This window comes from Oncorhynchus mykiss, chromosome 9, assembly GCF_013265735.2.
Source record: "Oncorhynchus mykiss isolate Arlee chromosome 9, USDA_OmykA_1.1, whole genome shotgun sequence".
Classification (NCBI taxonomy): domain Eukaryota; kingdom Metazoa; phylum Chordata; class Actinopteri; order Salmoniformes; family Salmonidae; genus Oncorhynchus; species Oncorhynchus mykiss.
This window is the reverse complement of record NC_048573.1, coordinates 71,550,057-71,622,145: the sequence shown is the minus strand read 5'-3', so window position 1 is coordinate 71,622,145 and position 72,089 is coordinate 71,550,057. Positions and strand designations below refer to the sequence as shown.

Below are 72,089 nucleotides of genomic sequence, written 5' to 3'. Positions count from 1 at the left end.
GGAGGGTGTGGGGATATGTAGAGGAGGGTGTAGGGATATGTAGAGGGTGTGAGGATATGTAGAGGGTGTGAGGATATGTAGAGGAGGGTGTGAGGATATGTAGAGGAGGGTGTAGGGATATGTAGAGGAGGGTGTAGGGATATGTAGAGGAGGGTGTGACGATATGCAGAGGGTATGAGGATATGTAGAGGAGGGTGTAGGGATATGTAGAGGAGGGTGTAGGGATTTGTAGAGGAGGGTGTGAGGATATGTAGAGGAGGGTATGAGGATATGTAGAGGAGGGTGTAGGGATATGTAGAGGGTGTGGGGATATGTAGAGGAGGGTGTGAGGATATGTAGAGGAGGGTGTGGGGACATGTAAAGAAGGGTGTGAGGATATGTAGAGGAGGGTGTGGGGACATGTAAAGAAGGGTGTGGGGATATGTAGAGGAGGGTGTGGGGATGTGTAGAGGAGAGTGTAGGGATAGGTAGAGGGTGTGAGGATATGTAGAGGAGGGTGTGAGGATATGTAGAGGAGGGTGTGAGGATACGTAGAGGAGGGTGTAGGGATATGTTAAGGGTGTGAGGATATGGAGAGGTTGGTGTGGGGATATGTAAAGAAGGGTGTAGGTATATGTAGAGGAGGGTGTGAGGATATGTAGAGGAGGGTGTGAGTATATGTAGAGGAGGGTGTAGGGATATGTTAAGGGTGTGAGGATATTTAGAGGTTGGTGTGGGGATATGTAGAGAAGGGTGTGAGGATATGTAGAGGAGGGTATGAGGATATGTAGAGGAGGGTGTAGGGATATGTAGAGGAGGGTGTAGGGATATGTAGAAGAGGGTGTAGGGATATGTAGAGGGTGTGAGGATATGTAGAGGAGGGTGTGAGGATATGTAGAGGAGGGTGTGGGGACATATAAAGAAGGGCGTGAGGATATGTAGAGGAGGGTGTGAGCATATGTAGAGGAGGGTGTGGGGACATGTAAAGAAGGGTGTGGGGATATGTAGAGGAGGGTGTGAGGATATGTAGAGGAGGGTGTGAGGATATGTAGAGGAGGGTGTAGGGATATGTTAAGGGTGTGAGGATATGTAGAGGTTGGTGTGGGGATATGTAGAGAAGGGTGTGAGGATATGTAGAGGAGGGTGTGAGGATATGTAGAGGGTGTGAGGATATGTAGAGGAGGGTGTGAGGATATGTAGAGGGGGGTGTGAGGATATGTAGAGGAGGGTGTGGGGATATGAAGAGGAGGGTGTAGGGATATGTAGAGAAGGGTGTAGGGATATGTAGAGAAGGGTGTAGGGATATGTAGAGGGTGTGAGGATATGTAGAGGAGGGTGTGAGGATATGTAGAGGAGGGTGTGAGGATATATATAGGAGGGTGTGAAGATATGTAGAGGAGGGTGTAGGGATATGTAGAGGAGGGTGTGAGGATATGTAGAGAAGGGTGTGGGGACATTTAAAGGATGGCCCGGCCTTTGACTGAGATAACCAACAAACACACAAAGGCCAACTCCAGTTACTCAGTTCATCCTGTGACCAGAAGTGTGTCCACGTGTACATGTATATTTACGTGTATTAGATAACAATGACATAGAGAGAGGGCCAGATTAATCCAAGACTAAACATTGGAGACTATTTTAGGGGGCAGGAAGGCCATTCTAGCCAGTGTCTGGGTGGCTGTTGTGGGATCATGCCCCCTGTGCCCGGGCCCTCAGGCTCCAGCAGCAGGATGGGCTTAAGGCCTACAGCAGCATCCGTAAAGATGACCCCCACTATCCCACCCTGTCGAACTGGGCTTACACAGCTGCCTCTGATTGGCTAAGAACAAAGGCCTGTGTTAGCTGCCCCACGTTTGCCTTGTAGCTACACAGAGCTACACTCTTAATCCAAACCCAGGGCACGGTACAAACCCAGGCCCAAACCCAGGGCACGGTCCAAACCCAGGCCCAAACCCAGGCCCACCAAGGCCCAAACCCAGGCCCGAGTCCAAACCCAGGCCCAAACCCAGGCCCACCCAGGCCCAAACCAAGGCCCAAACACAGGGCCAAGCTCAGGCCAGAGGCTATTGGGCTGTTCATTCTCCAAATACTAACCATCCTATTCCCTCTCTCCCGAGCTGGCTCTCTGCCTCTGCCCCAAAACAAACATCACTGAATGCTTTTTAAACAATGTGGAAGTTCTCTGTTGAAAAGAGAGAACTTGTTTTGGTTTTATTCTTGGCTGTGTAGACTGAGCACCTCCAAACACGTCAGGTAGAAGGAATGAGAAGCCATGAAATAAATAGTTATTCTCATAATATTATAATGTGTATCCATCACGTCAGAGAAATTAGAAATTAGGAATTATTACAACACTAATGATCACCAAGCCTCCTATAAAGGGCCGGCCAAGCATCTGATGGCGTCTCTGTCCGAGTCTGTAAAAGGAGGAAGAAGAAGTCATTAGCATAATAAAACCCTTTCCTTTGGGCCTTGGTTAGACTCTTATAGTGAACTGCACTGTCTTCCGTGTTCAGTTTCAGCTCTGCACACAGAGGGATACACGAGAGCCCATAGCCATATGGGTCCTGGTCAAAATTAGTGCACTATATTGGGTATAGGGTGCCATTTAGGACCTTGCCGTGGACTCCTACAAGGAATCACATTTAATAAGCCACTCAGCCTACTTCCTATCACATTTCCCATTTATAATTCTAATCTGTCTGTTAGGAAAATCTCTGAAGTGAAAGCAGGCTGTTAAAAGCAGAAGTCATGTTCAGAGTGTCTTTTCCCCCAAATTCAAATAGAATGGTAATTTTACAACTGTATTAGGCCTGCCGCTGCTTTGTATCCCACCCTTACTTTCTCGATTGCAACCGTGGCTAAAGACAAGCAAGTGGAATTGTGTGTTAAATCGATCAATTTCCACTCACTTTTATCATTTGTATCATAGCTTTAGAGGCCACAACTAGACTGGAACATGATTAATTATGAAGAGAGAACGTGCGTAAAAACGTCACTTTTGGAGATGGCTGTCAACCATCCGGTGTAAAAAAGCCCCGTTTCAAAGATGAATTCTCATTATGTGAGCGACATAACAATGGCAGGCTACCCGAGAACTCGTTTGCGTCGGGAGTGTTCTCAAGTGAAGCGCTGGAACCAGACCGCGGGTCACGGGCATGATGTTTGGCTGTCTACCATCGCTGCATTTCACTGGCCTATTATGAAAATATCACCCCTAAATATTGAAGACAAATTCAACGACACTAGTAAAGGCATAACAATCGAATGGTTAAATGAGATGTTGTCTAACAGTCTATGTTTCTCCCCTAAAATAATTGCAAAATAAGTAGCCTAGACCATTAAATTGTGCACATAGTAGGGCTAAGTACACTGCAGTGGGTATTGCAATATTGTCCCACTGCCGGATAATTACACAGAAATAAGACCTTTAAATATTTTAACTCTTGACTTGCAGCTTATTCAACAAGTTAATGTATTAGTGTAGTTTATGCTATTTTGATTTCTAGGAATATTTTATGTTCTATCCACCAATAAAGTCCATTTTAATAATGAAGTGATGACGGTTCGATATTTAGATAGAAATTAGAAACTTATTTGGAAACATTTAAGCGCTTCTAATATAATTTGTTATGTATAATCTTAAAATCAATAATTTCTGAAATTACTGTAAGCATTTGAGTGTATTAAAAATTTACACTTACATTTTTTTTTTTAAGGCAACTGCAACAAAAAAAAAGCAACTCAACAAAAAATATAATATCTCTCAATACTGTCCTCAGTTGAACTTCGTTTGCTCTCTATGTTCTTTAAAGTTGTCATTGTTTTCATCATCAGTTATTTACAGCCATCGTTGATAAGTTACTGGTGTCCTAACGATGACAGAAAACTGGCATGGATGTCATGTAGCGCTCTGAAGACACTGACTGCTCATCTGTTCTGCTGCGACAATCTAAAGAGACTCTCTGTTCGTCTCACCCATGACTGGATGAATCGGCCAAAGATGGTCTCCCGAAAATAATGTTCAATTTGTATTGTGAAATATCTCGTCTGAAAAGCTAGTGACACTGGAGCCAGAAACGGATAGATTAATACATTATTTGGAATTTTTTGATTTGTCAAAGTTTCTTTTATCACGGTGGAGTTTTTGATAGCCTATATTTTCAAAATGACTATACTGTATATTTATTATAACCTACTATTCATTAGTATTTATTATACTTTTTGTTGGTTATAATTTTACTTAGAATGTCTTAGAATACTTTTATGTTACATTTTAGTAGACACACATCCCGCTGTATTTTAGGACGGTATTTGGTGGTAACAGACATTATTAATGCTATTTTTTAAAAGCTACTGTTTTTTATGTTATGATTCTTTTTTTATATATATTCATCCAGAATGTAAGACAGCTGAAACACATTGACTTATAATATATAAAGCACCTCGCACTGTGCCGTATCGTACCAAGAAAAACACACGCAAGGAAGATATCCATCTATCATTTCAATCTCAATAATTCAGTTAAATTGCGATTTTTTGGGGGGGTGGGGGGGGTCATGTAATCAGATCATTTTTAGATCGTAATTTATTAGAAACACAATATAGCATGCTTATTGGTCACTTCTACATGAGGATGAGGATGTTTCCTACGGGTGTTGTAATCGTATCCGTAAATTGACAGTTGGTTGTCGGATCGGATTATACTCGTGATCGGGGGGGGGTTGAAGTGTTTTAATATGCCTAAATATATATTCGCTAAATAACTCTCTGCAACAACAATAAAAACTGCAGATTAGGAGCAGCGGGCAGTCAAGTTTGCTGTCACTCAGTCAGAATGCGGATCGGCGTTTCATATTTTTTCTCTACGCTTAGCCGGGTTGTTAGATATTATGCATATTGATAGCTTGATAGCAAACGGCCCCGCCATGTGATATATTATAACTGCAGCAATCTAAACCATCAGACCGAAAACTTGCGAGGAAAAGGGATTGGATGAAATGAAGAACCCAAATCGACAGAGAAATACAACTTCACTCTATCCAATCAGAACAGCAGGATCAAGTTGAGTTATTTAGATCACGTAGAACCGCGCACATGACTGACTCAAAGACAGTACAGTATGCTTTAGGAAGTCTGTGACTGACTGATGTGAGAAAGACGCTTGCTGACTGACACACGAAAAGATCCTTGATAATTACAAAAATAATCGGATCATAATCATTGCCCATATCCTTTAGGATACTCGTTTATGTCCGACTACTCAGCACACCTCTAATGCTTCTTCTCCTTTTCGTTTTTCGTTATTCTTCTAAAAGTGATTTGGACTTTCTGCATTTAGTGGCTTCCTTCCACAGGTGCTGTTCTCAGTGCTCTGTCCCCATGTGTAACGGCTTAAGATGTCCTACCAGGGTCTTGTATTTGGGGCGTGACACCAGGCTGGAGGGTAGAATAAGAGGAACAGAGAGAAGGTTCCTGGCTTGAGGCCTAGGATGCCTAATCAAAATACCATGCATCCTCCCTCTCTGCCCCCCCCCCCCCCCCCCCCCCCCCCCTCCACCACACACACACACACACACTGCTCCGGCTCTACTTCACGGTCATTGTTTGTTCGTTCCTCTGACCACCTCTAATTCAATCATGTCTCTCGGGTCATGGGGACATCGCCAGCAGTTCCATTCACTATAAACACATTTAGAGAGCCTTTATTTTTAGCACTGGTGTGCATCCCCTCAGTACTCCCTGTATTCCAGCTAACTGCAGCCACCCAGATGGTTCTGCTAAGGTGAGAGGGTTTCTCTGTCTGTCTTGTCCTTCATTAGGAGTTAGATACTGTTTCTCTGTCTGGCCTGTCCTTCATTAGGAGTTAGATACTGTTTCTGTCTGGCCTGTTCTTCATTAGGAGCTAGAGAGAGTTTCTCTGTGTGGCTTGTACTTCATTAGGAGTTAGAGAGCATTTCTCTGTCTGGCCTGTCCTTCATTAGGAGTTAGAGAGGGTTTCTCTGTGTGGCCTGTCCTTCATTAAGAGTTAGAGAGGGTTCTCTGTCTGGCCTGTCCTTCATTAGGAGTTAGAGAGGGTTTCTCTGTGTGGCCTGTCCTTTATTAGGAGTTAGATACTGTTTCTCTGTGTGGCTTGTCCTTCATTAGGAGTTATATACCGTTTCTCTGTCTGGCCTGTCTTTCATTAGGAGTTAGATACTGTTTCTCTGTCTGGCCTGTCCTTCATTAGGAGTTAGATACTGTTTCTGTCTGGCCTGTCCTTCATTAGGAGCTAGAGAGAGTTTCTCTGTGTGGCCTGTCCTTCATTAGGAGTTAGATACTGTTTCTGTCTGGCCTGTCCTTCATTAGGAGTTATATACCGTTTCTCTGTCTGGCCTGTCTTTCATTAGGAGTTAGATACTGTTTCTCTGTCTGGCCTGTCCTTCATTAGGAGTTAGATACTGTTTCTGTCTGGCCTGTCCTTCATTAGGAGCTAGAGAGAGTTTCTCTGTGTGGCCTGTCCTTCATTAGGAGTTAGATACTGTTTCTGTCTGGCCTGTCCTTCATTAGGAGTTATATACCGTTTCTCTGTCTGGCCTGTCTTTCATTAGGAGTTAGATACTGTTTCTCTGTCTGGCCTGTCCTTCATTAGGAGTTAGATACTGTTTATGTCTGGCCTGTCCTTCATTAGGAGCTAGAGAGAGTTTCTCTGTGTGGCCTGTACTTCATTAGGAGTTAGAGAGCGTTTCTCTGTCTGGCCTGTCTTTCATTAGGAGTTAGATATTGTTTCTCTGTCTGGCCTGTCCTTCATTAGGAGTTAGATACCGTTTCTCTGTCTGGCCTGTGTTTCATTAGGAGTTAGAAAGGGTTTCTCTGTGTGGCCTGTCCTTCATTAGGAGTTAGATACTGTTTCTCTGTGTGGCCTGTCCTTCATTAGGAGTTAGATACCATTTCTCTATCTGGCCTGTCCTCCATTCGGAGTTAGAGAGGGTTTATCTGTGTGGCCTGTCCTTCATTAGGAGTTAGAGAGGGTTTCTCTGTGTGGCCTGTCCTTCATTAGGAGTTAGATACCGTTTCTCTGTCTGGCCTGTCCTTCATTAGGAGTTAGATGCTGTTTCTCTGTTTGGCCTGTCCTTCATTAGGAGTTAGATAATATTTCTGTCTGGCCTGTCCTTCATTAGGAGCTAGAGAGGGTTTCTTTGTGTGGCCTGTTCTTCATTAGGAGTTAGAGAGCGTTATCTGTCTGGCCTGTCCTTCATTAGGAGTTAGATATCGTTTCTCTGTCTGGTCTGTCCTTCATTAGGAGTTAGAGAGCGTTTCTCAGTCTGGCCTGTCCTTCATTAGGAGTTAGATACTGTTTCTCTGTGTGGCCTGTCCTTCATTAGGAGTTAGATACTGTTTCTCTGTCTGGCCTGTCCTTCATTAGGGGTTAGAGAGGGTTTCTCTGTCTGGCCTGTCCTTCATTAGGAGTTAGATACTGTTTCTCTGTGTGGCTTGTCCTTCATTAGGAGTTATATACAGTTCTCTGTCTGGCCTGTGTTTCATTAGGAGTTAGAGAGGGTTTCTCTGTGTGGCCTGTCCTTCATTAGGAGTTAGATACTGTTTCTCTGTCTGGCCTGTCCTTCATTAGGAGTTAGATACAATTTCTCTATCTGGCCTGTCCTCCATTAGGAGTTAGAGAGGGTTTATCTGTGTGGCCTGTCCTTCATTAGGAGTTAGATATCGTTTCTCTGTCTGGTCTGTCCTTCATTAGGAGTTAGAGAGCGTTTCTCTGTCTGGCCTGTCCTTCATTAGGAGTTAGATATCGTTTCTCTGTCTGGCCTGTCCTTCATTAGGAGTTAGATACTGTTTCTCTGTCTGGCCTGTTCTTCATTAGGAGTTAGATACTGTTTCTCTGTGTGGCCTGTCCTTCATTAGGAGTTAGATACTGTTTCTGTCTGGCCTGTCCTCCATTAGGAGTTAGAGAGCATTTCTCTGTCTGGCCTGTCCTTCATTAGGAGTTAGATATCGTTTATCTGTCTGGCCTGTCCTTCATTAGGAGTTAGATACCGTTTCTCTGTCTGGCCTGTCCTTCATTAGGAGTTAGATACTGTTTCTCTGTCTGGCCTGTTCTTCATTAGGAGTTAGATACTGTTTCTCTATGTGGCCTGGCCTTCATTAGGAGTTAGAGAGCGTTTCTCTGTCTGGCCTGTCCTTCATCAGTAGTTAGAGAGCGTTACTCTGTCTGGCCTGTCCTTCATTAGGAGTTAGATACTGTTTCTCTGTCTGGCCTGTCCTGCATTAGGAGTTAGAGAGGGTTCTCTGTCTGGCCTGTCCTTCAATCAGCGTTAGAGAGCGTTTCTCTGTCTGGCCTGTCCTTCATTAGGAGTTAGTGCAGAGTAGAGAGGCAGAGGGACATTGATCAGACTGACTGATAAAGCTTTCATAACCCTCTGGTCCTCCACACACAGCACTTGGCTACAGTTCTATGCTACAGTTCTACGATGCTGTTCTATGACGCTGTTCTACGACACTGTTCTACGATGCTGTTCTATGATGCTGTTCTATGATGCTGTTCTATGATGCTGTTCTATGCTGCTGTTCTATGATGCTGTTCTATGATGCTGTTCTATGCTGATGTTCTATGATGCTGTTCTATGATGCTGTTCTATGATGCTGTTCTATGATGCTGTTCTATGATGCTGTTCTATGCTGCTGTTCTATGATGCTGTTCTATGCTACTGTTCTATGCTGCTGTTCTATGCTGCTGTTCTATGCTGCTGTTCTATGATGCTGTTCTATGCTACTGTTCTATGATGCTGTTCTATGCTACTGTTCTATGATGCTGTTCTATGATGCTGTTCTATGCTACTGTTCTATGATGCTGTTCTATGATGCTGGCGCAAAAGTTTTCGATCGTTTACATGGAACAAGAAGTGCAGTCTGAGAGTATGGTTTAGGAACTCTGTGACTGACACAGCTCTTTCCATAGCTTAGAGTGGACTTTGGTGGGTTTTACCAGGGGGGCAAATCAGAAATATCACCCTATTTCCTAACTAGGATTATTTTTGCCAGAGACGGTACCATCACAACCCAGCATTGATTTACTGGCAGAATCTGCTCAGACAAAAACAAACTGTAACTCATCTCTCAAATGTAGTCATCTGTGGATGGATCCATTCACTGGTTCACTGGACCTCAGTGTGTTTGGCCTCAAATGAGGTCAAAGAGAGGACAGAACACCCCCAATTCCCCACACAAACCCAACTACAACTCCTATTTCCCAGCCTGCACCACTCTTCCTGTCTGAGTGCTGACCCAGGGGTCGGCAGCTGTCAGTCACGTCCCTCAGCTGGCTTCCCGAGCCTCTCCTTTCCCGAGCCTCTGGCCACAGACTGGGCTCTGTGAGGGGACCTTTGAAGGAAAGGCCCAGGTCGCTCACATGGGATCATCTCTGTGCATTCATGGTGTGTAATTGAATTATCCCTCCCTCCTCTTTCTCATGTTTCCTTCCCCCATTCAAACCCTAACCCCAGGTTGGACCGACCGTCACCCTGGTCTGTAGTGAGAGGAAGGGTTTCAGGGGCTGACAGCCAGACAAAGACAGACACATGTCGACAATGTGTATACTCAGGCCCTGACAGAGTTTGGATGTAATAGTGGGAGTCTTGTGTGGCGATCGACTGACGAGCTGCTTGTCAACTCTCCATCGACATGCTGTTGAAGGATCACCCAGCGTGCCCATGGAAGGAAGAGGTCAGTCCTTTTCGCTTTTCTTTACTTTGTCATTCATATGATACAATAATCCTGTTTTAAAGTCATGCCTTCTATACTACTCTTCCCATAACCACAGAATATGTTACGTCTGACCTTCTCCTTTACGCTTCGACTGTATCATGATCAGAACTTTCCAGGGCCACAATTCTGAACATATGTTCAAAAGAGAGCAGGGCCACATTATTTGAACAATTTAATTTTTTAAAAAAAGTAAAAGGCCTTGAGATGTGTGTGTGTGTGTGTGTGTGTGTGTGTGTGTGTGTGTGTGTGTGTGTGTGTGTGTGTGTGTGTGTGTGTAAAAACAAAGAGTGAGAGAGAGAGTGAACAACAACAAAAAAGTGAAAGCAAAAAAAAAGAGAGAGAGAGAGAGAGGACATAGGGGGGAAGCAGCCTATGGCCTGAGGCTACTAGGGTGAGAGGGGAGAGGATCAGAAGGTTGGGGTCACCCTTGTTGGCTGTCTGTTATTTGTCTGTGCCCTAAGCCAGGACTAGGACCACAACCATGGAGGGCCAGGCAGGAGGCAGTGGTGAAGCGAAGAGGGTCAGGACTTGGAAGGGAGAGGAGAGGGCAGGGGAGCCCTTATCCAGTAGCAAGCAGAGAAGGGGGAAGAGGAGGAGTGGGGAGCCCTTATCCAGTAGCAAGCAGAGAAGGGGGAAGAGGAGGAGTGGGGAGCCCTTATCCAGTTGCAAGCAGAGAAGGGGGAAGAGGAGGAGGTTAGCTCTTATCCAGTCTGGGCAGAGAAGGGGGAAGAGGAGGAGTGGGGAGCCCTTATCCAGTAGCAAGCAGAGAAGGGGGAAGAGGAGGAGTGGGGAGCCCTTATCCAGTAGCAAGCAGAGAAGGGGGAAGAGGAGGAGTGGGGAGCCCTTATCCAGTAGCAAGCAGAGAAGGGGGAAGAGGAGGAGGGGAGCCCTTATCCAGTCTGGGCAGAGAAGGGGGAAGAGGAGGAGTGGGGAGCCCTTATCCAGTAGCAAGCAGAGAAGGGGGAAGAGGAGGAGTGGGGAGCCCTTATCCAGTTGCAAGCAGAGAAGGGGGAAGAGGAGGAGTGGGGAGCCCTTATCCAGTAGTAAGCAGAGAAGGAGGAAGAGGAAGAGTGAGGAGCCCTTATCCAGTAGTAAGCAGAGAAGGAGGAAGAGGAGGAGTGGGGAGCCCTTATCCAGTAGCAAGCAGAGAAGGGGGAAGAGGAGGAGTGGGGAGCCCTTATCCAGTAGCAACCAGAGAAGGGGGAAGAGGAGGAGTGGGGAGCCCTTATCCAGTAGTAAGCAGAGAAGGAGGAAGAGGAAGAGTGGGGAGCCCTTATCCAGTAGCAAGCAGAGAAGGGGGAAGAGGAGGAGTGGGGAGCCCTTATCCAGTAGTAAGCAGAGAAGGAGGAAGAGGAAGAGTGGGGAGCCCTTATCCAGTAGCAAGCAGAGAAGGGGGAAGAGGAGGAGTGGGGAGCCCTTATCCAGTAGCAAGCAGAGAAGGGGGAAGAGGAGGAGTGGGGAGCCCTTATCCAGTAGCAAGCAGAGAAGGGGGAAGAGGAGGAGGTTAGCTCTTATCCAGTCTGGGCAGAGAAGGGGGGAGAGGAGGAGTGGGGAGCCCTTATCCAGTAGCAAGCAGAGAAGGGGGAAGAGGAGGAGGGGAGCCCTTATCCAGTATGGGCAGAGAAGGGGGAAGAGGAGGAGTGGGGAGCCCTTATCCAGTTGCAAGCAGAGAAGGGGGAAGAGGAGGAGGTTAGCTCTTATCCAGTCTGGGCAGAGAAGGGGGAAGAGGAGGAGTGGGGAGCCCTTATCCAGTAGCAAGCAGAGAAGGGGGAAGAGGAGGAGTGGGGAGCCCTTATCCAGTAGCAACCAGAGAAGGGGGAAGAGGAGGAGTGGGGAGCCCTTATCCAGTAGTAAGCAGAGAAGGAGGAAGAGGAAGAGTGGGGAGCCCTTATCCAGTAGCAAGCAGAGAAGGGGGAAGAGGAGGAGTGGGGAGCCCTTATCCAGTAGTAAGCAGAGAAGGAGGAAGAGGAAGAGTGGGGAGCCCTTATCCAGTAGCAAGCAGAGAAGGGGGAAGAGGAGGAGTGGGGAGCCCTTATCCAGTAGCAAGCAGAGAAGGGGGAAGAGGAGGAGTGGGGAGCCCTTATCCAGTAGCAAGCAGAGAAGGGGGAAGAGGAGGAGGTTAGCTCTTATCCAGTCTGGGCAGAGAAGGGGGGAGAGGAGGAGTGGGGAGCCCTTATCCAGTAGCAAGCAGAGAAGGGGGAAGAGGAGGAGTGGGGAGCCCTTATCCAGTAGCAAGCAGAGAAGGGGGAAGAGGAGGAGGGGAGCCCTTATCCAGTCTGGGCAGAGAAGGGGGAAGAGGAGGAGTGGGGAGCCCTTATCCAGTAGCAAGCAGAGAAGGGGGAAGAGGAGGAGTGGGGAGCCCTTATCCAGTAGCAAGCAGAGAAGGAGGAAGAGGAAGAGTGGGGAGCCCTTATCCAGTAGCAAGCAGAGAAGGGGAAGAGGAGGAGTGGGGAGCCCTTATCCACTATGGGCAGAAAAGGGGGAAGAGGAGGAGGGGGGAGCCCTTATCCAGTAGCAAGTAGAGAAGGGGGAAGAGGAGGAGTGGGGAGCCCTTATCCAGTAGCAAGCAGAGAAGGGGGAAGAGGAGGAGGTTAGCTCTTATCCAGTCTGGGCAGAGAAGGGGGAAGAGGAGGAGTGGGGAGCCCTTATCCAGTAGCAAGCAGAGAAGGGGGAAGAGGAGGAGGTTAGCTCTTATCCAGTCTGGGCAGAGAAGGGGGAAGAGGAGGAGTGGGGAGCCCTTATCCAGTAGCAAGCAGAGAAGGGGGAAGAGGAGGAGGGGAGCCCTTATCCAGTAGCAAGCAGAGAAGGGGGAAGAGGAGGAGTGGGGAGCCCTTATCCAGTAGCAAGCAGAGAAGGGGGAAGAGGAGGAGCAGGAGTGGGGAGCCCTTATCCTCTATGGGCAGAGAAGGGGGAAGAGGAGGAGTGGGGAGCCCTTATCCAGTAGCAAGCAGAGAAGGAGGAAGAGGAAGAGTGGGGAGCCCTTATCCAGTAGCAAGCAGAGAAGGGGAAGAGGAGGAGTGGGGAGCCCTTATCCACTATGGGCAGAGAAGGGGGAAGAGGAGGAGGGGGGAGCCCTTATCCAGTAGCAAGTAGAGAAGGGGGAAGAGGAGGAGTGGGGAGCCCTTATCCAGTAGCAAGCAGAGAAGGGGGAAGAGGAGGAGTGGGGAGCCCTTATCCAGTAGCAAGCAGAGAAGGGGGAAGAGGAGGAGTGGGGAGCCCTTATCCAGTAGCAAGCAGAGAAGGGGGAAGAGGAGGAGTGGGGAGCCCTTATCCAGTAGCAAGCAGAGAAGGGGGAAGAGGAGGAGTGGGGAGCCCTTATCCAGTAGCAAGCAGAGAAGGGGGAAGAGGAGGAGTGGGGAGCCCTTATCCAGTAGCAAGCAGAGAAGGGGGAAGGGGAGGAGTTGGGAGCCCTTATCCAGTAGCAAGCAGAGAAGAGGGAAGGAGAGGAGGGGAGACCTTATCCAGTACAGGCACAGAAGGGGGAAGGAGAGGAGGGGATCCCTTATCCAGTACAGGCAGAGAAGGGGGAAGGAGAGGAGGGGAACCCTTATCCAGTAGCAGGCAGAGAAGGGGGAAGGGGCAGTAGAAGGGAGCCCTGGGACTCCCAGCAGGCTGAACTGATTTCCTGTGTGGGGTCATGTTAAGGCCAGGTTCAGATCAGAGGACTGACCAGGGCTTTAGGCTTTAGGACCCCAACATAGACTCATGAGTTAGACATTGAATGGAATAGAGTAGCTCACCTCCTCATATTAAGTCAAGTGGTGTTTTCATCATGGACCAATGGGTAAAGATGCATCTGTATGTATAGTATATACACTATATATACAAAAGTATGTGGACATCCCTTAAAATTAGTGGATTTGTCTATTTCAGCCACACCAGTTGCTGACAGGTGTTTAAAATCGAGCGAACACCCAAGCAATCTCCATAGACAAACATTGGCGGTAGAATGGCCTTACTGAAGAGCTCAGTGACTTTTAATGTGGCACCGTCATAGGATCCTACCTTTCCAACAAGTCAGATCGTCAAATTTCTGCCCTGCTAGAGCTGCCCCGGTCAACTGTAAGTGCTGTTATTGTGAAGTGGAGACATCTAGGAGCAACAACGGCTCAACCGCAAAAGTGGTAGGCCACACAAGCTCACAGAACAGGAACAGAACAGTCCTGAAGCATGTAAAAATAGTCTGTCCTCGGTTGAAACACTCACTACCGAGTTCCAAACTACCTCTGGAAGCAACGTCAGCACAACAACTGTTCTTCGGGAGCTTCATCAAATGGGTTTCCATGGCCGAGCAGCCGCAAACAAGCCTAAAATCACCATGCAAAATTCCAAGCGTTGGCTGGTGTGGTGTAGCTCTTGTCGCCGTTGGACTCTGGAGCAGTGGTAACGCGTTCTCTGGAGTGATGAATCACGCTTCACCATCTGGCAGTCCGACAGACGAATCTGGGCTTGGCGGATGCCAGGAGAATGCTACCTGCCCCAATGCATAGTGCCACCTGTAAAGTTTGGTGGAGGAGGAATAATGGTCTGGGGCTGTTTTTCATGGTTCGGGCCCCTTAGCAAGACGATTCTTTGCTTCCAACTTTGTGGCAACAGTTTGGGGAAGGCCCTTTCCTGTTTTAGCATGACAATGCCCCTGTGCACAAAGCGAGGTTCATACAGAAACGGTTTGTCGAGATCGTTGTGGAAGAACTAGACTGGCCTGCACAGAGCCCTGACCTCAACCACATCGAACACCTGAATTGGGATGAATTAGAACACAGACTGCGAGCTAGGCCTAATTGACCAACATCAGTGCTGACCTCACTAATGCTCTTGTGGCTGAATGGAAGCAAGTCCCCTGCAGCAATGTTCCAACATCTAGTGGAAAACCTTCCCAGAAGAGTGGAGGCAGTTATAGCAACGAAGGGGGAACAACTCCTTATTAATGCCCATGATTTTGGAATGAGATGTTCGACGAGCAGGTGTCCACATACTTTTGGTCATTTGGTGTACCTCTGGCTCAGGTGGGATTCCCTGCTACATATAGAAATAGAGATCACGCTATATTAACCCCGTCCATAGTTACCCCTGTCCATAGTAACCCCTGGCTATAGTAACCCCTGTCCATAGTAACCCCTGCCCATAGCAACCCCTGTCCATAGTAACCCCTATCTGTAGTAACCCCTGCCCATAGCAACCCCTGTCCATAGTAACCCCTATCCATAGTAACCCCTATCTGTTGTAACCCCTGCCCATAGCAACCCCTGTCCATAGTAACCCCTATCTGTAGCAACCCCTGCCCATAGCAACCCCTGTCCATAGTAACCCCTGCCCATAGCAACTTCTGTCCATAGTAACCCCTGTCCATAGTAACCCCTATCTGTAGTAACCCCTGTCCGTAGTAAGCCCTGTCCATAGTAACCCCTGTCCATAGTAACCACTATCTGTAGTAACCCCTGTCCATAGTAACCCCTATCTGTAGTAACCCCTGTCCGTAGTAACCCCTGTCCGTAGTAACCCCTGTCCATAGTAACCCCTATCTGTAGTAACCCCTGTCCATAGTAACCCCTGTCCATAGTAACCCCTATCTGTAGTAACCCCTGTCCATAGTAACCCCTGTCCATAGTAACCCCTGCCCATAGTAACCCCTGTCCATAGTAACCCCTATCTGTAGTAACCCCTGTCCGTAGCAAGCCCTGTCCATAGTAACCCCTGTCCATAGTAACCCCTATCTGTAGTAACCCCTGTCCATAGTAACCCCTGTCCATAGTAAGCCCTGTCCATAGTAACCCCTGTCCATAGTAACCCCTGTCCGTAGCAAGCCCTGTCCATAGTAACCCCTGTCCATAGTAACCCCTATCTGTAGTAACCCCTGCCCATAGCAACCCCTGTCCATAGTAAAACCTATCTGTAGCAACCCCTGCCCATAGCAACCCCTGTCCATAGTAACCCCTGCCCATAGCAACCCCTGTCCATAGTAACCACTGTCCATAGTAACCCCTATCTGTAGTAACCCCTGTCCGTAGTAAGCCCTGTCCATAGTAACCCCTGTCCATAGTAACCCCTGTCCGTAGTAACCCCTGTCCATACTAACCCCTATCTGTAGTAACCACTGTCCATAGTAACCCCTATCTGTAGTAACCCCTGTCCGTAGTAAGCCCTGTCCATAGTAACCCCTGTCCATAGTAACCACTATCTGTAGTAACCCCTGTTCATAGTAACCCCTATCTGTAGTAACCCCTGTCCGTAGTAACCCCTGTCCATAGTAACCCCTATCTGTAGTAACCCCTGTCCATAGTAACCCCTGTCCATAGTAACCCCTGTCCATAGTAACCCCTATCTGTAGTAACCCCTGTCCATAGTAACTCCTGTCCATAGTAACCCCTGCCCATAGTAACCCCTGTCCATAGTAACCCCTATCTGTAGTAACCCCTGTCCGTAGCAAGCCCTGTCCATAGTAAACACTGTCCATAGTAACCCCTATCTGTAGTAACCCCTGTCCATAGTAAGCCCTGTCCATAGTAAGCCCTGTCCATAGTAACCCCTGTCCGTAGCAAGCCCTGTCCATAGTAACCCCTGTCCATAGTAACCCCTATCTGTAGTAACCCCTGTCCGTAGCAAGCCCTGTCCATAGTAACCCCTGTCCATAGTAACCCCTGTCCGTAGCAAGCCCTGTCCATAGTAACCCCTGTCCGTAGTAAGCCCTGTCCATAGTAACCCCTGTCCATAGTAACCCCTATCTGTAGTAACCCCTGTCCATAGTAACCCCTGCCAATAGTAACCCCTGTCCGTAGTAAAACCTACCCATAGTAACCCCTGTCCATAGTAACCCCTGTCCATAGTAACCCTGTCCATAGTAACCCCTGTCCATAGTAACCCTTATCTGTAGTAACCCCTGCCCATAGTAACCCCTGTCCGTAGTAAAACCTACCCATAGTAACCCCTACCCATAGTAACCCCTGTCTATAGTAACCCCTGTCCATAGTAACCCCTATCTGTAGTAACCCCTGTCCGTAGTAACCCCTGTCCGTAGTAAAACCTACCCATAGTAACCCCTACCCATAGTAACCCCTGTCCATAGTAACCCCTGTCCATAGTAACCCCTATCTGTAGTAACCCCTGCCCATAGTAACCCCTGTCCGTAGTAAAACCTACCCATAGTAACCCCTACCCATAGTAACCCCTGTCTATAGTAACCCCTGTCCATAGTAACCCCTATCTGTAGTAACCCCTGTCCGTAGTAACCCCTGTCCGTAGTAAAACCTACCCATAGTAACCCCTACCCATAGTAACCCCTGTCCATAGTAACCCCTGTCCATAGTAACCCCTATCTGTAGTAACCCCTGTCCGTAGTAAGCCCTGTCCATAGTAACCCCTGTCCATAGTAACCACTATCTGTAGTAACCCCTGTTCATAGTAACCCCTATCTGTAGTAACCCCTGTCCGTAGTAACCCCTGTCCATAGTAACCCCTATCTGTAGTAACCCCTGTCCATAGTAACCCCTGTCCATAGTAACCCCTGTCCATAGTAACCCCTATCTGTAGTAACCCCTGTCCATAGTAACCCCTGTCCATAGTAACCCCTGCCCATAGTAACCCCTGTCCATAGTAACCCCTATCTGTAGTAACCCCTGTCCGTAGCAAGCCCTGTCCATAGTAAACACTGTCCGTAGTAACCCCTATCTGTAGTAACCCCCGTCCATAGTAAGCCCTGTCCATAGTAACCCCTGTCCATAGTAACCCCTGTCCGTAGCAAGCCCTGTCCATAGTAACCCCTGTCCATAGTAACCCCTATCTGTAGTAACCCCTGTCCGTAGCAAGCCCTGTCCATAGTAACCCCTGTCCATAGTAACCCCTGTCCGTAGCAAGCCCTGTCCATAGTAACCCCTGTCCGTAGTAAGCCCTGTCCATAGTAACCCCTGTCCATAGTAACCCCTATCTGTAGTAACCCCTGTCCATAGTAACCCCTGCCCATAGTAACCCCTGTCCGTAGTAAAACCTACCCATAGTAACCCCTGTCCATAGTAACCCCTGTCCATAGTAACCCTGTCCATAGTAACCCCTGTCCATAGTAACCCTTATCTGTAGTAACCCCTGCCCATAGTAACCCCTGTCCGTAGTAAAACCTACCCATAGTAACCCCTACCCATAGTAACCCCTGTCTATAGTAACCCCTGTCCATAGTAACCCCTATCTGTAGTAACCCCTGTCCGTAGTAACCCCTGTCCGTAGTAAAACCTACCCATAGTAACCCCTACCCATAGTAACCCCTGTCCATAGTAACCCCTGTCCATAGTAACCCCTATCTGTAGTAACCCCTGCCCATAGTAACACCTGTCCGTAGTAAAACCTACCCATTGTAACCCCTACCCATAGTAACCCCTGTCCATAGTAACCCCTATCTGTAGTAACCCCTATCTGTAGTAACCCCTATCTGTAGTAACCCCTATCTGTAGTAACCCCTGTCCATAGTAACCCCTACCCATAGTAACCCCTGTCCATAGTAACCCCTGTCCATAGTAACCCCTGTCCATAGTAACCCCTATCTGTAGTAACCCCTATCTGTAGTAACCCCTATCTGTAGTAACCCCTGTCCATAGTAACCCCTGCCCATAGTAACCCCTGTCCGTAGTAAAACCTACCCATAGTAACCCCTGTCCATAGTAACCCCTGTCCATAGTAACCCCTGTCCATAGTAACCCCTGTCCATAGTAACCCCTATCTGTAGTAACCCCTGTCCATAGTAACCCTATCTGTAGTAACCCCTACCCATAGTAACCCCTGTCCGTAGTAAAACCTACCCATAGTAACCCCTACCCATAGTAACCCCTGTCCATAGTAACCCCTATCTGTAGTAACCCCTATCTGTAGTAACCCCTGTCCATAGTAACCCCTACCCATAGTAACCCCTGCCCATAGTAACCCCTGTCCGTAGTAACCCCTATCTGTAGTAACCCCTGCCCATAGCAACCCCTGTCCATAGTAACCCCTGTCCATAGTAACCCCTATCTGTAGTAACCCCTGTCCATAGTAACCCCTGTCCATAGTAAGCCTGGCTATACTAACCCCTGGCTATAGTAACCCCTGTTCATAGCAACCCCTGCCCATAGCAACCCCTGTCCATAGTAACCCCTGTCCATAGTAACCACTATCTGTAGTAACCCCTGCCCATTGCAACCCCTGTCCATAGTAACCCCTGTCCATAGTAACCCCTGGCTATAGTAACCCCTGCTCATAGCAACCCTTGCCCATAGCAACCCCTGTCCATAGTAACCCCTGTCCATAGTAACCACTATCTGTAGTAACCCCTGCCCATAGCAACCCCTGTCCATAGTAACCCCTGTCCATAGTAACCCCTGACCATAGTAACCCCTGACCATAGTAACCCCTGTCTATATTAACCCCTGTCATAGGCCAACCCAGTAGACAGGGGTGGAACTCACATCCAGCAGCAAATAACATAAAGCCCTTGATCCTCACCAACATCCTCTCTTCCTACTTTTCCCTCACTCCTCTCTCTTCGGGCAAGATTCATGAAAACCCTGTTGTTACCTGCGGGGAAATACCCCAGAGATCATAGCAGCACAGGCATGTTCCTCGTCTTACTCCAAATATCTGGCATGTATTTACTGAGCTGAGGTTTGAGTTCCAGAGCTCTCTGTGGCCTCAGGCTGAGTGGACATGGTTGTCATGACATTTAAGCAGCAACATTCTAACCCCGTCCTCCTAATTTCCCTATAACGATACAGAGAAAATGTAGACTTATAATTGGTACACAGCTTATGAATTTGATGAATTGTAAATGTTATGTGGTCTTTATGAGTTTGATGGATTGTAGCTGGAGTGCATTCGGAAAGTATTCAGACGCCTTGACTTTTTCCACATTTTGTTAAGTTACAGCCTAATTATACAATTGATTAAATTCAATGTTTTCCTCGTCAATCTACACACAATACCCCATAATCAAACTACAATCGAAATCTTTGCTAATTTATTCAAAATAAAAAATGTATCCTTGAGATGTTTCAACAACTTGATTAGAGTCCACCTGTGGTAAATACAATTGATTAGACAAGATTTGGAAAGGCACACACTTGTCTATATAAGGTCCCACAGTTGACAGTGCATGTCAGAGCAAAAACCAAGCTATGAGGTCGAAGGAATTGTCCGTACAGCTCCGAGACAGGATTGTGATCTGGGGAAGGGTACCAGAAAATATCTGCAGTATTGTATTTTATTTAACCTTTATTTAGCTAGGCATTGAAGGTCCCCAAGAACACAGTGGCCTTCATCATTCTTAAATGGAAGAAGTTAGGAACCTCCAAGACTCTTCCTAGAGCTGGCCGCCTGGCCAAACTGAGCAATCAGGGGAGAAGGGCCTTGGTCAGGGAGGTGACCAAGAACCCGATGGTCACTCTGACAGAGCTATAGAGTTCCTCTGTGGAGATTAGAGAACCTTCCAGAAGGACAACCATCTCTGCAGCACTCCACCAATCAGGCCTTTATGGTAGAGTGGCCAGATGGAAGCCACTCCTCAGTAAAAGGCACAAGGCAGCCCGCTTGAAGTTTACCAAAAGGCACCTAAAGACTCTTAAACCATGAGAAACATGATTCTCTTGTCTGATAAAACTAAGATTGAACTCTTTGGCCTGAATGCCAAGTGTCACATCTGGAGGAAACCTGGCACCATCCCTACCGTGAAGCATGGTGGTGGCAGCATCACGCTGTGGGGATGTTTATCAGTGGCAGGGACTGGGAAACTACTCAGGATCAATGGAAAATATGAACGGAGCAAAGTACAGAGAGATCCTTGCCCCCCCAAAAAATTGTCAAAGACTCCAGTCACCCGAGTCATAAACTGTTCTCTCTGCTACCGCACGGAAAGCGGTCCCGGAGCGCAGAATCTAGATCCAAAAGGTGACTTAACAGCTTCTACCCCAAAGCAATAAGACTGCGGAACAATTCATCAAATGGCCACTCTCAGCCGCCAGGCCACCTGAAACCCATATGAATTGAATCATTTTCTGACTGCGAACCTTTTTGTTTCACAGTAAATGATAGGGTTCCATACCCCACCCTACCATTACAAATACAGGTCTTCATCACTGAAAACTGCTGAGTTTGATATCATTTTTTTTTAAAGTTTACAAACAGCGTTTCAAACTATTTTATAATTTCTTGCAAAAGTATATATATTAAAAAAATATATCTATATTTTTTACCTTTAATTTCAATTATCTAAAAACGTTTTAATTAAAGTTTGCAAACAGCGTTTCAAACAATTTTATAATTTCTTGCAAAAGTATATATTATTTTATTTTTTTTATCTAAAAACGTTTTAACTCAGATTTGTCTCATTTTCGCATATGTTGTAATTTAGACCCTAATTTACATGATCTGTTGTGGACGTTATCGGTTGAAATACAGCACAGTCTTGAATACAGTGTGGGTGTCATTTAAATCATAGAAACAGAACTCATAGAATGGACCTATCCCTTCAGACTACTGCAATTTAGCTGGTACACCATTGACATTTAAATGTAATTCAATAGTTTTCTTATGGAGGGTTGACCATTTAATTTAAAACATTGGATATTCCCACTCAAGTCGACATTCTCAGATGTGTGAACCTACAACCGTCTTTGTGGTACCATTTGAAAGTTTAAATTTAAAATTGTATTTCAATTTTAGTACATTTATCAGCAAAAACAATCACACCCAACCCTGTATTCAAGGGCATGTCGAGTCTCAACCGAGCGTGATGTCAAATGTGCACGTTTTTAGATCACATGTTTAGATCATATTTAATGTCATAGACATTAAAAGGTAAAGAAAGGTATTGTGTGTGTTCACCATTTATTCATCATTACTCCCATATTAACGAACCATTTACTAATCATTAGTAAATGTCTTTTTTCAGTCCTTCATCTAAAGTGGGTGCTATTTATATTTTAGAAATACCTTCTAAATGTTTTGATTTGTATCATTTATTTTTATTGGCCAGTCTGAGATATGGATTTTTCTTTGCAACTCTGCCTAGAAGGCCAGCATCCCGGAGTCGCCTCTTCACTGTAGACATTAAGACTGGTGTTTTGCGTGTACTATTTAATGAAGCTGCCTGTTGAGGACTTGTGAGGCGTCTGTTTCTCAAACTAGACACTCTAATGTACTTGTCCTCTTGCTCAGTTGTGCACTGGGGCCTCCCACTCCTCTTTCTATTCTGGTTAGAGACAGTTTGCGCTGTTCTGTGAAGGATGTGGTACAGATCTGTACGAGATCTTCAGTTTCTTGGCAATTTGTCGCATGGAATAGCCTTCATTTCTCAGAACAAGAATAGACTGACGAGTTTCAGAAGAAAGTTCTTTGTTTCTGGCCATTTTGAGCCTGTTAACGAACCCACAAATGCTGATGCTCCAGATACTCAACTAGTTTAAAGGCCAGTTTTATTGCTTCTTTAATCAGTACAACAGTTTTCTAACATAATTGCAAAAGGGTTTTCTAATGATCAACTGGCCTTTTAAAATAATAAACTTGGAATAGCTAACACAACGTGCCATTGGAACACAGGCGTGATGGTTGCTGATAATAGCGCTCTGTACGCCTATGTAGATATTCCATAAAAAATCTGCCATTTCCAGCTACATTAGTCAACACTGTATTTGTGATCAATGTTATGTTATTCTAATGTACAAAAATGCGTGCTGTACTTTCAAAAACAAGGACATTGTGAAGTAACCCCAAACCTTTAAATGGTAGTGTGTGTATAATTTACATGAAGGAAAAAAATAATTTAATTAATTTTAGAATAAGACTGTAACGTAACAAAATGTGGAAAAATTCAGCCCATAATGACAAATCAAAAACAGGTTTTTAGACATTTATTACAAAAATAGCAAATTTACATGAGTATTCTGACGCTTTACTCAGTACTTTGTTGAAGCACCTTTGGCAGCGATTCCAGCCTTGAGTCTTCTTGGGTATGATGCTACAAGCTTGGCACACCTGTATTTTGGGAGTTTCTCCCATTAATCTCTGCAGATCCTCTCAAGCTTTGTCATGTTGGATTTTATTTTTATTTTTATTTAACCTTTTATTTAACTTGGCAAGTCAGTTAAGAACAAATTCTTATTTACAATGACGGCCTACCAAAAGGCAAAAGGCCTCCTGCGGGGACGGGGGCCTGAGATTAAAATTTAATATATATATATATATAAATATAGGACAAAACACACATCATGACAAGAGAGACAACACAACACTACATGAAGAGAGACCTAAGACAACAACATAGCAGGGCAGCAACACATGACAACATAGCATGGTAGCAACACAACATGACAACAGCACAAAACATGGTACAAACATTACTGGGCACTAAGGGCAAGAAGGTAGAGACAACAATACATCACACAAAGCAGCCAAAACTATCAGTAAGAGTGTCCATGATTGAGTCTTTGAATTAAGAAATTGAGATAAAAACGGACCAGTTTGAGTGTTTGTTGAGGCTCGTTCCAGTCGCTAGCTGCAGCGAACTGAAAAGAGGAGCGACCCGGGGATATGTGTGCTTTGGGGACCTTTAACAGAATGTGACTGGCAGAACGGGTGTTGTATGCGGAGGATGAGGGCTGCAGTAGATATCTCAGATAGGGGGGAGTGAGGCCTAAGAGGGTTTTATAAATAAGCAACAACCAGTCGGTCTTTTAACGGGTATAAAGAGATGACCAGTTTACAGAGGAGTATAGAGTGCAGTGATGTGTCCTATAAGGAGCATTGGTGGCAAATCTGATGGCCAAATGGTAAAGAACATCTAGCCGCTCGAGAGCACCCTTACCTACTGATCTATAAATTATGTATCTGTAATCTAGCATGGGTAGGATGGTCATCTGAATCAGGGTTAGTTTGGCAGCTTGGGTTAAAGATTAGCGATTATATAGGAAACCAAGTCTATATTTAACTTTAGCCTGCAGCTTTGATATGTGCTGAGAGAAGGACAATGTACCGTTTAGCCATACTCCCAAATACTTGTGTGAGGTGACTACCTCAAGCTCTAAACCCTCAGAGGTAGTAATTACACATGTGGGGGAGGGGCATTCTTCTTACCAAACCACATGACCTTTGTCTTTGAGGTGTTCAGAACAAGGTTAAGGGCAGAGAAAGCTTGTTGGACACTAAGAACGCTTTGTTGTAGAGCATTTAATACAAAATCCGGGGAGGGGCCAGCTTAGTATAAGACTGTGTCATCTGCATATAAATGGATGAGAGAGCTTCCTACTGCCTGAGCTATGTTACTGATGTAAATTGAGAAGAGCGTTGGGCCTTAGATCGAGCCTTGGGGTGCTCCCTTGGTGACAGGCAGTGGCTGAGACAGCAGATTTTCTGACTTTGTACACCGCAATCTTTGAGAGAAGTAGTTACCAAACCAGGCCAAAGACCCCTCAGAGACACCAATACTCCTTAGCCGTCCCACAAGAATGGAATGGTCTACCGTATTCAAAGCTTTGGCCAAACAAAATAGCAGCACAACATTGCTTAGAATCAAGGACAATGGTGACATCATTGTGGAACTTTAAGGTTGCAGTGACACATCCATAACCTGAGCAGAAACCAGATTGCATACCAGAGAGAATACTATAGACATCAAGAAAGCCAGTCAGTTGATTATTGACAAGTTTTTCCAACAGTTAGGAACAGCTTGTTCTTCCCCTATAAAAATAAAGGACGAACTAGGCTAGGCGATGATAGGGGCAGCAACCTTAAAGGAGAAAGGGTCTTAACCATCTGACCCAGAAGTTTTATTGGGGTCAAGTTTGAGGAGCTCTTTTAGCACCTCGGACTCAGAATTCAGAATGGGGAGCGTCGCTGCACAGCTATTTTCAGGTCTCTCCAGAGATGATCGATGATCGGGCCACTCAAGGACATTCATAGACTTGTCCCAAAGCCAATCCTGCATTGTCTTGGCTGTGTGCTTAGGGTCGTTGTCCTGTTGGAAGGTGAACCTTCATCCCAATCTGAGGTCCTGATCGCTCTGGAGCAGGTTTTCATCAAGGATCTCTCTCTCTGTAATTTGCTCTGTTCATCTTTCCCTCGATCCTGACTAGTCTCCCAGTCCCTGCCGCTGAAAAACATCCCCACAATGTGATGCTGCAACCACCATGCTTCACTGTAGGGATGGTGCCAGGTTTCCTCCAGACATGATGCTTGGCATTCAGGCCAAAGAGTTCAATCTTAGTTTCATCAGACCAGAGAATCTTGTTTCTCATGGTTTAAGAGTCTTTAGGTGCCTTTTGGTAAACTTCAAGCGGGCTGTCATGTGCCTTTTACTGAGGAGTGGCTTCTGGGCCACTCTACCATAAAGGCCTGATTGGTGGAATGCTGCAGAATGCTGCGGAATGCTGCGGAATGTATGCAAAAAAAATGGGTCAACTTTGAGCACCTCTTATCTCCTGAAATCGTATGGAATGACCCCAAGACAACACTCTCTAGCCTCTACGTGCTCTCTTGTCTTGACCGAAAATAACATAATCGGAGTCATGTTGCACATTAATTAATTGCATTAAAGTCAAAGGACACAAGTCAGGCAGCTGGTATTCTCCACTTGTTATGTAGGCATGTCTTTGTAATTTATGTCAGCAACTTCTAGAACCAGCTTGCACTGTGGCTTTGGGTCATGATGGCTCCTTTTGGGTCACGATCACCCCCTTTAGGATCACGATCACTCCTTTTGGGTCCGGAGAGTAAAATCATAACATGCAGGTGTTTGTTTGTGAATGTTTCATGAACATCTAATTTTGTTCTGAAATGACCAACTTGGGAATGTGGCTGGCAGTAGATCCACAGATATCCCACTGGGCACAGACATCAACGTCCATTCCATGTTGGTTCAACGTGGAAACAGCGTTGATTCGACCGGTGTGTGGCTGTTGTTGGAAGCTGTGCTGTAGAGTGAATTTAGGCATATGTTAGTAATACAGTAGCCTACTATAAACTATAAACTATAAAACGAGTTCTGCAATGGTAGGCATTTCCTCGAACAGCACACGTCATGCAATGTCTGTATGTTACAGTGAAGTGATATAGCTTCCCTTCTCTGTTGACAGTTTAGACTTTTGGAACGCCACACTAAATGAAAACGGTACTTATGTCCCCTATATACCCAAATGGCCCGGTTGTTTACACACTTGTCCATCAGGTTTGGCTCCATGCGGTCTCCCATATGTATCCAAAAGATTATGAGAGGTCTTCAAAACCAACGTTGCCATTTCTGAGCTCCGTAAGTGCACCGTGTTTAGAGATGGCGCAGATTGGAGATCCCGTGTCAATATCAACAGTCAGATTCCTTTAATCTTACAGGCTACATCTTTCTGCAGAGTAGTCAAACGTTGTATGTTTTATATTTAAAGAGTGAAAATTTGAATCAGAGAATGTGTGTATTTCTGTCTTGTTTGCTCATGCGACAACTTTATTTAGCCTATTCTGTAGCTATTTATTTGAGGAAAAATAAATAATAGGTTGACCCAGGACTGCCCGCCATAAAACGTTTGAATTTAATGAGAGTGCTTAAAGGTCTATTTTTATAGTCACATTATGTTAGTCACAGTAAAGTAGTAATGTTTTCAGTATTTCCGATAACTTTAACGTTGTTGTCAAAACCTCAAGTTCCGAGCACTATTTACTAGAAGCTGACGTTATTTGAGGTTCATTCTATTCACCTGGAAATATACTTCTGAGTAGTGAAAAGTTCATTTAAAAGCCAACTGGGAAGCATTGAAGTTTTACAGTGTCTTAAATTGGTTACCCTTTTCTGTTCATTTCAAATGGAGCTCAAAAGGTTGTGGGCCTAGATTCCCTGAGAAAAAAATAATAATTCCCTTGCAATCTGATTTATTTTCTGTGAAATCACAACTCCGGTCATTTTACACTCCAATTCATTAATGTTTAAGGTAATGGCGATGCCCACCTGCACTATATTTAGCCTCGAAAATAGGCCCAAAAAAACGTTTTTATTTATTTATTATGAAGTAGACTATTTAGGCCTACTGATCCGACGACTATTTAACGAAACTTCCTTTTTTATTTTTTTATTAAATGTCGTTATTTTTTATGTTGGTACTTACTATACGACCTCTACCTGTTCAGCCTTTTGTGGCTGGCGATTCGCGATATTTGGCTTTTGGTACTGTGTCCTCTGCAAAGGATTAACTTCAGTACGCCTAATGAATAAAAAACTATTTTTATTTTACATTTCTGATAATGTTCCATTGACATGTATAAAATGTGTAGGTGTTTTCTAATTTATCGTTTCCCAGTTGAGCTCTAACTGAAGCATTGCGATGATCGTACCAGATGCATTGTTATATTTCTAGTCAACTGTTTAAGTTTTACAAACAAACACGAAGAGAGAAGTTCGCTAACTCTATTCAAATCTTACCTTAATAACATTGGAATTATTCCACAATTCTGACGAGGGGTCAGCTCCTAGAGAGATATTACCATCTATGGGTGCAGATAGGCTATTGAGGCGGCGTATTACGCTTAACCAATACTAATGCACTAAAATCACAGATTGGACACATTATTGTTGTCATCTTGTCACACGTCATGAAACACATTGAGGCAAAAAAAATACAGACTGTAGCTTAGTAAAAAAATACAACTCAATTGATTGAACATGAAATTGATTTCAATATGATTGAAATAGGCTGTATAGGCGCATGTAGCCTACATGTCTATTTTAATTACAGTCGTCTCGGTTTTCAGTTGAATCATTTTTTATCCTTCATTTGTTAGTAACACTTGCAAATACTTGGGCAACTTTGTATTTGTTTTCAACTTCGTGCTGAAGTTATACGGTTCTAACGATCATAATGCTACATAAGGCTGTGGGAAACGAGTCCCTGGTTAATTTCATTCGATATTGTACGTGGTTATTCTGAATATCTTCAGTTGTCAGTTTCTATTGACCTCTGACCTCTGAAATAATCAACTGCTTGTTTGTTTCGACGTTTTTTTTTTTTTTGTTGAAATTATCAAATGCAACGGAGTAATTGCATAACTTGTCCTTCTGCTCTATTTGATTTCATGCAATTTTATTTAGTTGTTGTTTGTTTTTAACTCAAGACTGTCTCAAGAATTGGAAAATAAGATGTTTTGAAAATAAATGGAAACAAGCAAATGCCACAAGAAAGCAAGACATATCCATATCGAATATGACACACACACACACACATTAATACCATTACCAAACTAAAACACGTAGTAAACAGATAATAAATCTCACACTGTCTTCCCGCCAAGACGATCCAACAAGCAGAGGTTGTAGATGGCCAAAACGTTCTCCCCGTCCAGACTTTCCAAAGGCTGTTGGGATATGGCAGTGGTAAAAAACATGTTTTTATTTCTGTACCCGTTTTCTTGGTGTTAAATGCATTATTCAAGGCAGCCGGTCCAGCAGTATAATGACAAACTCTGTTGCTATTGCTTGAAAGGGTCTATGAAGTCTAATCGACAGGAGGAAAATAAAAGCTAGTGCATAACTAAGATATCTCGTCTATTCAGTAGATTTTAGGTGATGTTCATCTTCAACCAAAATGCCTTAGTTGAGTTTCGTTGTGGATATTCAAAATGTAGCCAACAACATTTAAGAAAAAAATGCCTAACAGATGGCCCACTAATGTTTTTAATATGTATCGGTAGTGTTCTACTGAAATGATGCGTATTCTAACATTTCAAGTAGAATGCATTTGAGAAAGAACTTCAAAAAAGAGCTTGAAATTCAACGTTGTGCATGAATTGTAGCCGACAGATTATGATGCAATATAATTACAAGATATCCATAGATATCCCCCCACATTCCCTGAATTTAATCACAAAGAATTACTGTTATATTGACATTAATCCGGCCAGTTGGGTCTAAAATAATATAATCTGTAAAACAAAGTGAAAAAAATGAGGGCACCAATACATTTCCTCGGGCGCATTTGGCCATTTGGTACTGAACATAACAAAACGCCTTCATGTTTGTTTAATGTGCCTTGCGTAAAATGCTCTCTATATCCCTGCCCGAATTAGTCATCTGCTTGTTTTTGTAACAAAATGAAAGAGGATTTAAATGGTTAATTGTAGCGACAGGAATCACACGTGATTGAATTCTTGGCGGATCATATCAGCCCACTGTCCCGCTTGGTCCTCCCTGTTTCACGGGTCTTTTGTTCATGATCTCCTAAATCCCACCCACTTGAAACGAAGAAAAGAGTAAGAAAAAACTCGCGCTCGCACAGAAACCTTGCTTTCACTGTAACCGGGACCAGAGTAGAGTCGTTAAAGTGCATCCCGGACTGACCTCATGATGGAGGCGGACAGTTGTTTATCTTTCTCTTCGCAGCCAAACCGGACAACACTGAATAGCTCTCCCGGTTTGGATCAGAATAGTTCTGGAGGTTCGTTCCTTCCCTGCGATGAACTACAGAAAAGTACACATCTTCCTCTCGCTCACCGTCTGAGTCTCCGGGATCAGGGTGACTTCTACAGCTCAAGCTCCATGGGACGGTTTAACGACGGCGCGCCCGCGGACTTTACGCACGGGGCAGCCTCCACGAATCCTCGCGCCTTGCCCAACAAACACAGCAAATACATGGAAAATATTAATCAGGACCAAAAGGTTTTATCAGTAAGCGGGAAGGGCTCGTTTTATGACAATTACTCGGAGGGTAAGTGGAGTTTTTATTAAAATAATCGAAATCACGGCCATCAGTGTGTGAGGCTACGAAAATAGTAATAATTATCACAATAATCGTTATTATTATTAATATTATTATAACGTAGGCTATTTACCAAAATAATATAGGCCTAACTGAATAATGTCATGAGTCTATTACCTGTGGAAACCGTTTGACTTATCAAACATTGGCAAAATCCATCGTGATAAAGATAATGGAGATCAACATTTCTGTAGCCGGCTACCTCAAATTGTTTCAAGTTTGACTTTATAGTGTGGTGACTCGGATAAATATATTTTCAGAGTTTCTTTGGCGCTGCACAGCCTGCGTGTTTTTCAAGGCCTTGGACAAAAACGTCTCCAATGATCGCAATTCGTTTTCTCTAAATGTCTGATTTTAATTGTTCACCTACAATTGTATTACTATTCAGCTTGTTTGAATAGATTTTGATAGTGTTCCACAGCAGGACAGGATCAAAGACATCTCCCCCCCAAAACGGAATTACTTTGTAGTATAGATCTGAATGCTGCTACGGCTTACTTAGTCCACACATGATAATACTAGGCTGACATATTGAATTAGGCCTATATTCTGTTCCTTACGAGCTCTTTTTAAGAACTTAATTTTTTTTTTTGGTGCACATAATTTCCCCATTGTTGCCTATAAAATGTTGAAACACCATGGCATGTTATAAGCCTAGACGACTACAAAATGATATAGCCCACGTAATTGTCTAGGCCTACTCAAATTAATGTGCAACTATATCTAAAAATGTATTTTAGCCTTTAGGCTACCTTAGTTTTGTCACCAAGTGTAGGCTATCACAATGTAAAAATCACTTGGTAAAAGTGGACGCACATCACTGGTGATAAATATGTCATCGGGTTTTATCTGCACTTGACACTGGTAGTCACAATTAGTTTTGATGTAAAGTGCGAGCGGGCCAAAGGTCAGAAAGTGACTGAGCCGTCTAGGTGCGTGATTACGGCGTCCGTGCAGGAAGCTTCCACCCGTGCGGTATAAACACGTCAACCCCGTGCAGCCTTCACAAAATACATTCATACATTTAAATAATAATAATAATACAGCTAAAGTTTATTTGAAATTGATCATGTTTCTTATCTGAAAGTTCTGTTTTTGTTTCTGAATAGCTAAGTAAAGTTGCACATATCTAAATTAGATTCTCAAGATGTTCTTTATGCAACATTTGACTCCGTGTCATTTTGTTGTTTACGTCAAACTTTTCAGATTACATTTTCTTTTTCAATATCATCACATTAGAACATTCTCAAAATAATTGTAAAATATATTCAATTCATTAATACCATTGAATTCAAAATTAGAACTAGATTAACTTAAAGATATAAAAACTGAAAATGCAAATTAGATAAAACTTTGGCCAACTCAGATGTTTTGATAATGTAATGTGAGATTTGATCAACAAAAAAATATATATATTTGGCTTGAAGCATGCAACAATACAGCAGTCCAAGTTTGAAACACTCGATTAAACTTGTATAATATCCCATGAACTCAAGTCTTAGGATATGACATGGTTCTTCAGTATTATTTATTGAAGTTGTGAAATCCATCCTCTAAAGTTGCCAATGAAGGCATGTGAGTCCTGATAAGGACTTAGTGATGTATGTGTTCAGAATAACATTCATATCAGTCTGATTCATGTTGTTGCCAAAGACAGCCATATGATGGAGCAGAGAACCTCCATCTCGACAGTTTATCTTTATCTGAAATCTAGATAACAGGTCTGATGTCAAATTGACTGGATGATATTCTATTTCCACAGGCTTTGACTGGTCTTGAATTATTTATTTTCTTAGATTCTTCAGATATTAGCAAACACAACCCACCCACGCACACTCACTTGACCACATAGGCAGGCGTGCATACACACACAGGAACGCACACACTAGTGCGTATGCACGCCGAGCACGCACGCACGCACATGCACACAAAGTTTTTACAAATTAAAAACACCTAAATGAAAGAGTTTATTAAAATGTTCAAAATAAGGGTTGTTGACTATATAATACTGCGGTTCCTGAGACCCCCAAATATTGGTATGATTAGAATACTTTTTTTGGGACAAGAGAAATCCATTTGTTGTCAGTGTGTGAACTCTAAAGCAGTTTAACCTGAGTGTTGGTTTTCTGGGTCAGATTTGAGTGGAGATGTGGTCCACATGACAGTTGCTTGCTGTCCAACATTCTGGGGCACAGTCAGACTCACACACCTTCAAAGGCAGACTAGTCTTCCTGTTTTGTCTATCGGTGCTTGGGTGGGGGGAGGGTTAGGGTTTAAGGATGGTAGAGCAGTGGGATGGTATACCACATAGCCTAAAAATGTAATAGAAATAAATAGATATATTGAGATAGGGGGATGATCAATTGATCAGGTATTCATAACCTGAGATCTCATGCATGTTGACACTTCTTGACCCTTCACAGTCAAAAAATTATAATTTACAAATGCAAAATGATTCAAAAGAAAGCATTTGACATTTGTAAAAGTACAATTACAAAAATGCAAAACTTGTTACTAACGCTTCAAGACTTCAATCTCATTATCTAATCTGCATAAGAAGTCCATTATAAAATACTGTCCAACCCAATCCAATGCTCCCGAAATTTTACATTTTTCATTTACAGAACAAGAGGCCAGGGAGATAACAGCTGAAATTTCCACGTGACGTCAGTATATACTCACATTGGTCCATTTGGACTTTATCTCGACTGCACAGTTTTGTAATGCATTTCACATACTGTGCATCTCCAATTACACTGGACCATAGGGAGAGAGGATGTGGGCTCTTGGTAAAAGCCAGCGGTGGAAAAAAAAAAAATAATTGTTATACTTGAGTAAAAGTAAAGATTCCTTCATAGAAAATGAATCAAGTAAAAGTGAAAGTCACCCAGTAAAATACTACTTGAATTAAAAGTCTAACAGTATTTGGTTTTAAATATACTTGAGTATCAAAATGTAAATGAAATTGCCAAAATGTACTTAAGTATCAAAAGTAAAAAATAATTTCAAATTCCTTATATTAAGCAAACCAGACGCCACACTTATTTTTTTTTTTTAATGTATGGCTAGCCAGGGGCATGCTCCAACACTCAGACAACAAATTTATAAACAAAGGATTTGTGTTTTCGTGAGTCCACTCGATAAGAGGCAGTAGATGACCAGGGATGTTTTCTTGATTAGTGCGTGAATTGGACAATTTTCCTGTCCTGCTAAGCATTAAACATTTAAGGAGTACTTTAACGTGTCAGGGAAAATGTATGGAGTAAAAAAAAGTACATACTTTTTTTTTTAGGAATGTAAGGAAGTAAAATAAATAGTTGTCAAAAAATATAAATAGTAAAGTAAAGTACAGATACCCCCAAAAAACTACTTAAGTAGTACTTTCAATAATTTTTACTTAAATACTTTACACCACTAGTAAAAGCTACACTACAGAATGTCTGACGTGTTTTTAAATACTTATTCTTAGATTGTAAAATCTTAATAACCTCTTTCCAATCTCTTGGCATGATGAATTATAATGTGTGGTTGGATCTAAATAGACATCAGGGGGTTACATCCAAAATGGCATCCTTTTCCCTATATAGTGCACTACATTTGACCAGAGTCCTAAGGGTCCCTATCCCCTATATAGTGCACTACATTTGACCAGAGTCCTAAGGGTCCCTATCCCCTATATAGTGCACTACATTTGACCAGAGTCCTAAGGGTCCCTATTCCCTATATAGTGCACTACATTTGACCAGAGTCCTAAGGGTCCCGGTCAACAGTAATGCACTACATTGGGTAAAGGGTTTCCATTTTGTAGACGCAGGACAGGAATGTTGTGTTACGGTGAAAGAAAAGCCCTCTGTTTTGGGACAGAAATTGAATTAGGTTGATGTTAAATGACTGCTCTCAAATGGTCCCAGTGTGAGGCTTTAGGACATGTATATTACTTTAGGACATAGGGAGAGTGCAGATACTGAAGGAAAGTGATTCTCTTCTGGGACCACAGAGTTAGACATACTGTAACAAGGCAACAGTAAACATGTCGTCCCTACGAATGATGCTCCCCCCCCCCGCGCGTGTGACTAACAAATTTAACTTAATAACTATTACTGTAATGTAGCAACGTACTATCGGACGGAGACAGATCCACAGTCCCCTCCCTGTTTTCATTGTGAGGGACAATTAACATGAACAATAACATCCATACATCTATCTACAGTCCAGTCATTCAAACACGCCCAGAGTAAAACATTATGGTACAGTCCAGTCATCCAAACACACCCAGAGTAAAACATTATGGTACAGTCCAGTCATCCAAACAAACCCAGAGTAAAACATTATGGTACAGTCCAGTCATCCAAACACACCTGGAGTAAAACATTATGGTACAGTCCAGTCATCCAAACACACCTGGAGTAAAACATTATGGTACAGTCCAGTCATCCAAACACGCCCAGAGTAAAACATTATGGTACAGTCCAGTCATCCAAACACGCCCAGAGTAAAATATTATGGTACAGTCCAGTCATCCAAACACACCCAGAGTAAAACATTATGGTACAGTCCAGTCATCCAAACACGCCCAGAGTAAAATATTATGGTACAGTCCAGTCATCCAAACACACTCAGAGTAAAACATTATGGTACAGTCCAGTCATCCAAACACGCCCAGAGTAAAACATTATGGTACAGTCCAGTCATCCAAACACGCCCAGAGTAAAACATGATGGTACAGTCCAGTCATCCACTCATCATAGAATCCATAAGGTGTCGAAAGCGTTCCACAGAGATGCTGGTCCATGTTGACTCCATTGAGGTTGACTCCATTGCTTCCCACAGTGTGATGTTGGTTGGATGTCCTTTGGGTGGTGGACCATTCTTGACACAAATGGGAAACTGTTGAGCGTGAAAAACCCAGCAGCGTTGCAATTCTAGACACAAACCGGTGCGCTTGGCACCTTCTAGCACAGCCCGTTCAAAGGAACTTAAAACTTTTGTCGCGCCCATTCACCTTCTGAATGGCACACATACACAATCCATGTCTCATTTGTCTCAAGGCTTAAAAATCCTTCTTTAACCTGTCTCTTCTCTTCATCTACACTGGAGTGGATTCAACAAGTCAATAAGGGATCATATCTTTCACCTGGATTCACCTGGTCAGTCTATGTCATGGAAAGAGCAGCTGTTGATGATGTTTTGTAGACTCCGTGTAGATTGCCATTTCATTGGTTTGTTATTTTATACACGCAATCGTACTTTCTATCAAATATGGGTCAAATGGGGGTCGAATTTCTAACTTCCTAAATGGTTTAATACATTTGGGACTCACACATCAGAGTTTGTTTTCTGCTCAGTGATTCAAGACCTTCATTTAAGGAAGGGTGTTGACAGCGAATCAAAACAAACCGTGTTGCAGTAGGCTGGAATGTTGTGTCTGGACAAATCTGACTAAACCATCATTTATTTCTAACTAAAGTTGATTTCCAACACTATCTCATTTGTTCATGTAGTAAAACGATACCACAAGCAGATCACTTTAGTGTTTTACCATAATACTACAGTTACCTCTCATGTCAACGTTTCTCATCAGGCCTTCGTACCTCGTATTGGGGGAGGAGGAGCTGGGAGACCCCTGAGACAACATGGGAAGGTTTCTCGTTCAGATCTTAGTCGTGTCTACCGGAGAAAAGACAAGCCTGCGTGGCTGCATCCTGTTTATTATTTTCGAGAATGTTACGTTGCTGCCTCTTACAGTGGACGTTAATGAATTCAGTTTATTATTATGTAGAATATTGCGTTTTCTGCCAGTGGACATTAATGAACCACCCCTAGTCAGCCTTAGGTTAGCGGTGTAATCTGAGCATCTCTGTGTGACAATATTTCCACGGGTAGACATCTGAGCCTTGCTTAAACACAGAAATGTACTTTGTGCGCGCGCACACACACACGCACGCACGCACGCACTCACACACACACACACACACACACACACACACACACACACACACACACACACACACACACACACACACACACACACACACACACACACACACACACACACACACACACACACACACACACACACACACACACTTTGTTTTGAACATTTAACCACCATTCTCTCTTTCCCTCCCTGTATGCTCCTCCCTCAGCCAGAGAGAAGGCGGGTCCCAAGCCCATGGGCTATCCCGTGATTGGCTCAGACTGCTGCATCAAGCTGAAGGAGCCAACCAACGGTCTCCAACCAGGGGACTCCATAGCAGACTCCATCGACCTATCGGGCAAGAACAAGAAACGTCGTAACCGCACCACGTTCAGTACCTTCCAGTTGGAGGAGCTGGAGAAAGTGTTTCAGAAGACTCACTACCCTGACGTTTACGCCCGGGAACAGCTGGCCCTCAGGACCGAACTCACAGAGGCCCGTGTACAGGTAGAAGAATGCCACTCTACACAGAAAATACAAAGTCCCCTCTACCCATGCTGCTACAGTAGCTAACAGAGTTTGCAATAGTATTAGATATTTGTCACCCCCCCCAGATGAATCAGTATCCCAGGCCTATTTCTATGTTCTATTGTAACAAATTGAAGCCAAATTCTTTCAGGCAGGTAGGAACGTGGCAAGGCAGGGATCCTATATAATGGTAGAGAAAAATCATCTCTCCAATCTCTCCCTTAGTCTCTCTCTTGATTCGTCAGGTGTGGTTCCAGAACCGCCGGGCCAAGTGGAGGAAGAGAGAACGCTATGGGAAGATCCAGGAGGTGCGAAACCACTTTGCTGCTACGTATGATATCTCTACGTACCAGGTACACCCTGACACATAGATCTTTGGTCACGCCATACGATATCTCCCTCCTGCCTCCCTCCAATAGGTACTAGATAACATACACACTGACACATAGATCTTTGGTCACGACATACGATATCTCCCTCCTGCCTCCCTCCGATAGGTACTAGATAACATACACACTGACACAAAGATCTTTGGTCACGACATACGATATCTCCCTCCTGCCTCCCTCCAATAGGTACTAGATAGCATACACACTGACACATAGATCTTTGGTCACGACATACGATATCTCCCTCCTGCCTCCCTCGAATAGGTACTAGATAGCATACACACTGACACATAGATCTTTGGTCACGACATACGATATCTCCCTCCTGCCTCCCTCGAATAGGTACTAGATAACATACACACTGACACATAGATCTTTGGTCACGACATACGATATCTCCCTCCTGCCTCCCTCGAATAGGTACTAGATAACATACACACTGACACATAGATCTTTGGTCACGACATACGATATCTCCCTCCTGCCTCCCTCGAATAGGTACTAGATAACATACACACTGACACATAGATCTTTGGTCACGACATACGATATCTCCCTCCTGCCTCCCTCGAATAGGTACTAGATAACATACACACTGACACATAGATCTTTGGTCACGACATACGATATCTCCCTCCTGCCTCCCTCGAATAGGTACTAGATAACATACACACTGACACATAGATCTTTGGTCACGACATACGATATCTCCCTCCTGCCTCCCTCCAATAGGTACTAGATAACATACACACTGACACATAGATCTTTGGTCACTACATACGATATCTCCCTCCTGCCTCCCTCCAATAGGTACTAGATAGCATACACACTGACACATAGATCTTTGGTCACGACATACGATATCTCCCTCCTGCCTCCCTCCAATAGGTACTAGATAACGTACACACTGACACATAGATCTTTGGTCACGACATACGATATCTCCCTCCTGCCTCCCTCCAATAGGTACTAGATAACATACACACTGACACATAGATCTTTGGTCACGACATACGATATCTCCCTCCTGCCTCCCTCCAATAGGTACTAGATAACATACACACTGACACATAGATCTTTGGTCACTACATACGATATCTCCCTCCTGCCTCCCTCCAATAGGTACTAGATAACGTACACACTGACACATAGATCTTTGGTCACGACATACGATATATCTACGCACAGTGGTGCAACTTTGGTTTTTAGAAGTGCCGTGGGAACATAATTCTAATTAATATATATATATATTTTTATATCCAGTCGGATAAACACTCCAAACAACCAACCCGATCGCTCGGAGGCGTCCGCATGGTCCTAAAGCACACCGTCGCCTCTTTTTGTATCACATTCCAATGACAAAGCTGGGCGGGACAAAAAAATTGCAATTTCCCCCCCAGTGAAAGTTGCGCCCCTGTCTCTACGTACCAGGTACACCCTGACACATAGATCTTTGGTCACTACATACGATATCTCCCTCCTGCCTCCCTCCAATAGGTACTAGATAGCATACACACTGACACATAGATCATAGTGGTCACTAGCTATAACCCTTCTATCATTATCATCACAGACTAATTAGAATCCTTTAAACCAATCAATCAACCAATCAAACCAATCAATAATGATATAGACCCCATACATTGAATTACCAAGCATTGGCATTTAAATTTCAAATAGCATGATGGGAATTACCTTTATGCAGCCTGTCAGTGGAGCGTTGTCATTGGTCTCTAATCAGACTGCTCTCTTCCTTTGTAGATGCAGAGCAACCTGTGGCCAGGTGCAGGAGGGGGGTCCGGCGGGGGCTGTGTCCTGGGCCCTGACACCATGTCTTCCTCCTGTATGAGCCCTTACCCCCATCCCCACAGCAACCTCCCCTCTGTGGGCTTCATGGGCATGCCCCCGTCCTCCAGCCACCCACACCACCCTCACCATCACCCCCAACACCACCCTGGCATCAACGGCCTCTACTCCCTCCACAGCTTCCCTGGGGCCCTCGGGGGCCACTCCTTTGAGCCGGGGCCCGAGACAGAGTATAAGTCATCCAGTCTGTTGGCCATGCGGATGAAGGCTAAGGACCCTGGGAGTCTTCTATCCAGGCCTACATGACCACCACAGTGTCAGGGTCAGATCCCTACTATGTATTGACTGAGCTAATGCATTCACACACACATTCAAACTCAATCTTGTATGCTAGCAACCCGATGGATAGTTATGGCCACATGTATTTGTGTTCCTGCATGTTGAAATGACAGCAGAAGTCAAAACTCTACACGCATGCACGCACACATACACACACACACACACACACACACACACACACACACACACACACACACACGTATAATTAACCTTGTGGGGACACATAATTCAGTCCCATTCAGAATCCTATTTTCCCTAACCCCTATCCCTAAACCTAACCCTTACCTTAACCCCAAAACCTAACCGTAACCCCAAACTAACCCTAGCTTCTAACCCTGGTCGAAAACTAGCTCCTAACCCTGGTCAAATACTAGCTCCCAACCCGAAAACGAACCCTCGCTCCTAACGCTAAACCAAATTCTAACCCTAACACTGATTGGCTCAAACCTTGACCGGAAACCACCTAGAAATAGCATTTGACCTTGTGGGGACTAACAAAATGTCCCCAGTTTGTAAAAATGTTGTTTGATTTAAAATATTCCCGTGGGGACTTCCCGGTCCCCACAAGTATAGTTAAACACACACACACACACACACACTTTCAACATACACCTCCGCTACTTTCCTCCAAATAATGTAACATTGCCATAAACCCACAGACTTCAGACCGTGACAGGACTGACCATTTGTTTGAGTTTGTTAGGCCACCATCAGGCACAAAACCTGCCATTTTGCAGACATTTTTATTGAATCCAGATTTGAGCATTATCACAAACATGGTGAGACCAAAGAATATAAAAACAACATTATTTAAATATGTACGATGTAGATGTTAATAAAGTACAGTACCAGTCAAAAGTTTGGACACACCTACTCAATTCAAGGGTTTTTCTTTATTTTTACTATTTTCTACATTGTATAATAATAGTGACGACATCAAAACTGTGAAATAACACATATGGAATCATGTAGTAACCAAAAAAGTGTTAAACAAATCAAAACATATTTTATATTTGAGATTCTTCAAAGACCCACCACCCTTTGCCTTGATGACAGCTTTGCACACTCTTGGCATTCTCTCAACCAGCTTCATGAGGTAGTCACCTGGAAATCATTTCAATTAACAGGTGTGGCTTGTTAAAAGTTAATTTGTGGAATTTCTTTCCTTCTTAATGCATTTGAGCCAATCAGTTGTGTTGTAACAAGGTAGTGTGGTATACAGAAGATAGCCCTATTTTGGTAAAAGACCAAGTCCATATTATGGAAAGAACAGCGCAAAGAGAAACAACAGTCCATTATTACTTTAATTAGACATGAAGGTCAGTCAATCCAGAAAATGTCAAGAACTTTGAACGTTTCTTCAAGTGCAGTCGCAAAAACCATCAAGCGCTATGATGAAACTGGCTCTCATGAGGACCGCCAAAGGAAAGGAAGACCAGAGTTACCTCTGCTGCGGAGGATAAGTTCATTAGAGTTAGAAATTGCCTCAGACATTGCAGCCCAAATAAATGCTTCAGAGTTCAAGTAACAGACACATCAACTTCAACTTTTCAGAGGAGACTGAATCAGGCCTTCATGGTCGAATTTCTGCAAAGAAACCACTACTAAAGGACATCAATAATAAGAAGAGACTTGCTTGGGTCAAGAAATAAGAGCAATGGACATTAGACCGGTGGAAATCTGTCCATTTGGAGTCCAAATGTGAGATTTTTGGTTCCAACCACCGTGTCTTTGTGAGACGCAGAGTAGGTGAACGGATCATCTCCCATGTGTGGTTCCCACCATGAAGCATGGAGGAGGAGGTGTGATGGTGTGGGGGTGGTTTGCTGATGACACTGTCTGTGATTTATTTAGAATTCAAGGCCCACTTAACCAGTGTGGCTACCACAGCATTCTGCAGTGATACACCATCCCATCTGGTTTGCGCTTAGTGGGTCTATCATTTGTTTTTCAACAGGACAAAGACCCCAAACACACCACCAGGCTGTGTAAGGGCTATTTGACCAAGGAGAGTGCTGGAGTGCTGCATCAGATGACCTGGCCTCCACAATCACCCGACCTCAAACCATTTGAGATGGTTTGGGATGAGTTGGACCGCCAAGTGAAGGAAAAGCAGCCAACAAGTGCTCAGCATACGTGGGAACTCCTTCAAGACCGTTGGAAAAAGCATTCCTCACGAAGCTGGTTGAGAGAATGCCAAGAGTGTGCAAAACTGTCATCAAGGCAAAGGGTGGCTACTTTGAAGAATTTCAAATTTAAAATATATTTTTATATGTTTAACACTTTTTTTTTGGTTACTACATGATTCCATATGTGTTACTTCATAGTATTGATGTCTATCATTCTACAATGTTGAAAATCGTAATAAATAAAGAAAAACCCTTTGATTGAGTGGGTGTGTCCAAACTTTTCACTGGTACTGTATGTGATGTATGTTGTGCTTTATTGATCCACAATAAAGGGTTTCATCTGTTTACTGCCTCCAATCGTCAGAGGGAAAATGTTTCCGCTAATGTAGGTTATGGGCAGAGGTAGATTTGAACAACTACTTTGGCTACGACCTTTACTGACTGTGGTGTGATCAGACTATACAACATCCAGGACTACAATAGCTGTCAGTCTGTTGAGGTCTGCTGTGGTGTGTGTGTGTGTGTGTGTGTGTGTGTGTGTGTGTGTGGTGTGTGTGGTGTGTGTGTGTGTGTGTATGTGTATGTGTATGTGTGTGTGTGTGTGTATGTGTGTATGTGTGTGTGTGTGTGTGTAGCAGTATAGCTGCATAGCTGGCCTCACTTCAAGAGACCTTTGGCTGGCACCCCATGCATCAGTTTAAAGTGGCAGGTCCATTAATGAAGAACTAACTGAGCGACCGCACTAAGCCGCTGATGATGAAGTGTAGGGTGGCTATAGGGCCTCCTATAGTCCCTCCTCTGCATCGAAAAGGCAGGGTTTTTGCTAAAACAGTAAAATAATCCTGCAGCAACCATTATAATTAATGAACATTTTGTAGGGGTTGATATACAGTCTTTTTTCGTGAAAGAAGTCTGAAATGTCAAAGTTCAAATGATAAAACTTCAGAAGTCGTTTTTAAACCTTAAATACCCAACAAATGCAACAGGGTGATCAAATTCATATCCAGCATTTCACGTCTGTCAAATAAGGGATGAGCTATACAGTGCCTTCAGAAAGTATTCACACCCCTTGACTTTTTCCACATTTTGTTGTGTTACAGCCTGAATTTAAAATTGATTTTGATGTAGATTTTTTTTGGTCACTGTCCTACACACAATACCCTATAATGATTATTTTTGGGGCAAATTAATAATAAATGAAAAGCTGGGTTTGTTAGCGCAAACCTAAATAAATTCAGGAGTAAAAAAGTCACATAAGTTGCATGGACTCTGTGTGCAAAAATAATGTTTAACATGATTATCTGTAAGGTCCCTCAGTCGAACTGTGAATTTCAAACACAGATTCAACCACAAAGACCAGGCAGGTTTTCCAATGCCTTGCAAAGAAGGACACCTATTGGTAGATGGGTATAAATAAAAAAAGACATTGAATATCCCCTTTGAGCATGGTGAAGTTATTTATTATACTTCAGGTGGTGTATCAATACACCCAGTCACTACAAAGATACAGGCGTCCTCCCTAACTCAGTTCCCGGAGAGGAAGGAAACAGCTCAGGGATTTCACCATGAGGCCAATGGTGACTTTAAAACAGAGTTTAATGGCTGTGATAGGAGAAAACTGAGGATAGATCAACAACATTGTAGTTACTCTACAATACCAACATAAATGACAGAGTGATAAGAAGGAAGCCTGTGGAGATTAAACATATTCCAAAAAAAACATCTTGTTTCCAATAAGGGACTAAAGTAGTACTGCAGAAAATGTGGCAAAGTCATTTTTTGTTGTTGTCCTGAATACAAAGTGTTATGTTTGGATGCAAAAACCTAAAACACAAGGCCAAATCTACACTATAGTTTATACCAAGAAGCCAGTGAATGTTCCTGAGTGGCTATTTTGACATCTAATGGCAAGACTTGAAAATGACTGTCTAGCTATGATCAACAACTAATTTGACAGAGTTTGAAGAATAAAACATTTTTAAAAAATGGGCAAATGTTGCATAATCCAGGTGTGGAAAGCTCTAAGACTCATAGTCATAATCACTGCCAAAGGTGCTTATATAAAGTCATGACTCAGGGATGTACGGTGCATGTACGGTGAAAGTATTTAGACCCCTTGACATTTTCCACATTTTGTTACATTACAGCCTTATTCTAAAATGGATGAAATAAAAAAAATGTCCTCATCAATCTACACACAATACCCCATAATGACAAAGCGAAAACAGGTTTTTAGAAATGTTTGATAATTTATTAAAAATAAATAACAGAAATACCTTATTTACATAAATATTCAGACCCTTCGCTATAAGACTCGAAATTGAGTTCAGGTGCATCCTGTTTCCATTGATCATCCTTGAAATGTTTCTACAACAGGATTGGAGTCCATCTGTGGTAAATTAAATTGTTTGGACATGATTTGGAAAGGCACACACCTGTCTATATAATGTCCCACAGTTGACAGTGTATGTCAGAGCAAAAACCAAGCCATGAGGTCAAAGGAATTGTGCTTAGAGCGCCGAGCCAGAATTGTATCGAGGCATAGTTGTGGGGAAGGGTACCAAAAAATGTCTGCAGCATTGAAGGTCACACAATGGCCTTTATCATTCTTAAATGGAACAAGTTTGGAACCACCAAGACTTAATAGAACTGGCCGCCTGGCCAAACTGAGCAATCGGGGGGGCAGGATCTTGGTCAGGGAGGTGACCAAGAACACGATGGTCACTCTGAGAACACTTCTGTGAGGTTGGGAGAACCTTTCAGATGGACAACCATCTCTGCAGCATTCCACCAATCAGGCCTTTATGGTAGAGTGGCCAGACGGAAGCCACTAGGCACATGACAGCCCGCTTGAAGTTTGCCAAAAGGCACCTAAAGACTCTTAGACCATGAGAAACAAGATTCTCTGGTCTGATGAAACCAAGATTGAACTCTTTGGCCTGAATGTCAAGCGTCACGTCTGGAGGAAACCTGGAACCATCCCTACGGTGAAGCAAGGTGGCAGCATCATGCTGTGGGGAGGTTTTTCAGAGGCAGGGACTGGGAGACTAGTCAGGGTTGAGGGAAAGATGAACGGAGCAAAGTACAGAAAGATCCTTGATGATAATCTGCTCCAGAGCGCTCAGGACCTCAGACTGGGGCGAAGGTTCACCTTCCACCAGGACAACGACCCTAAGCACACAGCCAAGACAATGCAGGATTGGCTTCATGACAAGTTTCTTAATGTCCTTGATTCTGGACTTGAACCCGATCAAACATCTCTGGAGAGACCTGAAAATAACTGTGCAGCGACGCTCCCCATCCAACATGACAAAGCTTGAGTGGATCTGCAGAGAAGAATGGGAGAAACTCCCCAAATACAGGTGTGCCACGCATATAGCGTCATACCAAAGAAGACTTGAGGCTGTAATCGCTGCCAAAAGTTCTTCAACAAATTACTGAGTAAAGGTCTGAATACTTGATATTTCTTTTTTTTTTCTAATAAATTTGCAAAAAAAAATTAAAATGTGTTTTTGCTTTGTCATTATGGGGTATTATGTGTAGATTGATGGGGGGGGGGGGGGGGGGGCGGACGGACGGCCGATTTAATCAATTTTAGAATAAGGCTGTAACATAACAAAATGTGGAAAAAGTTAAGGGGTCTGAATACTTTCTGAATGCACTGTGTGAGATAGCACATTTATTGAAAATTAAATACAGAACTAACATTTTTAAATACATGTTTTCATGAAGTCATTATGGGGAATTGTGTGCAGATCGGTGAGAAAGAAACACAATTTAATGAATACATTTTGAATTCAGGCTGTAACACAACAAACATGTGGAAGGTGCATGAATACTTTCTGAAGGCACTGTAAGTCTCACTGAAGAAATTGGGATTATAATGCCCCGGTCCTTTCATCTATATCACAATGAGTATTTTATGGAGAGGTGATTCATTATTCTTTACTGATAGGCTCTTGCCTTGACACAGTGGTGGTGTGGCGTGATTCCCCACATTACAAAATGGGTTTCAATGACCCAGAGTTACTGTAACTCAATGGTGAACGTGCATATAGATGTGACGTCATTGTTTTTAGCACTATCCACAGAGTTTTTAAACTATGGCGTGCGCCAAGGTTCAATTCACCAATAAATTGGGATTATGTATACTGTGCTAATGACTATAGAGAAAAGAGTAGGTGGGAATGTACAACGAGGCATTTGTTGTAAGTTCAGCCGCCATTTCAATTCACCGCTGCTATTGGGGTCTCCTTAGACCATTGGGAAGAGTGCCCCCTACTGGCATTCTGACAACACATCCAGCACCATCTCCCATCCAAGGATCAACCATGCCCACCTCTGCAGGGCAGATTAATTTAAGAGTCAATAAAGCCAGCAGTGGGAAGCAGGCGGATGGTGGGGCTGCTGGCTACTATTGATTGGAGGAAGATGAAGATTAATGAGAGAGAACTTAATTTTTTGTCTGTGTCTACTGTCTTCACATCATTGGATGGTGCTGCTCTGATATGTAGAGTTACGGGCCACCACCCAATCTGGTAAACATGACAAGATGCCCACTCCGTGTCAGCTAGCCTTACACGATAATCTGGGTGATTTTCGTTAAACCATCATCTCTGGGTTAAAAACAAAATTATTTACTGTGAAAGATAGATCCTTCAAAGCTACTTTTGATTCCCCAAGTGGTTAGATTGCTATGGGCAAATATTTGGTACACACTCTTTACATTCTATCTACTCTCCCTCTAGTAACTTCAGTACTATTACAGCAATGCTGGAACTGATTAGCTGCCAGCCAGTCCCCTCCCGGCCTCCCCTGATCTGTGTCGTGTTTTGTGCAAGACGACATGTGGTTCCAATTGAGGAGCTGAGCAGACTGGAGGGAGTGTAAAGCTAACCCGTCAGAGACACTTTCCACACCCACATACAGCCTTCAAATTCCAGCCAGACCCAAGGAGACAGCCGCAGGGCCATATTCATTAGGCACCAAACTGAAGAAAGCAGACCGAAACAGAGAGGGACGACTACCTGAACTAAGACAACGCTCATTTTCGTTTTCTGTTGCAGACTGTTTTAAAACGTTTTCCGTTGTGCGCCCCCACTGAATATACCCTGGCACTGACTCTCCAGCTACACAACCCAAGCACTGATTAAACATACGATGAAGTAAAAGAGATAAGAGGAGCCTTCAGAACAGATCAGGAACTAAGGAGAATGATGGACGGCGTGTGGAAAGCAAGCTGAGGAAATAGTGTATAATGGCTTATCACAATGAATGAGTCATTTGGTCCCTCAAAGTAGCATTTACTGTAATGTTTAATGCAGAGGTATCAGACTCTCAAAATAGACGTATTAAACTTTAAAATCAGACAGAGTAAATGTTTAACCATTACATAGGGAGATACAGTGAAATTAACGTGTCTAAAATTTAACAGTACACTGCTTTACCTCAGACGGTTGTAAAAACAGCAGTCATATAGTAAGTACCGCAAATGTTTTGTCGTATAAGAACAGTAGTTCATCAACTGTCCCTGTTCATTGCAAATCTTGAGACAAAATTATTAAAACATCTCTCTAAAGCCTGGTCAGTCACAGTGAAATGGAACTATTTTAACCTGGAAAATAGTGTGTACAGTACATTGAATTGGCTACCTAAGTCGTATTCCAAGTAGACTAAGGAGCGTGTGTCTATTAACTCAGTAAACCAGGCTATAATATGCCGGCCTGCCCTGCGTTGCTGTTTGTCATTGGTGCATGAGAGGCATCCATCAAAAACACTACAGAACGGCTTAGGTCCTAGGTGTGTGACAACCGTTCCATCTCTGACACACACACACACACACACACACTCTCTTTATCCAGGGTCATTGGGTGAGGGCTGTCACTGGCGCCTGTACATCCATATATTAACCTCATTACCCAAAAGAAAAGACCTCTGAACGTGTCATTAAATCTGCAAAGTTGTCGTCCCGACCATAGTTTCAAAAAAATACACCAAGCTTTTGATCTATGCCAGAGATGTACCTTGACTGCAAGAGTAGTTCCCGAATCATAAACCAGAGAAGCAGTTTCTGTGCTTCTATTTTGAACAACTCACGCATCAGGCTCATGCCCATAAATCCAGGCCTTGTACTCATAAAAGCCTCTCAGAATAGGAGTGCAAATCTAAGATCTGTTTTAGCGTTATTATACGTGAGCGATAATCAATGAGGCGCTATGAGTTCCCTGGAAAATAATGAACTGAAGTGGAAGTTGTTGTTCCACGAAGGACTAGCGGAGTGGTACTAACCTTCCACGGAGTGGCATTATATCCAGAGAACTCATAGAGCCAGGAGTTGATTGTCCCCTGTTTCACCATGCTAGAAATGTGTTCATTTGCCGCTAGAAATGTGTTCAACATCCATTAAAGTAGATAGCAAGTTTACTAGATAGCTACAGTAGTTGCCTTGGTAACCAAATAAACAGACTTGACTATTAGCTAACCAGGCCATCAGTCCTAGCTTGCTATTATGAAAATTGAATTCAACAACACCAATAATGTTTTCAATTCGACGTTTGCTTTCAAAAGCAGCTCAATAGACCATGTAAGGATGAACTATAGCCATTGAATTGTACCGTGCTGATATACAGTGCGTTGTAGGGAAATAATGCACGCTCTAGAATGTCCTTCAAGCCAATCAGAAATGACTATTCAACAATGCCATGGTATAATTTTTTATAATAATTAATAAAATATAAGACAGGGGGAACTGATCCTAGATCAGCACTCCTACTCTGAGATGCTTGCTGTGATAAAATGACATTAACAGTTTTGTACCTATACTGTAAGTCCACAATTGGCAGCCTGCAGCGCAGGCCTAATTCCTACTGTAACTGTAAACATGAGAGGTAATACAATTAGGGTGAGAGAGCTCAGCTATACGTGTCAGGTTGCATTGGCTTGCTTTCACAGGAGAAAGGAAACACATGAAAAAAATACTACAGTATTACTATATTTATATTACTGTAGTGTTCACTGTAGTATTTACAGTTAACTATAGTATTAATACTGTAGTAAAAGAAAACTGTTGTATATGCACTATGGTAATTAATTGTAGTATACTGTAGTGTTTTTGTGGACTGTAGAATACTGTCGTATGTACTGTAGTGTTTTTGCAGACATTACTGTAGTATTTGCTATAGTGTTTTTATCTCGTTATCTTTGACATAAACGTGTAGACCTTCTCCTCGAGGAAATCTACTGGAGAAATACTAAAAGAGCACATTTTCTAAAATCTGTAGGCAACACAATATGGTCCATACTTGACATGTAAGTTTCTCACTATGGGTGGCATAAATTGAGATATGGGGCGAGAGGAATGAGCAGCATATATGCTAATTAAATACTGTGGTATTTACTACAGTGTTTTTTTTTCTCCAGAAACTACTGTAGTATTTACTATTGTATTCTATAGTATACTACAATATACTATAGTAAGTACTTCACAATCAAGGGATACTACAGTGTGTAGTATAGTATTCTACAGTACACTACATAATTCTATAGTCTGTAATGCAGTATTCTAGTAAACTGTAGTATTTTTTCATGTGGGGAGAGAGGAAGGAAGTGGGATAGATTTAGCACCAAATCTAAAGCCAATATGTAGACATGCTGTATGTCAAACTTGAAAAAACAAACACTGAGAACCAGAGTTAACACATAGGCCGACCTAATTAGTTAAATCAACCACACCCCAAACATTTCTTCAAAAACAGTATGGTCACAAAATGGTTGCCCTCAGAAATAGACTTGATCAGTAACAACACAGTATTAACTATAGGCCTATCAGTGACAAATATCTAATCTGAACAGGTGTATTGGGGGGGGGGGGGGGGGGGTTAAATACCTGTTGACCTGTTCCCCCTAGTTAGGGTCCCAGGGTAAACACTGACCCAAACTAAGATTACTAGGTCTGTCGCAGGCCGCTGATACTGAGACTCATAGGCTGTCTTACAAAATGTTTGACCAAAAGCACTTAGGATTGGTTTGAGAGGGAATTTCTAAAAAGAACAGACAACAAAATGTTTATTCTGAAAAACGGAACAGGGTGTGTTCATAAATTCAATCTGGAGTGCCAGAGGGTGCTCAGAGTGCGCTCTGGGTGTTCGTAAATTCTGACCCTCTGGCCGAGGAGTAGGGTGGATTGGAGCGTTCTGACCTCACAATGACAGTCAAGCACCCAAAGCTAATTGGCTAATGTTGGCTAGCTTGCTAGCTACTTCCAGACACAAAGAGCACTTAACTCTGACCATTTTACTCGTCCTAGGAGAGCTGGTTAGGCTGTTTTCATGTTATCCAGAGCATTGGTGACTAACTGTGCTGCTGGCAACAATTTAATTATGCTTTTTTGACAATGTTTACTTACAACAGCCATATTCAGCAGGTGTTGGTATTGAGTGTTGGTAAATTCATTAGTTATTCTGCGCTCTGGCACACTCAAATGAGTGCTCTGAAATCGGAATAGATAGCCAAGGTGAATTTGCGAACTCACCCACTGTATACAGTAGCTCATGAATTTGCTCATCACGACACTACTGCATGGTTACAAGACACTACTGCATGGTTAAAAGAAACTACTGCATGGTTACAAGAAACTACTGCATGGTTACAAGACACTACTGCATGGTTACAAGACACTACTGCATGGTTACAAGACACTACTGCATGGTTACAAGACACTACTGCATGGTTACAAGACACTACTGCATGGTTACAAGACACTACTGCATGGTTACAAGACACTACTGCATGGTTACAAATAGCTTGTGGCTTTTGTATGCAACTCAGATGGCGCCATCCTGAGGCGAGGTTGCAAAAGTGCAGCTTAAGATAGAGGTCAAACCAAAGTTTAGTGGTTGTGTACACAGATTTGAGGATGATATCGCAGGTGCAGTGAAATGCTTGTGTTTCTATCTTCAACAGTCCAGTAATAATACCCTAGCAAAACATTTTTACAAAACAATACACACCTAATCCAAAAAAGTAAAAAGAAGGCAATATCAGAACGAGCAACGTCAGAGTCCGGAATATTATATAGCATAGCATTGTTGAAGACTCGTTTCTGATTGGCTTGAATGGCATTCTAGAGCAGGGTTTCCTAAACTCGTTCTTGGGACCCCCCTGGGTGCACATTTAGGTTTTTGCCCTTAATTTGATCAATTGTGTAGTTGGCTGACAGCCGTGGTATATCAGACCGTATACCACAGGTATGACCCAAAAAATATTTGTACTGCTCTAATGACGTTGGAAAACAGTTAATAATAGCAATAAGGCACCTCAGGGGTTTGTGGTATATGGCCAATATACCACGGCTAAGGGCTGTGTCCAGGCCCTGATGGTTTGGTTAGCTAAACTAGCAAGTCTGTAATTTGGTTACCAAGACCACTACTGTAGTAATCTAGTAAACTTACTAGCTACTTCAGTGGTTGTTTAACACATTTCTAGAGGCAAATGAACACATTTATAGCAGCAAATGTGTTAAATTATAGCCATGGTATAAAAGGGACAATCAACTCCTGGCTCTATGCGTTCTCTGGAAAATGATGCAACTCCTTGGAAGGTTAGTTCCACTCCGCTAGAGCGGGGTGGAACACAACTTCCACCTTGTTCCTTAATTTCCGTAGAACACATAGCCCCTTGTTGATTATCCCTTACTGCAGAGATTCCCAAACTCAGTCCCGGGGCCCTCCCTGGGTGCACATTTTGGTTTTTGCCCTAGCACTACACAGAGGATTCAAATCACCAACTCATCATCAAGCTTTGATGATTTTTTTCTTCCCCCCTCTTCAACTCTTGACCCAAACTGCTACAGACCTATATCTATCCTACCCTGCCTTTCTAAGGTCTTCGAAAGCCAAATCAACAAACAGATTACCGACCATTTCGAATCCCACCATACCTTCTCCTCTATGCAATCTGGTTTCAGAGCTGGTCATGGGTGCACCTCAGCCACGACCATACACACAACTAACTACCACCACCAAGTTCAATGCCAGATACTTTTCCCCCCCAGAAGGTCTGAGTGGCAGTTGGAGGTACCATTGTGATCATGAAGATGGTTTTCCTAAGACTACCAACCACAATGACATTGTATAAATGTGTTTAAATTGTAAAATAATGACTAGTTAGGCTATAAGAAATACATTTTAATTTGTATCAATGGGTTAAGACAAAGCAGAGATGACACACAAAACACGTTTCATTTCACCCATACAACAGTAACCTATTATTAATGTACAGAATGTTTACAATATCATAAACAATAGTGTTTTACATGTTCCAAATTACATTTAATATATATTCATACGGGTTTTGTCATGACAACAAGGTGAAGGTGCTCTTTACTCAAATGGCACAGCCAGAATCATTCCGATTGAGCAAAGTGCAGCACATGACAACCGTCATGTATAACTGAGGGACGTCTCCTGTCATATCTGGAAAAGGACGAAGTAGGAATCTGATGCTGCTGCAACATTGCTCATCTTCACAGTGGGAATCCAGTCCACATGGGTGCCTTGATTGAGGTCAGCTGGTGAACCTACTGTACCTTAACAAATGAAAAGCTCACCTGGTGCTAGAAAATCACTTCTTCAGGTCACCTATACCACCAGGGCTCTTAATGTTTTGGTTGTGTTAAATTCAGGTGTTTTCGTGTCATATAAAGATGAAATCTATTCATGGGCTGGAACAACCATTAGTCACAGTATTTTGTCCTATCCCAGTGAGACATTTCTCCTATGCTGTAATATCCATACATTTTCTCCTCTCGTGAATCATGTTCTCTACAAATTATATTTTTTTGACAATGTCCACCTCCTGGCTATATGGACCTCATATTGTACAATTTGTGTCTCTCCTTTTCTATAGTCATGGCTAGAAGGGATCATATTTTTGTCAAATTTTAACATCTATTTGACTTTTTGTAGCAGATTAGGAGAATTTACAGTAAAGGCTTGGAGAATTAACGTAACAGGTTAGGAAATATAGGTTAACGTATTGCTTCACATACCAACCTTGTTTAACATTATTTAGTATATATATGGAATGATTACACCAATTTGTAACCTTCTATTTGAAGGCAAACCGCAAATTCCCCTATTGTGTCTAATCCTTATTGTGGCTAGCTTCACACCACGGTCCAGGCGAGCCTCACTGGTCAGATGAAGCTATCTGGCTGCTTATAAGGTTAGCTTTGGGCGACAGGGTTGCATGTGCTTTCACCCATGGAATTAGCTGTTAGGGGGTCAAAGGTTAGGGGGGTTGGATGACCTGAAATATTCTGCTTTTACAAAATGTGATGCTGTTTTCAAATGAAACACAATACCTTGCTCTTGTTAAAGCTTTTAGAATTGATTGGTTTTTATTCTGAATTGATTTAGCGATTTATTTTCATGTACTGAAGTCCAGTTTCAATAGACGAACAACAAAGTGGCAACCTAGCTAATACTTACAAGGTTTCCTAAATCATTGCTAAGAATAATGAAAATGACTGCAGTTTCTACTGGTTATTGTCTTCAGGCTGGTTGTATTGGTGCTAGCTAGGTACCAAGCTAAATATAGTTAGCTACCCCAGAAGTAGCGGTCTAACAAATAATGCCTTAATAATGCCTTAATTACCAACGTGGTATTTTAAATACAACGTTCGTGGCCTGTGTGTGTGCTTGTTTGCAGACTTGGTTGTTGTACAACTTTGGTTGTTGTACAACTTTACCTCAACTAACTGCTGTCCCCGCACATTGACTCTCTACCGGTAACCCCTATATATAGCCTCGCTACTGTTATTTTACTGCTGCTGTTTAATTATTTGTTACTTTTATTTTCTGTTTTCTATTTTTTACTTAACACTTAATGTATTTTATTAACTTAAAGCATTGTTGGTTGAGGGCTTGTAAGTAAGCATTTCACTGTCACCTGTTGTATTCGACGCATGTGACAAACACAATTTGATTTGATTTTTCATAACCCCCTGAGGTGCCTTATTGCTATTACCAATGTAGTTAAAGCAGTAAAAATACATGTTTTGTCTGATACAATCGGTCGTCCAAGACCTTCAAGCCAATCAGCAGTTAGGGTTCCAACCACCCAGTTTCTAATAGATTTTAGATCACATGAACGTAAAACTCCACACATTTTGGAATTTCTTTGTGTACTTGACAATCGCCAACCAATATCCAAAAACAGCACACGTTTCTTTTTCGCGAACCTGGACATCATCATCACCAATGTGAGGGTTCATGGCAGGAAAAACGTTGTAGCAGTAGTCTAGTGTGTGGTGCGGGAATAATGACAAGCGATCATGGGGTGCTTTGCATTCACATTGTCCTATAAAAAGGTAACCCGGAATTTAAGCGAACCGAACTCAGAACACCTCTTGAGATGGTCTCAGTCGGGTTCGCTTCGGGGGCTCTTTTGAGGGTCTGAGTTCCTTTGGAATGTTCGCACTGCACAAAGAAATAAGCGATTAGCACTGAGTTCACAGAAACTGGCTGAAAGGGACCAAGTGTGAAAACACCCAAAGGTTCAGGGCAAATAATTTGTTGTTCATTTCATATGAGCAACTAGCTATTTGAATAAAGTGAATAACAAAATATAAAACGTAAGGCTCTATGCAACATTGTATATAACCCAAATTAAATAATGCCCCAGTTTCTGTAATTTACGATTTGACTGACATACACTGTAAATTTGTAGTTGTTTCTTCCACCCACTATTTCCTCCAATCAGCTCGAAGGGGCGGGCTCTGACAGTATTCTAGACAAAATGGCGGATGTTGTTGTTTTGCCGCAGGGTCAGTGCTAATCGGAGTTCGCCTTTTCACTGATTTACTGCAAGAAAATACATACATAATATCGTTGGTGACAACCTTCATCATTGTAAGAGTTTGCGAGGTGGACTGTAATGAAAGGCAAAGAAAGGTCGCCGATTAAAAAGCGCTCTCGGGCTTTGGATGATATCCGAGACAGGGGAGGAGGCCATCCGCCCAGCAAGAAAATGGGGGCTATCTCAGTTTCCAGTGGGAGCAATAATGGAAATAGCTCGACTAAAAGTGACGCAGGATCTACAAGAAGGAGTTTGTTGGGCGAAAAGAGAGACAGGGATTTTGACGGGCATGTTTCCAGTCGATCCGGCGTGAGTAACCATAGTTATCCCGGTGCTGTTGCTAGCGCTATCGGTAAGAACCACAACTTGGGCTTGACTCTCGATTTAGCCACTGCAAGGACTAGTAATTCTCGTGGCGAGCGTGCTCTGCCTCCCCCCAACAACAACGAAAGTGAGTACAAAACTCTTAAAATCAGTGAATTAGGAACTCAGTTGAGCGATGAAGACATCGAAGATGGACTTTTCCACGAATTCAAAAAATTTGGGGACGTGAGTGTCAAAATAAGCCGCAGCAACGACGAGAGAATCGCGTTTGTCAACTTCAGAAAGCCCGAGGATGCCAGAGCAGCTAAACACGCCCGGGGTAGGTTAGTACTTTACGACCGTCCTCTGAAAATCGACGCAGTGTACATAAACAGACGGAGAAGTCGCTCTCCAGTTGAGAGAGTTGACAGAGACCCTTATGTTGGAGCCCCAGGGCACAGACACCTTCACACCCAGAGACCCCTCTCCCCATCAGGGCTTGGATACAGAGACTACAGACTACAGCAGCTGGCACTTGGGCGCCTCCCTCCTCCCCCACTTCCCCCTTTGCCCAGAGACCTAGAACGGGAGAGGGAGTTTGCCCTGTTTGAAGCCAGGTCACGCCCAGGTCCTGCTTTCATTGCAGAGAGAGTTGCTGCTTTCCGCGAGGAGGATTTTATCTCTCCCGAGGATGACCAAAGAGCTAACAGAACGCTGTTTCTTGGCAACTTGGACATTACAGTCACAGAGACGGACCTGAGGAGGGCGTTTGACAGGTTTGGGGTGATAACAGAGGTGGATATAAAGCCCACACGGGGACAGACCAGCACATACGGATTTCTGAAGTTTGAGAACCTAGACATGGCCCATCGCGCCAAACTCACCATGTCTGGGAAGATAGTGGGCCGTAACCCCATAAAGATTGGCTATGGTAAGGCCACCCCCACCACACGCCTATGGGTGGGTGGGCTCGGACCCTGGGTCCCCCTAGCAGCATTGGCCAGAGAGTTTGACCGCTTTGGTACAATAAGGACCATTGACTACAGAAAGGGGGACACCTGGGCTTATATACAGTACGAGAGCCTTGACGCTGCTCAGGCTGCGTGCACTCACATGCGTGGCTTCCCTCTTGGGGGGCCCGAGAGGAGACTCAGGGTGGACTTTGCAGACACAGAGCACCACTACCAGCAGCAGTTCCTTCAGCCTCTTCCTCTACCCCCCTTCGACATGGTGGCAGAGGCTTTCATCCACCGAGCCACAGCTGAGCCCCTGAGGGACAGAGAAAGGACTCCACCGCCGCTCCACTTCAGGGAGAGAGATCTGGGCTTCCCCGGGGCTGAGTGGCCCCCTAACCCGGCTATGCGTGAACGAGTACGTCCCGGGGTCTTTGAGCTGCCAGATCACCTGCAGCGGGACCGGCGGCCGGGGGGGAGGGAGCCCTGGTCTCTAGAGCGTGAGCTGGTGGGGCGCGGCGGCGACCCGGGACGGAAACGACGCCTCATGGACGACGGTCGCCATCTTGATATCTCTCCTGACAGCACTGACCGCACGGCACGCCGGCGCAGAGGTGGCCCATCCCCAGACGGTAGCCCCGACGGAGGCCGCTTCAGTGACTCAGAGCGCCCCCCTCGCGGCGACGACAGACCCTCCCCTGGACGAGACCGCCGCCCCAGTCTGGAGCGTCCTGGCGGAGGAGACAGGAGATTGAAGAACCAGGGGAATCTCGCTGAGAGAGGGGCCTCCAGCAGTGGCCTCACATCTTCAACAGGGGAACGGAAACGTAAAGCCGGCGACAGCAGCAGCAGAGGACCCGGAGCTAAGAGGGATCGCTCCTCAGACCAGGGCGGCTCTAAAGGCAGTCAGTCATCCAAGCTGAGCCTGGCCTGGCACGGCATGCTCCTCCTGAAGAACAGCAACTTCCCCGCCAACATGCACCTCCTGGAGGGTCACCAGGGCGTGGCCAAGGACCTCCTCGTCGACGGCCCCACGGGGAGACAGGTGGGCGAACTCAAGATCACCCAGCGCCTCCGCCTCGACCAGCCCAAGCTGGACGAGGTCTCCAGACGCATCAAAGCGGCCGGCCCCGGCGGCTACGCCGTCCTCCTGGCGGTTCCCGGTCCCGGCGGCGAGGAGGTGTCGTCGACGGACCCTGCAGCTTCTACCCAGCGTCCTCTCCGCAATCTGGTGTCCTACCTGAAACAGAAGCAGGCAGCCGGAGTCATCAGCCTGCCCGTTGGAGGCAGCCGGGATAAGGACCACCAGGGTGTTCTCCATGCGTTCCCTCCCTGTGAGTTCTCACAGCAGTTCATTGATGCCTCGGCTAAAGCTCTGGCCAAAACCGACGAGGACTATCTGGTGATGGTAGTGGTGCGAGGGCCATCATAACTACAATCAGAGAGGAAGCAGGACATCAGTGATATTGTACAAAAGAAAAAAAGATGTCAGTAACTACTATTGCATGCTGTGTGTTGAGTTCAGCTCCATGGGGTACTACTACTAGAGTAGGGGTATGATGGGGTACTACTAGAGTAGGGGTATGATGGGGTACTACTAGAGTAGGGGTATGATGGGGTACTACTAGAGTAGGGGTATGATGGGGTACTACTATAGAGTAGGGGTATGATGGGGTACCACTAGATGGGGTACTACTAGAGTAGGGGTAGGATGGGGGCGTAGGCTATGTCACTATTTGTTCCACCAAAATAAATATGAAATGCCCTCTTGAAAGTCAACAAATGTGTAGGCAAATTGTGCAACCCTGTTTTATTAAATAAGTGTGTGCTCATTTCCGGACAGTATTACAAAAGGGGGACATTCTAGAAATACAATCTAGCTTGAAATGAGGTAAAATGGCACCCTTTTTCAATTAGGAAAACTTGAGAAGGCTCCATTCCAACATTTGGTCCACTGGTAGTGTTCCATTGATCGTATTATATAAACGGATCCTTCAGAAAGTATTCATACACCTTGATTCATTCCACATTTTTCTTGTGTTTTCCTGAATTTAAAATGGATTTAAAAAACAAATTGTCTCTCACATCTACACACAATACCCGACAAAGTGAAAACATGTTTTTAGAAATTTTGCCAAATTTAATTGAAAATTAAATACAGAATGATCTCATTTACATGAGTATTCACACCCCGTAGCCAATACTTTGTTTCTAAGTACCTTTAGCAGCAATTACAGCAATTACAGCTGTCCCAGTCTTTCAGGGGTTAGTCTCTAAGAACTTTCCACTCCATTTATTATGCTTCCTTCTTTTCTCGCTGTCAGTTAGGTTAGTAACTACTACATTGTTGATCCACCCTCTGTCATTAAAACATCATCACTATTATTGCACACAGAGTGAGTCCATGCAACTTATTATGTGACTTGTTAAGCACATTTTTTTACTCATGGACGTATTTAGGCTTGCCATAACAAAAGGGTTGAATACTTCTTTTTTTCACGACATTTCCGATTTTCATTTTTTAATTAATTTGTAAAAAATAAAATAAAAAAACATAATTCCACTTTGCCGTTATGTGGTATTGTGTGTAGGCCAGTGACACATCTCAATGGAATCCATTTTAAATTCAGGCTGTAACATAACAAAATGTGGGGAAAGTCAAGGGGTGTGAATACTTTCTAGAAGGCTCTGTATATTAGGCTGCTTTATGCTTCATTACAATCATTTCGTGTCATTTACAGTTAATTATATATTTTTCACCTCAAGGCCCTTTCTAAAAGTCCTGAATTATGAAGCCACATGTCACATTTTGAGAAATATACCACAAGATCTGTTTGACGAGGATATAAATCATATTTCCATTTCTCACAAAAAAAATGTATTTGGGGACAATTATGTTGGGATATGTCATTACTTGACAACATTGACTTCCTGTCTTTCTGTAATACATGAAAATGGTTCAAACCTAGGAATCGAATGTCCCTATGCACAGTAGGCTATCTGTGGTTAAGGAATGGTTCATGACACTACAAAATGGGCCGAGACAATGGGGTTTAGTTGCAGAGTGTAAACTCAACCTAACTTGTCTGTGGTGTGAATATAGTGTATTCAATTGGTTTCCAAATGTGTTTTAATGTTTAAGCTACTCACCAGTAATACTTGGGCGTATTGAGAGGCTGAATGAGAAATATAGAGGTGATTTTTGCCCAGCTAATATACTGTAGGATGGGCCCATCAATGCAATGACGCAACAAACACACAGCCCACTAAGAGAGATGCTAAGGGTAGATTTTATTGTGTGCATTTTCTTTAGCACCACCTGACCCTTGGTAGTAACTTGTGACCTATAACCTTTGACCTATAATGTGTGGTAAAATTACACTAGAGATAAAAAAACAAACTTAAGCTTTTGTTGTTGTTGACATTTGTTGGTCCGGTTTCATTCAATTAATATACCAATGTTTGTTGCCAAGTTTGTCTGAATATGACAGTATTTTATTGGTAATCATTGCTAACAAATGATTTACGGTAATCCTAATAATCAATCAGTTAAAAGGCTATTCAACATTTGGAGAAACTGATCATTTTAGTTTTTTTTTTTTTTGAGGAAAACTTAAATTGTAAGTTTGATAAGTTTTAGTGCTATTATTTTTTAGTATTTTTAAACCACAATGTTTTCCCCTTTTGCGGCCAGCAGAAAACAGCTAGATTTGTCAGACTTAAAAGCCTACTGTTGGTAACATTTTATGGCAGTTTTTTTATTTTAAAACTGAGTTGTAGTTTTAGGATGTTTTAAGAGGAGGTTGCTCTGGTTTATCTGTTTGAAAAACTGTATGAGAAAAAAAATCTGTATTTGTCTCACCGCCTCAACTGTGGACTTCCTATGGCTCAAACCTCACAGGAAACTCTGAAGAGAAGGAAACTACTTAGTATTTGTGTGTTTTCACTGAGAAAGCAGCTTTTAAGTTGTCTTCTTTTGTGTTCTGTTTTTAAATGGAGTAATATGACCCTCTGGCTTTGTGCTGTGTACCTGGTTTCATTGGGAAGACGTGAAAAGGGGAAATCCTCTTCCCACACTGCGCTTACTGCCAAGCTGTTTAACACACACAGAGACAAAGTGCATTTATGCACTTATTTGTCCTCCGAATATCAATAAATGTTCATTTGTTGGAAACTTGTTTCTGCCGTGGAAATGAATTGAAGAGCGAGAACTGTTGTGACTATCTCGTCTGTTGTGTTTCCAAAAAAAGGAATTGTGTTTATCACTTTGAATTGTGGCACAAGAAAAGGGAACCAAACATCTTTTTGCCGATTGTTAGCGCCGAGGAGACTAGGAGAGACGTCTGCGTGGTGATCACCTGTGTGTGTGTTTTCTCTCACACACACACACACACACACACATATACACACACACACACACTTTTCAGGAGCTGTTGATGACCTGTTGAGCTAACATGAGCTGTTGATGACCTGACAGGAGCTGTTGATGACCTGTTGAGCTAACATGAGCTGTTGATGACCTGACAGGAGCTGTTGATGACCTGTTGAGCTAACATGAGCTGTTGATGACCTGACAGCAGCTGTTGATGACCTGTTGAGCTAACATAAGCTGTTGATGACCTGACAGGAGCTGTTCAGAAGTTGTTGCTGATTAATAGCATACCCTTTGACCCCAGTAACGTTTACCCCTCGCCTCCAGGGCTGGCCCCCTGTGTTAGTCCTACTGCTCTAGCAGGTGAATCGCAGGATCCATGGCGGAGTCCCGGCTGTGACCAAACCCCACTGTGTATGCTATGGCTCCTGTTTGTCTGCAACCTCCAGCCCATGTCCTGCTCTGCAGTGTGAAACACACAGTAGGAGGCTGACACGCTAGTGCAGAATGTGGGAGAACAGGGCTGGATTTGCAGTGCCCCCCCCTTGCTCTCACTGTTGTCTTCAATAAGGTTTTTCTCTGTTTGAGTTGACCACAGCCTGGGGTGTGGCTGTGTCCACAGTTCCCTACACAAGCAGAGGTCCTGTCACCGGCTGCCACGCGTGATGCACACCTATTTTGGGTTTTTAGTTTCTTAACTCGCGTAGCAACTCTACTTTACCACTACAAGCTGTTGCGCTGCTGAGGGAGTCACCTTGACCTGTGACCTTTTCAAAGTGACCGTACAACATTACAACGGTTCTCCCAGAAGAATGATTATTTGTTCCCATCATAATTTTGATTTCTTCCGTTTATGATTTGACTCCCATGTATGCAGTGAATGGATGGAGGATCGCCCCCCCCCTTTTCATGAATAGGAATATTGATTATTGTTGCTGCTTTTTATTGATTGAATCTTTTTCCTGAAAGAAAGGATCAGGAGTATGTTGTTCTGCTCAGGTTTCCCCTGACAACCGCAGAACAACATCATCTACGTCACTTTTCACTTGAACAAGGGGAACGTAAGCAAGAAAAGGCTAAATGAGCCGTTTGAAACTCAATTTCCATTTCCAACATTTTCACAGGTTGTGAAAGGATCCGTATTGTTTCATTTTGTGACAGTTCAACCAAGAGCCCCCTTCGTTTTAAAGTCCCCTTATCTAATGAAGAAATACTTCCTTATATTTATCACATATAGCTCCTCTCAGTACAAGGGCAGTAATAGCAGAGCTTAAATCCTGCCTGCTCCTGGTGCTGAAAAAAGAAACCGCCACTGGAGAAATGCTGCCCTCTAGAGGATCACGAAGGATCTGCATTCTGCACGCCCCCATGTTTTGCACCTGCTGACAGACAGGACCAGGGGAGCTGCTATCACTACTGTAGTGCCATAGGGAGTCACTACACTACACTGATGGCATAGAGAGACAGCTTGTTGCTGTCACTGCAGAGCCCGTTCGTGAGTTAGGAGGAGGGAGGCTGCTGCTGTCTGACCTTTAGAAGTGTGGAGGAAGCAGAGGTATGTATATTACCAATATTATGCTACAGTAAGTATGGTACCATTTAAGGGGTTCTCTTTTTACCTAGCACCTACAGTCCATTCAGTCTAGCTTGGTAGTCCACTCAAAATACAACCTAACATGATTTTCTACCTCCCTTAGCTGTAACCCATTCACTAGAAAGTTTTTTTTTGTGTAAATAATGTGCTTACTCATTACAGCCATAGGTCGACAGTAGTGTCAGGAAAGCACTGGGTCTATTCTCCAACTCTACATAGTCGTTAATATAAACGTTTGTGAAGTAAGTGACTAGCAACACAGCTCAGACACCCATGTATACCCCACAAGACAGTCCACCAGGCGTCTGTCTCTTCACGGTCCCCAAGTCCAGAACAGACTGGGAAACGCATAGTGTTACACAGAGCCACGACTACATGGAACTCTATTCCACAGTCAAGTAACTCAAGCAAGCAGTAGAATCAGATTTATGAAACGAATAAAACTATACCTTATGGAACAGCGTGGACTGAAGAGACACACACACTACACATACATTGTAATGTTGTAATATTGTTTTGTTATACATCTTGTATTGTTGATATGTAGTGGTATAGAGTAGTGGTGTAATAATGTGTTGTATGATGTACTGTTTTATTTAGATTTTTAAAATGTATTTAATTGCCTTAATCCTGTTTGGACCCGAGGAAGAATAGCTGCTGCCTTGGCAGGGACTAATGGGGATCCATAATAAACCACAGGAAGAGTAGCTGCTGCCTTGGCAGGGACTAATGGGGATCCATAATAAACCACAGGAAGAGTAGCTGCTGCCTTGGCAGGGACTAATGGGGATCCATAATAAACCACAGGAAGAGTAGCTGCTGCCTTGGCAGGGACTAATGGGGATCCATAATAAACCACAGGAAGAGTAGCTGCTGCCTTGGCAGGGACTGATGGGGATCCATAATAAACCACAGGAAGAGTAGCTGCTGCCTTGGCAGGGACTAATGGGGATCCATAATAAACCACAGGAAGAGTAGCTGCTGCCTTGGCAGGGACTAATGGGGATCCATAATAAACCACAGGAAGAGTAGCTGCTGCCTTGGCAGGGACTAATGGGGATCCATAATAAACCACAGGAAGAGTAGCTGCTGCCTTGGCAGGGACTAATGGGGATCCATAATAAACCACAGGAAGAGTAGCTGCTGCCTTGGCAGGGACTAATGGGGATCCATAATAAACCACAGGAAGAGTAGCTGCTGCCTTGGCAGGGACTAATGGGGATCCATAATAAACCACAGGAAGAGTAGCTGCTGCCTTGGCAGGGACTAATGGGGATCCATAATAAACCACAGGAAGAGTAGCTGCTGCCTTGGCAGGGACTAATGGGGATCCATAATAAACCACAGGAAGAGTAGCTGCTGCCTTGGCAGGGACTAATTGGGATCCATAATAAACCACAGGAAGAGTAGCTGCTGCCTTGGCAGGGACTAATGGGGATCCATAATAAACCACAGGAAGAGTAGCTGCTGCCTTGGCAGGGACTAATGGGGATCCATAATAAACCACAGGAAGAGTAGCTGCTGCCTTGGCAGGGACTAATGGGGATCCATAATAAACCACAGGAAGAGTAGCTGCTGCCTTGGCAGGGACTAATGGGGATCCATAATAAACCACAGGAAGAGTAGCTGCTGCCTTGGCAGGGACTAATTGGGATCCATAATAAACCACAGGAAGAGTAGCTGCTGCCTTGGCAGGGACTAATGGGGATCCATAATAAACCACAGGAAGAGTAGCTGCTGCCTTGGCAGGGACTAATGGGGATCCATAATAAACCACAGGAAGAGTAGCTGCTGCCTTGGCAGGGACTAATGGGGATCCATAATAAACCACAGGAAGAGTAGCTGCTGCCTTGGCAGGGACTAATGGGGATCCATAATAAACCACAGGAAGAGTAGCTGCTGCCTTGGCAGGGACTAATGGGGATCCATAATACATGCACATACAAATGTGCTTACAGTGTCTCCAAAAACATGTCCACCGTATCCAAGCAGCACCATGTGACCTGACCAGGCATTAATCTTCACTTTCTGGAAACACTTAGCCTGGGCATCGGGAGGGAAGGCCAATGTCCCCTAGTTACCACCTTCACTACCACTGTAAACAGAGGCTGTAGTGAAAATGGTTCATTACCGTACAACCATAGTCTGGAGAAATTCAGTCTGAACCTAAGCCTACCACCTGCTAACAGTAACTGTGTTGTAGTACCACCTGTTAACAGTAAGTAACTGTGTTGTAGTACCACCTGTTAACAGTAACTGTGTTGTAGTACAACCTGCTAACAGTAACTGTGTTGTAGTACCATCTGCTAACAGTAACTGTGTTGTTGTACCACCTGCTAACAGTAAGTAACTGTGTTGTATTACCACCTGCTAACAGTAACTGTGTTGTAGTACCACCTGCTAACAGTAACTGTGTTGTAGTACCACCTGCTAACAGTAACTGTGTTGTAGTACCACCTGCTAACAGTAACTGTGTTGTAGTACCATCTGCTAACAGTAAGTAACTGTGTTGTAGTACCATCTGCTAACAGTAACTGTGTTGTAGTACCACCTGCTAACAGTAACTGTGTTGTAGTACCACCTGCTAACAGTAACTGTGTTGTAGTACCATCTGCTAACAGTAACTGTGTTGTAGTACCACCTGTTAACAGTAAGTAACTGTGTTGTAGTACCACCTGCTAACAGTAACTGTGTTGTATTACCACCTGTTAACAGTAAGTAACTGTGTTGTAGTACCACCTGCTAACAGTAACTGTGTTGTATTACCACCTGCTAACAGTAACTGTGTTGTAGTACCACCTGCTAACAGTAACTGTGTTGTAGTACCATCTGCTAACAGTAACTGTGTTGTAGTACCACCTGCTAACAGTAACTGTGTTGTATTACCACCTGTTAACAGTAAGTAACTGTGTTGTAGTACCACCTGCTAACAGTAACTGTGTTGTATTACCACCTGCTAACAGTAACTGTGTTGTAGTACCACCTGCTAACAGTAACTGTGCTGTAGCACCACCTGCTAAAAGTAACTGTGTTGTAGTACCACCTGCTAACAGTAACTGTGTTGTAGCACCACCTGCTGACAGTAACTGTGTTGTAGGACCACCTGCTAACAGTAAGTAACTGTTGTAGTACCACCTGTTAACAGTAAGTAACTGTGTTGTAGTACCACCTGCTAACAGTAACTGTGTTGTATTACCACCTGCTAACAGTAACTGTGTTGTAGTACCACCTGCTAACAGTAACTGTGTTGTAGCACCACCTGCTGACAGTAACTGTGTTGTAGGACCACCTGCTAACAGTAAGTAACTGTGTTGTAGTACCACCTGCTAACAGTAACTGTGTTGTAGCACCACCTGCTAAAAGTAACTGTGTTGAAGTACCACCTGCTAACAGTAACTGTGTTGTAGTACCACCTGCTAACAGTAAGTAACTGTTGTAGTACCACCTGTTAATAGTAAGTAACTGTGTTGTAGTACCACCTGCTAACAGTAACTGTGTTGTAGTACCACCTGCTAACAGTAAGTAACTGTGTTGTAGCACCACCTGCTAACAGTAACTGTGTTGTAGCACCACCTGCTGACAGTAACTGTGTTGTAGCACCACCTGCTAACAGTAACTGTGTTGTAGCACCACCTGCTGACAGTAACTGTGTTGTAGTACCACCTGCCTACAGTAAGTAACTTCGTTGTAGTACCACCAGCTAACAGTAACTGTGTTGTAGCACCACCTGCTAACAGTAAGTAACTTCGTTGTAGTACCACCTGCTAACAGTAACTGTGTTGTAGCACCACCTGCTGACAGTAAGTAACTGTGTTGTAGTACCACCTGCTAACAGTAAGTAACTGTGTTGTAGTACCATCTGCTAACAGTAAGTAACTGTGTTGTAGTACCACCTGCTAACAGTAACTGTGTTGTAGTACCACCTGCTAACAGTAACTGTGTTGTAGTACCATCTGCTAACAGTAAGTAACTGTGTTGTAGTACCATCTGCTAACAGTAACTGTGTTGTAGTACCATCTGCTAACAGTAAGTAACTGTGTTGTAGTACCACCTGCTAATAGTAAATGTGTTGTAGTACCACCTGCTGACAGTAAGTAACTGTGTTGTAGAACCATCTGCTAACAGTAAGTAACTATGTTGTAGTACCACCTGCTAACAGTAACTGTGTTGTAGTACCATCTGCTAACAGTAAGTAACTGTGTTGTAGTACCATCTGCTAACAGTAAGTAACTGTGTTGTAGTACCACCTGCTAACAGTAACTGTGTTGTAGTACCATCTGCTAACAGTAAGTAACTGTGTTGTAGTACCACCTGCTAATAGTAAATGTGTTGTAGTACCACCTGCTAACAGTAACTGTGTTGTAGTACCACCTGCTAACAGTAAGTAACTGTGTTGTATTACCACCTGCTGACAGTAAGTAACTGTGTTGTAGTACCATCTACTAAAAGTAACTGTGTTGTAGTACTACCTGCTAACAGTAACTGTGTTGTAGTACCACCTGCTAACAGTAACTGTGTTGTAGTACCACCTGCTAACAGTAACTGTGTTGTAGCATCACCTGCTAACAGTAACTGTGTTGTAGTACCACCTGCTAACAGTAAGTAACTGTGTTGTAGTACCACCTGCTAATAGTAACTGTGTTGTAGTACCACCTGCTAACAGTAACTGTGTTGTAGTACCACCTGCTAATAGTAACTGTGTTGTAGTACCACCTGCTAACAGTAAGTAACTGTGTTGTAGTACCACCTGCTATTAGTAACTGTTGTATTACCACCTGCTAACAGTAACTGTGTTGTATTACCACCTGCTAGTAGTAACTGTGTTGTAGTACCACCTGCTAACAGTAACTGTGTTGTAGTACCACCTGCTAATAGTAACTGTGTTGTAGTACTACCTGCTAACAGTAACTGTGTTGTAGCACCACCTGCTAACAGTAACTGTGTTGTAGTACCACCTGCTAACAGTAAGTAACTGTGTTGTAGTACCATCTGCTAACAGTAACTGTGTTGTAGCACCACCTGCTGACAGTAACAGTGTTGTAGTACCATCTGCTAACAGTAACTGTGTTGTAGCACCACCTGCTAATAGTAACTGTGTTGTAGCACCACCTGCTAACAGTAAGTAACTGTGTTGTAGCACCACCTGCTGACAGTAACTGTGTTGTAGTACCACCTGCTAACAGTAACTGTGTTGTAGTACCACCTGCTAACAGTAACTGTGTTGTAGTACCACCTGCTAACAGTAACTGTGTTGTAGCACCACCTGCTAACAGTAAGTAACTGTGATGTAGTACCACCTGCTAACAGTAACTGTGTTGTAGCACCACCTGCTGACAGTAACTGTGTTGTAGTACCACCTGCTAACAGTAAGTAACTTCGTTGTAGTACCACCAGCTAACAGTAACTGTGTTGTAGTACCATCTGCTAACAGTAAGTAACTGTGTTGTAGTACCACCTGCTAACAGTAACTGTGTTGTAGTACCATCTGCTAACAGTAAGTAACTGTGTTGTAGTACCATCTGCTAACAGTAAGTAACTGTGTTGTAGTACCACCTGCTAATAGTAACTGTGTTGTAGTACCACCTGCTAACAGTAACTGTGTTGTAGTACCACCTGCTGACAGTAAGTAACTGTGTTGTAGTACCATCTACTAAAAGTAACTGTGTTGTAGTACTACCTACTAACAGTAACTGTGTTGTAGCATCACCTGCTAACAGTAAGTAACTGTGTTGTAGTACCACCTGCTAACAGTAACTGTGTTGTAGTACCACCTGCTAACAGTAACTGTGTTGTAGTACCACCTGCTAACAGTAAGTAACTGTGTTGTATTACCACCTGCTGACAGTAAGTAACTGTGTTGTAGTACTAAAAGTAACTGTGTTGTAGCATCACCCGCTAACAGTAACTGTGTTGTAGCATCACCTACTAACAGTAAGTAACTGTGTTGTAGTACCATCTGCTAACAGTAACTGTGTTGTAGCACCACCTGCTGACAGTAACTGTGTTGTAGTACCACCTGCTAACAGTAAGTAACTGTGTTGTAGGACCACCTGCTAATAGTAACTGTTTTGTAGTACCACCTGCTAATAGTAACTGTGTTGTAGTACCACCTGCTAACAGTAAGTAACTGTGTTGTAGTACCACCTGCTAGTAGTAACTGTTGTATTACCACCTGCTAACACTAACTGTGTTGTAGTACAACCTGCTAGTAGTAACTGTGTTGTAGTACCACCTGCTAACAGTAACTGTGTTGTAGTACCACCTGCTAACAGTAACTGTGTTGTAGTACCACCTGCTAACAGTATGTAACTGTGTTGTAGTACCATCTGCTAACAATAACTGTGTTGTAGTACTCTGTGGCTGAAAGGACATCCTATTATGTAATACTTAAGGTGCACATTATTTAGCCTGGCACAATGGAACCAATGTAATAGTCCCCAAAGTTCAAACCCCACCCATCTGACACTCCAGACAGGCTCCATCAAACTGTCCTCCAGTTGTAGCAGTATATTGTACTTGGAGATGACCACCACGGTAATATCACTCACTAGTGTCTGACAGTGTTTCCAGTTAAGTTTTAGATCAAACCAGATGTGACAACGGATTGCCCCAAGGCTGAGATGGTAAGTTCCGGATATAGATACATCGCATATCAATAAGGCAGATGGACGGTGGCTGGCAACAAAATGGCTCTTGGTGAAGACCCCAGACCATCACCTGCCGTTGTTCTCTTGTGCAAGGCCCTGCACTGTGACTGAACTTGTGCCTTGCTTACGTGTCTGTCTGGGAGGGATCTGAATGTCAGAAGATTAATTTCTGTTTCTCACAAAATGGATAACAAAATATCTATTCTGTTCTAGTGGATTTCTCTGTTCCCTATAGAGTATCGTCACTTCTAGAGGATATACTGAACTCTGGAACATCCAAGACACTGTCAGACACCTCAGAATGTAAGTACTATCCATTCATACAATATGTTACTCTCTATATAATGGCATCTATACTATTACAAACTCAGTGCTGTTGAAATGAACAATCCACATTCTGTTCACCTCTTTACTTCTCATAACATTTTCCAAATATATTTTCCGTGTTTGTATTTTGAAGCGATTTAATTTGCTTACGAGATGATTTGTTTAAATTTGACTCATCATATCTGGTCTGATATACATTGTTTTTTTTTTGTATTGTTCATTCTCTTAATAAAAAAAGTGATTTTGGTGCAATGTCTTTGTGTGTGTGTGAGAATGATTTTCTCCAGGTGTCTGAATAGGAGCAAAAATGACCCTAACAAACCTCCCCATCCATGTCACATGTCTCTTTATTGCAATAGTAAACTGTCATGAATATGATTGGTTAAGCATGTTCTCTAGTATGTAAAATGTCAAGTCATCATCTTGTCTGACAAGAAATGATTGCAATCTGAATACAACATCAAATAAATTTCTAGGCGTTACCAATATACATTGACTTAAGGGTTGCTTTTTGTTCTTGTTTTCTTGAAAAACAATTGTTGGGACAAAATACATTTTTCAGGATATTGCTTAAACCATGGTTTCTTTATAATACACCCCACTGGGTTCAGACAGTAAATAATATAATAAACACATCTACTTTTAAAGCATCAAAATGTCCTTTTTACACACGATTTAACATGAACATTCAGTGGGCCCACAATCACTTCTTGGAAATCACACTGGAAGTGAACAAACAGTTAAGTCCCAAATGGCACTCCATTCCCTATATAGGAGCACTACGTTTAACCAGAACCTATAAGGGCTCTGGTTAAAAGTGCATTATATAGAGAACAGGGTGGCATTTCGGACTTACAACACTGAGCTCTCTTGGCATCCATTTTAGGAGCGAACAGAGCTGCTGCTTGTGCATCACGGTTGGTTAATGGGAGAATGTGTTAAAACAATACAAAGAGCTGTGCAGGCAGGACGCTGATGAGCTTTGTGAGAGTGAGCTGAGGGGGAAAGAGAGATTTGGTACTAGTTAATGATGCAGTGTTCTTTCAGTTGAAGCTTTTTAGCGCCACTAGAGGGCGGTAGAAAACAAAAGTGAAATGTTCCATCACTTAATTTTGAACCAAACTGGTCAGTGCTCCTCAAACTTTTTTGTACCAAGGACCGGGGACTGGTCAGCAGTATCTCACGAACCGGCACATGTCCACGGGTTGAAAAATACTGAACTATGTACATGCAGTATACAGTACTTAGGAACATTTAGTGAATAATGGGAAATCATTATGGTAACTGTCAAACAATTTGATCTAATATTGCGCTAGTATTAAACATGTTGAGCTAATATTACTTGTTTTGAGCTAGTACTAAACATGTTGAGCTAGTATTACTAGTATTCATCATGCTGAGATAGTGTTACTAGTATTCAACATGTTGAGCTAGTTTTAAACATGCTGAGCTAGTATTACTAGTATTAAACATGTTGAGCTAATATTACTTGTTTTGAGCTAGTATTAAACATGTTGAGCTAGTTTTAAACATGCTGAGCTAGTATTACTAGTATTAAACATGTTGAGCTAATATTACTTGTTTTGAGTTAGTATTACTAGTATTCAACATATTGAGCTAGTATTACTGGTATTCATCATGCTGAGACAGTGTTACTAGTATTCAACATGTTGAGCTAGTATTACTAGTATTCATCATGCTGAGATAGTGTTACTAGTATTCAACATGTTGAGCTAGTTTTAAACATGCTGAGCTAGTATTACTAGTATTCAACACGTTGAGCTAGTATTGCTAGTATTCAACACGTTGAGCTAGTATTCAACATGCTGAGCTAGTATTAAACATGCTGAGCTAGTATTGCTAGTATTCAACACGTTGAGCTAGTATTCAACACGTTGAGCTAGTATTGAACATGTTGAGCTAGTATTGCTAGTATTCATCATGTTGAGCTAGTATTAAATATGTTGAGCTAGTATTAAACATGTTGAGCTAGTATTCAACATGTTGAGCTAGTATTAAACATGTTGAGCTAGTATTGCTAGTATTCAACACGTTGAGCTAGTATTAAATATGTTGAGCTAGTATTAAACATGTTGAGCTAGTATTAAACATGTTGAGCTAGTATTGCTAGTATTCATCATGTTGAGCTAGTATTAAATATGTTGAGCTAGTATTAAACATGTTGAGCTAGTATTCAACATGTTGAGCTAGTATTAAACATGTTGAGCTAGTATTGCTAGTATTCAACATGTTGAGCTAGTATTCAACATGTTGAGCTAGTATTAAACATGTTGAGCTAGTATTAAACATGTTGAGCTAGTATTGCTAGTATTCATCATGTTGAGCTAGTATTCAACATGTTGAGCTAGTATTGCTAGTATTCAACATGTTGAGCTAGTATTGCTAGTATTCAACACGTTGAGCTAGTATTAAACATGTTGAGCTAGTATTGCTAGTATTCAACACGTTGAGCTAGTATTGCTAGTATTCAACATGTTGAGCTAGTATTGCTAGTATTCAACATGTTGAGCTAGTATTGCTAGTATTCAACATGTTGAGCTAGTATTGCTAGTATTCAACATGTTGAGCTAGTATTGCTAGTATTCAACACGTTAGGCTAGTATTCAACACGTTGAGCTAGTATTGCTAGTATTCAACATGTTGAGCTAGTATTCAACATGTTGAGCTAGTATTGCTAGTATTCAACACGTTGAGCTAGTATTAAACATGTTGAGCTAGTATTAAACATGTTGAGCTAGTATTAAACATGTTGAGCTAATATTGAGCTAGCTAGTACTGCATTACTACGTTTGAACCTAGTGTTTCTGAGAGAGTTTGAGGTGTAGATTATGGATGTGTCTTTGGCTCACAGTATACAGAAGGGTTAGTAAACATACCGTTATTTATAATAAAGGCAAATAGTGGTGATAAACAGTGAACCAGTAGACTGACAAAACATAGAAAAAAATGACAACATAAAAAAACCAAAACACCCGATAGACTAGACTCCCATATATAATGGCATTATACATTGATTGCATTGTCATTCTGTCTGCCTGGAGTTGTGACACTGAAGTAGCTAGCCTACAACAGCATTTCATTTCCTCATTTTACCAGTTCTGCTACAGTACATTGGGGTAGTAACATCTAAAGAATATATATTATCTGGGCTATAATAAGTCAATAATAGCCTGAGTGCCAATCTGTTTGTTCTCTATTGCCAACTCCTTGTCGCTCCATTATTGTCAATACAGCACAAGCAGACTGGCACGCAGGCTAAGCAAATAAAGTGTCTGTAAAGGCACTTGGTCAGTAGTTTACACAGTAAAGCAGCACCAACCCAATGTACCCTGCCCACCGAGTACATACGAAGTAAAGCCAGGTATTTTCATCCAATTTAACTTACCTACATGTATGTAGCTTGGTCCTTGCCAACGTCTATGGTGTGGTTGGCACGCCAAACAGGCAAGACAGCACAAACCGATCTGGGGTCAGGCTAACCTAAATTAGGGTCTGTGTACAAAGTCATCTCCCCTCAGTTGTATACCGTACATGCTAAAATCCCACTGGGCAAAAACTGGTTGAATCAACGATGTTTCCACAACATTTCAATCCAGTATGTGTTATTTCATAGTTTTGATGTCTTCACTATTATTCTACAATGTAGAAAATAGTAAAAAATAAAGAAAAACCCTTGAATGAGTAGGTGTGTCCAAACTTTTGACTGGTACAGTATACCATACGGTATATACACTGAGTGGACAAACATTAGGAACACCTTCCTAATACGGAGTTGCACCTAACCCCTTTTGCCCTCAGAACAGTCTCAATTCGTCAGGGCATGGACTCTACAAGGTGTCAAAAGCGTTTCACAGGGTTGCTGGTCCATGTTGACGCCAATGCTTCCCACAGTGTGAAGTTGGCTGGATGTCCTTTGGGTGGTGGACCATTCTCGATACCAGTGGAGGCTGCTGAGGGGAGGACGGCTCATAATAATGTCTGGAACGGAGCAAATGGAACGGCATCAAAACCATGTGTTTGATACCATTCCACTGATTCCACTCCAGCCATTACCACAAACCAGTCCTCCCCAATTAAGGTGCCACCAACCTCCTGTGCTTGACACACATGGGACAGTGTTGAGCGTGAAAAACCCAGCAGCGTTCCAGTTCTTGACACAAACTGGTGGGTCTGGCACCTACTACCATACCCCGTTCAAAGGCACTTCAATATTTTGTCTTGCCCATTCACCCTCTGAATGGCACACACACACAATGACTCCATGACTCAAGGCTTAAAAATCCTTCCTTAACATGTCTCCTCCCCATCACCTACACTGACTAAATTGGATTTCACAAGTGACATCAGTAAGGGATCATAGCTTTCACCTGGATTCACCTGGTCAGTCTATGTCATGAAAAGAGCAAGTGTTGATCATGTTTTGTACTCTCAG

The 72,089-nt window shown here is 43.3% G+C and overlaps 3 protein-coding genes across 5 annotated transcripts in view; 2 read left to right on the top strand and 1 right to left on the bottom strand.

Moving 5' to 3' along the window:
• The first annotated feature begins 28,991 nt into the window (after nt 1-28,991).
• On the top strand, nt 28,992-38,652 carry LOC110517102 (homeobox protein aristaless-like 3). 2 transcript variants are annotated; one of them, XM_036988922.1, is made up of 4 exons: nt 28,992-29,423; nt 35,621-35,898; nt 36,165-36,227; nt 38,070-38,652. In XM_036988922.1, exons 1-4 carry the CDS (start codon nt 29,060-29,062, stop codon nt 38,418-38,420), a joined length of 1,056 nt encoding a protein of 351 aa, XP_036844817.1. In that variant the 5' UTR covers nt 28,992-29,059; the 3' UTR covers nt 38,421-38,652. The 2 variants fall into 2 exon arrangements, with proteins under 2 accessions (XP_036844817.1, XP_036844816.1); XM_036988921.1 differs by having other exon boundaries at nt 36,165-36,272.
• A 14,703-nt stretch (nt 38,653-53,355) lies between these two features.
• On the top strand, nt 53,356-58,870 carry rbm15 (RNA binding motif protein 15). Its single transcript, XM_036988920.1, has one exon. The coding sequence runs from the start codon at nt 53,519-53,521 to the stop codon at nt 56,126-56,128; it is 2,610 nt and encodes an 869-aa protein (XP_036844815.1). The 5' UTR covers nt 53,356-53,518; the 3' UTR covers nt 56,129-58,870.
• Nucleotides 58,871-71,852: 12,982 nt separating this feature from the next.
• slc16a4 (solute carrier family 16 member 4) overlaps nt 71,853-72,089 on the bottom strand; it is an 82,577-nt gene continuing 82,340 nt past the window's right edge. For both annotated transcript variants that reach the window (XM_021616945.2, XM_036988919.1), the window contains one exon: nt 71,853-72,089. This exon is cut by the window's right edge and continues 2,324 nt beyond it. The gene's annotated coding sequence lies outside the window, so the exon portion shown is untranslated.

Excerpts from the sequence above, each read along its gene's own strand:
- rbm15 (XM_036988920.1), top strand. The coding sequence starts at position 53,519 with ATGAAAGGCAAAGAAAGGTCGCCGATTAAAAAGCGCTCTCGGGCTTTG.
- LOC110517102 (XM_036988921.1), top strand. The coding sequence starts at position 29,060 with ATGATGGAGGCGGACAGTTGTTTATCTTTCTCTTCGCAGCCAAACCGG. Across the intron at positions 29,424-35,620 it reads TTATGACAATTACTCGGAGG|CCAGAGAGAAGGCGGGTCCC; the intron begins GTAAGTGGAGTT and ends CTCCTCCCTCAG. Across the intron at positions 36,273-38,069 it reads ATGATATCTCTACGTACCAG|ATGCAGAGCAACCTGTGGCC; the intron begins GTACACCCTGAC and ends CTTCCTTTGTAG.